Source organism: Phacochoerus africanus, chromosome 4 (genome assembly GCF_016906955.1).
Source record: "Phacochoerus africanus isolate WHEZ1 chromosome 4, ROS_Pafr_v1, whole genome shotgun sequence".
NCBI classification, from domain to species: Eukaryota; Metazoa; Chordata; class Mammalia; order Artiodactyla; family Suidae; genus Phacochoerus; species Phacochoerus africanus.
The window spans coordinates 41,852,957-41,913,904 of record NC_062547.1 but is presented as its reverse complement, the minus strand read 5'-3'; the positions used below and the strand labels follow the sequence as shown (position 1 = coordinate 41,913,904).

The following is a 60,948-nucleotide window of genomic DNA, read 5'->3' as shown; positions in this document are numbered from 1 at the left end:
TGTTGTTGTTGTTGTTGTATTTTCTAGGGCCACACTTGTGGTATATGGAGGTTCCCAGGCTAGGGGTTTAATCGGAACTGTAGCCACTGGCCTATGCCACAGCCACAGCAATGCAGGATCCGAGCCGCATCTACGACCTACACCACAGTTCATGGCAATGCCGGATCCTTAACCCACTGAGCAAGGCCAGGGATCAAACCCGCAACCTCATGGTTCCTAGTCAGATTTGTTAACCACTGAGCCATGACAGGAACTCCCAATCCAAATTGTTATGTCTATCAAGAGTTCATTCTTTTTATCTCTGAGTATAGATGTACTATGGTTTGTCTAACCATTCACTCACTAAAGGACATTTGAGTTGTTTCTAGGTTTTGGCTGTTATAAATTGGTTGTGTACATGTTTTTGTACAGCCATAGTTTTAATTTTTATAGAGTAAATCCGCAAGAGTGAAATTACTGGGTTGTGAGATAAAGGTATACTTAGTTTATTAAGAAACTGCTACGCTTTTTTTTTTCTGAGTGTCAATGTATGAGAGAATGGCATTGTATTTTAATTTCATTTTCCAGTTGTTCATTGCTAGAATATAGAAATACAATTGATTTTTTTCTCTTTGATCATATAGCATGTTACCTTACTAAAATCAGTTTTGAAATCTGGTAACCTATTGGCGTTTTCTTAGGACTTTCTACCTAAATAGTCACATTGTCTGTATTAAAGAGAACTTTACTTCTTCCTTTCTGTTTGTACGCTCTTCATTTATTTTTTCCCCTTATTTCGCTGGCTAGGATCTTCAGAATATTGTTGAATAACAGTCATGAATGTGGATATACTTGTCTTCTTCCTGAAATTAGAAGTAAAAATTCATTCAATATATCACCACAAAGTATAATGTTAGCTGTAGATTTCACATAAATGCCCTTTATCAGATTTGTATGTTATATTCTATTACTGGTATTATGTTTTTATATATTATTATTAATTATAACTACATTATATCATTATATGACATTATAATATATTAATGTAATGATTAATAATTATAATAGATTAATTATTGTAACATAATTTATCATATACATTATATATTATTATATTATATTTATTATTATTATTATATGTATATTATTATTATGAAGGGCATTGAATTTTGAGTTTTGCCCAATTTTTTTTCCCTCTTTTTGGCCACCCCATGGCATATGGAATTCCTGGGCCAGGGATGCTTTTTGCATTAAGATGATTATATGATTTTTTTCCTCTAATCTGTTAATATGATAATTATATTGATTAATTTAAACAGTGATTAAACATTAAAAACACCTCTTACATTTACTTTCATTTTTACCATTTCTAGTACTCTTCATCTCTTTAGGTCAAAATTTCCATTTAGTGTCCTATGAACTCTGATATATCTTGTAGTGCAAATCAGTTGGCAATGCATTATTTAAGCTTTCAGTTGTTCCAAAAAGTCTTTACTTTCTTCTTTGAAGGATGTTTTTGGATATAAAATTCAGGGTTGTCATGAAAAGAAATTCAGTCCTTTAAAAGTGTCACTCCATTGTCTGCTGGCCCTCAATTTCTGAGGAGAGGTCTTGCAAATTTTACCTTTGGTTTTGTTTCTCTCTCTCTAATCTTTGTGTATTCCCTGGTTGCTTTCAAGAGTTTGATTTTCAGTGGAATTCTCTTCATGGCGCAAATGGTTAACAAACCTGACTAGGATCCCTGAGGATGCAGGTTCGACCCCTGGCCTCACTCAGAGGGTTAAGGATCTGGCGTGACTGTGAGCTGTGGTGTAGGTTGCCCACGTGGCTTAGATCTCATGTTGCTGTGGCTATGGCATAGGCTGGCAGCTCTGATTCGACCCCTAGCCTGGGAACCTTCATATGCTGAGGGTGCAGCCCTAAAAAAAAAAGAGTTAATTTTTCAGCATAGTAGGTGTTAAGGATTGAATTGCGTTCCCGGAATTCATAAGTTGAGGTCTTGAAGTCCTAACCTCCAAGGTGATTATATTTGGAAATAGGGCTTTTAGGAGGCAATTCAGGTTAAATGAGGTCATAGGGGTGGGGTGGGGGGGTCTTAATCTGAAAGGATTGGTGACCTTATAGAAAAGAGATCCCTGTCCCCATGCATGTGCTGAGGAAATGTCCCGTGTGAACACAGTGAGATGGTAGCTCTCTGGAAACCAGGAAGAGAGCCCCCACTAAGAAATGAATCAGCCAGCACCTTGCTCTTGGACTTCCCAGCCTCCAGAACTGTAAGAAATAAAGTTTTGTTGTTCAAGTCACCCAGTCTGTGGTATTACATTATGACAGCCCAAGCTAAGACAGTGTGAGAGCTCTAGGTGTTTTAAAATTTATTTATTTATTCTGATTGGGGTTCTGCCAGCTTCTGGGATCTTAGCTTTGACATTTTTATTTTTGGAAAAGTCTCAGCAGTCATCTCTTTAAATATTGATTTGGTTGTTGTCCCTCTCTGAATGAGACTCTAGGTGTGTGCGTTTAGACTATTTGATACTATCCTCCAACTCGTGAATGTTCTGCTTTGCTTTTCACTCTCTTACTTCTTTGTGCTTCAGTTTGGGGAATTTCTCTTGACCCATCTTCCAAGTCAGATTCTTTCCTCTCATGTGTCAAGTCTGTTGATGAGCCTGTCAAAGGCATTGTTGACTTCTGACATCTACGTTCTATTTCTAGCTGTGTCTGAAATATACCTTTTGACAGGTTCAACATCTTCCCTCCCCGTCTCCTGCCCTCATCTTTGTGCTCACAGACACTCACATATACACTCAAATATGTACACACCACATAACTTTTGGCCATCTGTTTTGTTTTATTGTGGACTAGAAATTGTAAAGTTTTTTCATTTATGTGTCCACCCCAAGGGCAGGTGGGGAAGTAGGAGAGCATAATGCTGACTGTTGGAGATTCTGCAGATAGGCTGACTGGGAATAAATCTGGGCTCTTAACTAAAGCTGTGGGACCTCAGTTAATACTTTGTGCCTTAGTTTTTGTCTGAAAAGAAAGGATAGTGTTAGCTCTTATCTCTTAGTATAATTGTGGGCATGAAATGAGAACAGTGTATCTAGTACCTGGCGCATATTAGGTGCATGATCTTTGTTGTCTGCTATTATTATTATTATCATTATTATTTTGCCTTTTTAGGGCTGCATCTGCAGCATATGGAAGTTCTCAGGCTAGGGGTCGAGTCAGAGCTACAGCTGTGAGCCTAGCCACAGCCACAGCAACTTGGGGGATCCGAGCTGCATCTGCAACCTACACCACAGCTCATGGCAACGCTGGATCTTCAACCCACTGAGCCAGGCCAGGGATTGAACCTGCATCCTCATGGATACTAGTTGGGCTCGTTATCGCTGAGCTACGAGAGGAATTCCTGTTATTTGTTATTATTAGTCCAGATGCCAGCTGTACCCTTGTCCTCTGGCTCCTGGATCTTGTATTCATAGTTTTCACTCATACCAACCTGGTAATAGAGCTCAAGGCCTTATCTAGTTCCTATCGCTCATTTCTCAGTGTGATTGTGACGATTCAGTGAGATGAAGCATTTGATTCAACTGACTAACTGGTAAATGTTATCATTATTTCTCCCCAAACAAATACACATTCCATGATCCTCAAGAAGCTGCTTCACTAAAGCAGTGGCAGGCAAACCACAGCCTGGAGGTCAGATCCAGCCCATGGCTGTGTTTGTAAATAAAGTTTTATTGGAACACAGCCACACCCCTTTGCTTAGGTGTTGTCTGTGGTTGCTTTCATGCTGTAATGGCAGAGTTGAGTAATTTCAGCAGAGACTCTATGGCCCACAAAGCCTAAAATGTTTTCTGTCTGGCCATTTATAGAAAATGTTTATTGATTCCTGCACTAGAATAAAGGATGAAGACAGATTAAATTTAGTTTGAGGTAGAGGTGAGGGAAGAAGATTAAATATTACAGGTCACAGCTGGGTGCACTGAGGTCTGGATTTAGTGACAGGAGGCTGTAATCACTTGGGAAATTAAGATCGGGGAAGCTGGGGAGACCAGACCAAGGAGACTTTCAGTGGCATCCTGAGTGTGAAGCTTTATTCACAATCCAGCCTGACCTTGCAGATAATAACCTAGAACCAAGAGGAACCACCCAGAAAGAAAATTACACCCAACAACCAGAGTGTATGTGTAAGGAAGGGACTGTCTTGAGTTGAGTGGAGAACAAGCAAGAAGAAATCTGACTCCTTGGATGCCAGGCAAAGGGACAGAAGGTCTAAGCTGCTAACATATTCTAAGATCTGGATCTCTGCCAGCACTGAAAGCATAGAACCTTCAAATCCCTGAGTGGGAAGAGTGTGGGGGGGTCTGTCACCTGAGCCCCTCCTTTGGTGGAAGGGAATGCTGAAGCCAGAGAGAGGAAGGGTGAACCCAAGTTTACACAAAGAGCTGATGTATGAGGGGCCAATATTTGATTGTTTTAAATTGAAATATAGTTGATGTATAATACAGCAGTGCACAATTTTTAAAGTTTATACTCCATTTATAGTTATTATACAATATTGTCTACCTTCCCTATGTTATACAATATATCCTTGTATTGTATACATAATAGTTTGTACCTCTTAATCCCCTACCTTTTACATATATGCAATGGAATATTACTCAGCCATAAAAAGCATGAAATAATGCCATTTGTGGCAACATGGATGGACCTAAACATTATCATACTAAGTAAAGTAAGTCAGACAAAGATAAATATCATAGGCGATCACTAATATGTGGAATCTAATAAAAATTATACAATAGAACTTACAAAACAGAAACAGACTCAAAGACTTCAAAACCAAGCTTATATTTACTAAAGGGGAAACGTGGTGGGGGTTGGAGGGATAAATGAGGGGGTTGGGATTGATATATACACACACTATTATATAAAATAGATTGGTCAAGGACCTAATGTATATAGCACAGGGAAATTTGCTCAACACTGTAGTAACCTATATGGGAAAATAATCTGAAAAGGAATGGATATACATATATGTATAACTGATTTACTTTGCTGTATGCGTGAAATTAACACAACTTTGTAAGTCAACTATATTGCAACACATTTTTAAAAAACAAAAATTCCCCTACCTTTATAGCCAATATTTGATCTTAGTGGATTCTCCCCTCAGCTAATCTTGGATCCTCTTCCTGTTTCACCTTCCAGATGCTGTTCTGGAGCTGGGCTCCAGTTGTTACAGCATAAACAGCCCATTGCCGTTCTCCACTGAGAATGATTTTTTTTTCTGATTTGTGCTTTGGTTTGGTGCCAACATTCTAGATTGAGAGCTGTTGTTAGAAGTAACCAATGAGAGGCTGTGTAATAAAGAATTTGGCTGGCCTTGTTCCTGTCTCCTGGGAGGCGGCATCTAAACGCTTGGAATTTCCAAAGTGATAGGAGTTTATTACTCATAGTGGGTCTTTCAGGCCATATTTGATAGTTTATGGTCATGAGTGAACCCTAGATAATTTAGGCTAACTAGATGACTCAGGATTTGTGCTGGTCAGACCAGAAGGACCAGCCATGTGATTAGAGGGTTGGGGCTTTGAGTCCTGGACGGGGGAGGGACCTGGGGATTAAGTTCAACCAGATGGCCAATGAGTCAAATAATCCCGCCTGTATAATGTAGCTCTAATAACAACTCTGGTTACAGAAGCTCAAGTGAACTTCCTTATTTGGCAGTACTCTGTATATTATCACCCACTGGTGTGCCAGGATGGTGACACATTCCTGAGGGTGGCAGAAGCTCCCATTATGTGCCTCTCCTTTTGGCTGGTTCTCATTTGTATCCTTTTGCTATAACAAAATGTAATCATTAGCACAGTGCTTTCCTGAGTTTTGTGAGTTATTCTGGAGAATTACTGAACCTGAGGGGATAGAGCAAACCACTGGATTTCTAGCCAGATGCCCAGATGTGAGGTTGGCCAGGGCTCTCCTGAACTGGTGGCTGGTATCTGAGTTGAGGGCAGTTTTTTTTGCAGATGGTGCCCGTCATCTGCAAAAAAAAAAAACTGCGGTCTGATCTAACTCTGGATCGTCGGTGTCAGAAGTCATTGTAGGAGCTCATGTTTGTGTTTTCTGTTAGGATGTGGTTGCAAATGTTTAGTTATAAGAGTGTCCTGGAGGCAAAGTACACCCTGATCTTGGTACAAAGTACAATTGAGGTGCTCCTGGGAAGTTGGCCTATTTATGTGTCATGAATGTGTGATTTTTTTTTTTTTTAGCAATAGTAAGCTCCTCCCTGTCAATAATTACTTTATTTTTTAATTTTTATTTTTTCAACTTTCTAATTTTATTCTTAAAACATAAGGTAAAGTTTACCATAAATAATATGGAAGAGGAACAGAAAATGAGAAAAAAATCCAAAGACAAATCACAAGAGGGGAAGGAGAGTAAATTTCGGGAGTGGGAGCAGGTGGATTGGGTTTTTTGGGGAGCTTATGGGAAGGGCACTTGCAGGGGTGGAGGTAATCTTGGGGAATGTGGTTTTAGAAATTAGCCCTGGGTTCTTGCGAGAGCCAGCGCAGGACCTAGAATGCGGGTGCTGGAGCAGTCAGTGCAGGCTCTCCCTGCCGGGCTGCTGAATTCTCCTCTGGCCCTTGGTCTCCTTCAGGAGCCAGTGCAACATTTCTCTCCAGTAGAGGTAAAAGCACATCAGTGTCTGGGGCTGCTGCCAAAGCAGCTACAGGTTTTCCCTGTAGGGCTGGTGGGTCCGCATGTGGACCTGGGCTTCCTGCAGTAGCAGCTGCAGGTGCTCATGAATGTGTGATTGACAAGACTTTGGTCCTCATGTTGGATGAATGGCCCTAAAGCATTTGCTTGCATGGTACTTCGGTCTCATTTCTGGCACCACTTTGTCTCCATCCCTGAGTGTCTTTCTTTTCTTTTTTGCCCTGTGTTTAACTTCCACTGCCATGGACGACCCAGATGTCATCTGGGGGTCTTGTCATCTGTGTTTCTAGGCTCTGCTTTATAGCCGATCTCTTTTTGTCTCTCTAGTGTATCTTCCCAGAGGGAAATTCGTGTAACTTGATTTACCTACATACCCCCCCCCAGCACATGCATAAACACAACTTTCCTCTCCCCCTACAAACCTACCTACCTTAGTTGTTAGTGTAGTGTAGACGTCATTGAACATATGAGGTCATGGGAAGAGGCCGTATGTTATATCACATAAACAAACAGTCTATGTATAAATATGAAAATTTTTGTCCTAAAGTATCCTTCCAGCCCCCCTTATTAGAGCTTTCTCATCAGCCCTTTGCCCTTCCTCATACCCAGCCAGCCATCTGCCACCTTTCTAGCTCTCCTCATCTTTCTTCTCTTTTCCTTTTCTTCTTCATGAGCAAAAATAAATTCTTCACATTTTCTCAGTTTCCTGATATGTAGGAGTCTCTCAACTCATTTCTGGTTTCTCTCAGAGGAAACTGATCCTCTGCGGGAGGAGGCAAAGTCGGGAGCCTCCTAGTCTACCATTCTGCTCTCAGTAGGATTTCTATATTCTAGCAATGAACAATCAGAAAAGTGAAGTAGAAAATATCATATGTATGGCACAACAAGCACTTGAAACAATGCTCAACATCACTGATTATTAGAGAAATGCAAATCAAAGCTACCATGAGATACTACCTCACACCAGTCAGAATGGCCATCATTAAGAAGTCCACAAATAACAAATGCTGGAGGGGGTGTGGAGAAAAGGGAACCCTCCTGCACTGTTGGTGGGAATGTAAACTGGTACAGCCACTATGGAGAACAGTATGGAGGTACCTTAGAAAACTATACATAGAACTACCATATGACCCAGCAATCTCACTCTTGGGCATATATCCAGACAAAACTCTCCTTAAAAAAGACACATGCACCCGCATGTTCATTGCAGCACTATTCACAGCAACCAAGACATGGAATCAACACAAGTGTCCACTAGCAGATGATTGGATTAGGAAGATGTAGTATATATACACAATGGAATATTACTCAGCCATAAAAAAGAACAAAATAATGCCATTTGCAGCAATATAGATGGAACTAGAGACTCTCATACTGAGTGAAGTAAGTTAGAAAGAGAAAGACAGATACCATATGATATCACTTATATCTGGAATATAAGGAACAAAGGAACCTTTCCACAGAAATGAAAATCATGGACTTGGAGAATAGACTTGTGGTTGCCAAGGGGGGAAGGGCATGGAGTGGGAGGGACTGGGTGCTTGTGGTAAATAGTTGCAGAATGTTGCCTTCGGGATGGTTTAGCAATGAGATCCTGCTGTGTAGCACCAGGAACTCTGTCTAGTTACTTATGATAGGGCATGATAATGTGAGAAAAAAGAATGTATACGTGTAAGTGTAACTGGGTCACCATGGTGTAGAAAAATGTATATATATATATATATATATATATATATAAAGAAAAAATTTTAAAAAATCATATGTAATAGCATCAGAAAACAAAATTTAATAATAAAAATAAATAGTAACTTTTAAATAAAAGGTCTGTGAGGCTTATATGATAGAAACTGCAAAAAGTTGCTGAGAAAAATTAAGGAAGATCCAAATAAATAGCAAAATATACAATGTTTAAGAATTTGAACACTCTTTATTCTAAGATGTCAATTATGCCCAAATTAATTAATTCAACACAATCAAAATCCCGTCAGGATTTTTGTAGCAATCTAGTAGTTTATTCTAAAATTTATATGCAAAAGACTTAGGTAGCTAAAATACCCTCCTCCCCAAAATCCCCCAAATTAAAGGACATACACTACCAGGTATTGACTTACAGTCATCAGAACAGTGGGTGTTGGTTTAAAAGTGGACCAGAAGGAGTTCCCGTCGTGGCGCAGCGGTTAACGAGTCCGACTAGGAACCATGAGGTTGCGGGTTTGGTCCCTGCCCTTGCTCAGTGGGTTAGGGATCCGGCGTTGCCGTGAGCTGTGGTGTAGGTTGCAGATGCGGCTCGGATCCTGCGTTGCTGTGGCTCTGGCGTAGGCCGGCGGCTACAGCTCCGATTCGACCCCTAGCCTGGGAACCTCCATATGCCACACGGGAGTGGCCCTAGAAATAGCAAAAAGACAAAATAAATAAATAAATAAATAAATAAAAGTGGACCAGAAATCAGCAAACTTATTTTGGAAAGGGCTAGATAGTAAATGTTTTAGCTTTTGAGGCCTTATATCTTTATCACAATTACTCAGCTTTGCTTTTTTAGTGCAAAAGTAGCTATGTTCTAATGAAACTTTATTTACAAAAAGGGAACTGAGCTGGATTTGGCACATAGATTATAGTTTGCTGTCTCCTGGAATAGACTATCAGAACGTGTCAGAAGGTCTGGAAATATGTCTGTACTTATAGTTTTTGACAGAGGGGCTAAATAGTTAAATGAGTGGGGGGTGGGGGGGGATATCTTTTCAACAAGTAGTGTTGGAGCAGCTGGATAACTGATGGGAAAAAAGGAACCTTGGCACCTGCCTCAAACTATGCACAGCAATTAATTTGAAATGAATCCCACATCTAATGTGAAAGCAAAAATTATAATACTGTTAGAAGAAAGCACTGGAGAATACCTTTGTTTCCTTGGGAGTAGGCAAAGATTTCTTGGCACATAAAGTGCTTAACATAAAAGATAAAAATTGATAAATTAGATATCATGAAAAACAAAAATCACTGACCATCAAAAGATATTTTAAAAATAAATAGGCAGGAATTCCTGTTGTGGCGCAGTGGAAATGAATCCGACTAGTACCCATGCGGATGTGGGTTCGATCCCTGGTCTTGCTCAGTGGTTTGGGGATCCAGCGTTGCCATGAGCTGTGGTGTAAGATCCTGCATTGCTGTGGCTGTGACATAGGCTGGCAGCTGTAGCTCTGATTTGACCCCTAGCCTGGTAATTTCCATATGCCATGGGTGCAGCCCTAAAAAGCAAAAACAAAACAAAACAAAAAACACGGAAATTCCAGACTGGAGAAAGGCACATAATTCTATTTTTAATTTTTTTAATTTTTAATTTTTATTTTTTTTAAAGGCTGCACCATGGCATATGGAAGTTCCCAGGCTAGAGGTCAAATCAGAGTTGCAGCTGCCAGCCTATACCACAACCATAGCAATGCCAAATCCAAGCCGCATCTGTGACCTGCACCACAGCTCACAGCAAAGCAGGATCCTTAACCCTTTGAGCAAGGCCAGGGATTGAACTTGCATCCTCAAGGATACTAGTCAGGTTTGTTACCACTGATCCACAATGGGAACTCCAAAAATACAAGATTCTGTCAAAGCATTTTATTTAGAGTATATAAAGAACTTGAACAAATCAATGTAAAGAGACAAAAAAAAAAAAAAACCCTAATATAAATGAATAGCAGAGTAGAAAAGACACTCCAAAAAAGAGAAATACATGGTCAATAGCACATGAAAAGATGTATCTTATTTTAGGGAAAACGTTAGTATATTTCAGGTATTGTGTAGGTATATCATGTTAGGAAGAAGCTTGACTTTGCTTTATTATCTTTATTTGGAATTAACTATGGTTTAGGGAGGTGGTTATGAATGCCAATGTAACAAGGAGTAGGTTGTGGTGGGTTTGAAAATGTCTGCTTGGCTAAGCTGAACTACATTTCCCAGAACTCTCTTCCATGATGTTTCTTGTTAGGATGTACATCAAGAGACAGTTTGCACAAGATTTAGTGGTTGGAGAGGAAGCAGCTGCCATATCGGTTTTATCTGTGGACAGTTGATGCTGGGGCACCAGGATGTTCATGAGCATTGTTGCTTCTATGTTGGCTCATCTCATTTGTATGAGGCAGCAGCTGGGTCTGCAGCTGTTCCACCTTCTCTTGGATACTCCTTCTGCTTCGCTGACTCCTGGACCAGGTGTGTGGTTAGCTCCATGATGGAAGGAGTCAACTTATCTTGCACATCATCATCAAAATTGCAGGTGCTGGAAGTTCCCATGGTGGTGCAGTGGAAACGAATCTGACTAGTATCCATGAAGATGTGGGTTCGATGCCTGGCCTTGCTCAGTGGGTTAAAGGATCTGACATTGCTGTGAGCTGTGGTGTAGGTTGCAGATGTGGCTTGGATCCCGCATTGCTGTGGCTGTGGCATGGGCCGGCAGCTGTAGCTCTGATTCAACCCCTAGCCTGGGAACTTCCATATGCCATACCTGTGACTCTAAAAAAAAAAAAAAAAAAAGAAAGAAAGAAAGTTGCAGGTGCTGAGAGGACTGACATGAGTTCTGGTTGATTCTCATGGGTTTTAGCTCATGCTGCTGGCGTATAGACTGTATTGCAGGCTTCAAGCTCTAGCATCAGATAAACAGACAACAGTTTTACAGAGACAGTTTAACCAGAACTTACAATTGTGTAGCCATACATATGCACACACATTTTTTACACAATTATGTAGAGAATCTTCTGTAAGCACTACTTACTTAACTAAATCCTGGTTGATACAGAATCACCACATGAAACTACTTCTGAAACCTCCCTGGTTTCCTGAAGGCTTCTTCCTCTTTTCTTCATCTCACTTATAGCCTCCAGAGCCCTCTGGAGAACCAACTTGAGGGTCAGCTGTTGCTGCCTCTGATGCCTAAAGGAGCCAACCAAAAAGCAAATGAGATGGGGTTGGCACTGCTGTTAACGGTAGATAGGACCAACCCTATCCTAAAATAATAGAATAACATATGGGAATCCTCTTGAAGCCAGTGCAGCAGAAATCTTTGTATGCCAAAGGGCAGGCCACAGAAGAGGAAGACCGGCAAGGATGACCATGTAGAGCCTGGTCAGCTGCAATTGCTGAGGCTTCCAGAGAATCCTGGCCAGCAGAGCCTGGCTGGACCTAGCAAGACCCACTAATATGAAAAGCAGCCACCCAGCAGTGATGAAATCAAATATTGGGCACCAATCACAGTCAACATCCCTAAGCAGGAGGCCACAGTAATTCCCTTCCAGGAAGCTCATCAGCAGAGACAGGACCCAGAGCAGGGCACACATGACAGCTGACTTGTGTCTTTGGCAGCAGCAGTACCAGATGGGGCACAGGATGCGCAGGTAGCACTTGGGGTTAATGGTGCTGAGAAAGCTCAGGCCTGAGAGGTAGGCAAAGATGGACACAAGGTTGAGAAAGATGGGGATAGAGATGAAGATGGAGTAGCGGGAAATGATGGGCTCCACCAGGGAATCTATAGTGTGGAAGCAGAGGGAGAGGAAGTTGGCTGCTGCCAGGTTGAGGATGTACATGGAGAAGGCATTCTTGCGTAGGCAGAAGCCCAGGAGCCACAGCACAATGGCATTTCCTGCCAGGCCTCCCAGGGAGATGATACCTACCAGCAAGGGCAGGGTAAGTGTATTCACATCACATTTAGGAAAGGCATGGTCACTTCCATTCATTCGTAAGAATTTGACCCAAACCCCAGGCTGGGGTAGTTGGATCCAAGCTCAGAAACCCTCCCCTGGTGGCCCTGGGAACATGGGCTAGACATGAGCCCCTGCTGTGTGATCACGGATGTTCACAGCCACCTTGCTACGTGGGAAGTACTGTCCCCATGTTACAGAGGAGGGAACTGGAAGCTTGTAGAGATTAAGATACTTATAGAAGTCCACATGGCCCTGGAGACCTAGAACCTGGATTCAAACTCAGTTCTCTCTGACTCAGATAACATGGACTCTCTGTTGCAACACAGACCCTCTACTGACATGGGGGTATTCTGTAGTCCGCCCCCCTCCACCAGAACTCACTGTCCAGAGGTTAGGTCCTATCCCTAGAATTTCCTGGAGAAGGAAGGTACATGTCTGGGATGGAATCTGAGAGTCAGGAGAGAGCTATGGGTCAGAGCATTACCTCTGTCCTGGGCCAGCAATTTCCTGTCAGGTGCATGAAGTCAGGAAGACACAGAGATGACCCCGGGCCACCCTCATGACTAAGTGTGGTCCGCCCACTGAGGGGAGAGAAGACGAGGCCTTAGGGACATGAGAGGAATGTGATCTCTTGCTAGGACAGGTGTGAGGGCAGCCAGGCCAAGTGGGCTAGACATGGCTCAGTGCGTCAGCTCTGTGAAGATGCACACTTTTCGCATCCCCGGTGCTGAGCTCCGTGTGTGACACATGGTGTGTTCTCGATAAATATTCACTCAGTGTATGAATGAATGAATGAATAGGGGCCAAAGTGGAAGATTTGGAGTAAACGTTAAAGGAGTTCCCGTCATGGCTCAGTGGTTAATGAATCAGACTAGGAACCATGAGGTTGCGGGTTCGATCCCTGGCCTTGCTCAGTGGGTTAAGGATCTGGCATTGCTGTGAGCTGTGGTATAGGTCGAAGATGCAGCTCGGATCTGGCCTTGCTGTGGCTGTGGTGTAGGCCGGTGGCTACAGCTCCGATTTGACCCCTAGCCTGGGAACCTCCATATGCCTCAGGTGCAGCTCTAGAAAAAGACCAAAAAAAAAAAAAAGTTGGAAGAACACAGTTAAAGGCATTAGGACACACATGTGTAAGAAGGTGAAGGAAATCTCATTAATTTTGATTCTTTTTGTGGAGAGCTGTGTGTGTATTTGGGAGAAGGATGTGTTTGTGCCCAAATAACTTACACTGACCACTGAGGTGCCTCTGAAGTGAGGATGCCACGTGGCTTTGCTGAGCTCCTAGAATCATACTGATGCACTATCTGGGGGTAGGATTTGGAACTGAGCTGCAGGGAGGAAGAGTAAGTGCCACTGGAAAGAGGAATTTGAAGTTGGAGAATGTCTAGGGGGGAGGGTTGTAAAGTGGGGGCTGGGTGTGTGCAGCATAAACCTACAGCTTTCTCTCCTGGAGGATCGTTCAGAGAGTTTGCTTTGCTGAGTGAGTTTCTGGGCAGGATGAGTCCAGGGAATCCTAAGTGATGGAATTATTGGTTAGTAAGTATGTCAGTAGCAGCTGAGTAGTCAGAAACTGGCCTTTGGATCAGCAGCTGGGAGTCCTCGCCATTCTCGTCAAGGGGGTTGCATTTGAAGAGTGGCCTGAAGGACTAAGTGGAGCAGGTGTAAGAGAGAATGGCGGGTGTGGGATGAGAGTCCTGCATACCCAGTCACCAGCTGAAATTCCACACAGACAAGGAGAGCACTGGGACAGGTGGATGAGCCACACGTTATTATGTGAAAAATCAGCTGTTTTTGGCTGCAAAAATAAGCAATTAGAAGAAATAACAGAAAAAAACCCAATTAGGGGTTGAATATTGAAACCAAGTATACCATGGAATACTATATAGCAATTAAAAAAGTAAAAAGCAAGCTGTTGGTACATACAACTACTTGGGTGGATCTTAAGGACATTAAGCTCAATGACTCAAAAGGCTGGATCTTATATCATTCCATTCATAGAACATTTTTGAAATGACAACGTTTTTGAGATGGGGAACAAATCATTGGTTTCTAGGGGCTTGGCAAGGGGGACGAGGTGGGTGTGACTATCAATAAATAGCTGAAGGAGGTCCTTTTGTGGTGAGTAAACATTTCATATCTTGAATGTGGTGGTTGTTATACAATATAGGTGATAAAATTCCTAGAATTATACATAATGGCATAAAAATGAGTGTATGCCAAAGCAGGTGAAATCTGAATGAGAACTGTAGTGTAGATAATTCTCTCATACCATGGTCAATTTCTTGGTTTTGCTTATGTACTTTATTTATGAAGGATGTCACCATTGGCAGAGGCTCAGTGATGGGTGATGGGTACTATTTTTGCAACTCCTTATTAGCCCATAATTAGTGCAGAATGAAAAGTTTAAAAAACTGAAAGGTTAGTTTGTTGGATTGACAACTTACGTGGATACCAAAGACACAGAATGAGGACAGGGTTTTGCTGGAGGGAAGTCTGTAAACCAAGTGTATAGCCAGGAGATACTATGATAAATATTTACATATCCAAGCATATATTAAAATTTTTCATATTTATTTCTCATCTCTCCTGAAAAAAACGAATAAATAAAATGTTACAGGTAAAACTAGAGGCCCAAACCTGCATCTCTTCTCTCAATGATCTCTTTAAAACTTCTGAAAATGACATGCATTATTCTCTCACATGTATAACAGGATATTAAAATAGAACTTTGGGAGAGTTCCCTTTGTGGTGCAGTGACTAGTATCTATGAAGATGCAGGTTTGATCCTTGGCCTCGCTCAGTGGGTTAAGGGTCCAGTGTTGTCTGTGAGCTGTGGTGTAGGTTGCAGACATGGCTTGGATCTATCTTGACTGTGGCTGTGGTGTAGGCCAGCTGCTGTAGCTCGGATTTGACCCCTAGCCTGAAAACTTCCATATGTGATAGGTGTGGCCCTAAAAGAAAAAAAAATAGAACTTTTGCTCTAAATAGCAATATACTATAGATACTACATTCCTAAGGCAGTACAAGATGACATGCAGAATTTAAGTAGGAAACTTCTGGTGACTGTCAACTCTTAGAATGGCTGAGTGGTGCAAAGTTTCTGCATTCCGGCTGTCAACTGTTAAACCAACATCCATGTCAAAGTTATTAAACATTTTAGAGTTGAATTTTTATATGAGGAATAAAACATCAAATTTAACAATGAACTACTCGTTTGCTCCCAATTTGACCAGGCAAAAAGGACTGCAGCAGAGGGGGGGTGCATTTCTGCTGCTTCTCTCTTTCCTTCCTCCTCTTTTTCCTTGTTCCACCTTCCTGTTGTTTCTAGCTATGGTTTCTGACCCTGGAGGGTTGGACATATTCCAGGGAGGAGGGTCAGAGGACCCTGACCTTTTTTGTCCTGTCCTCCTGGGGTGACCTTGATGGGTGTCTCTGAACTTGACAATAGTGTTGAATCGACGCCAACTAATTTTGCAAAACTTATGCTAACCTCTATGACTTCAAGGTCACAAGAGACATTGCTCATTGTTCAGAGCACTCCTGCCTTGTGATCCTTTTTTCTTTAAAAAAAATTTTTTTACGGTGGTATATAGTTGACTTACAATGTCATTTTAGCTTCAGGTTTATAGCAAAGTGATTCAGTTATGTATATACATATATCTATTCTTTGTTCCCATAGAGATGATTACAGAACATTGAGTAGACGTCCCTGTGCTGGACAATAGGTCCTTGTTAATTTTCTGTTTTATATATATTAGTGTGTGCCTGACTTGTTAACGGAAGTTACCTTCAGTCATGTCCATGGTGAAGTCACATCATACTGCTTTATTCTGAAGACAGGTACCCAACCATAAATGGCATAAAACTCAGACTGGTGCAATCCCTCACTATATGCTTGGGTTGCCTAGGATGGGCTTGTGACCCAAGCTGCTCATGGATTTACATGAAAATCTAGGTTCCCTAACTCCAGGTCCAGTGCTCTTTCCAGTCTAGCACTTGCAGGTTCTATGTTCCTGCATATCTCAGGATATGTGGATGCAGAGATGGGCTTGGGTAGAGGCAAGGACTTCCTCTGCTGGAACCTAGGGTAGTGGAAATAAGTAGAGGTTCAATGCCTGTGGCCTTAGCACCTGCAGGGACTCTACTTGAAAAATATTTTAATGAATTGTGCATTGGTGTGATGTCAGAGTGTGGACCGAAGGCTGTTAGAAGGTTCAGCAAAGTGAGTTTAGTGATTTAATCAATTGTGAACCTTTTGCTGAGGATGTTGTCCATTATTGGAACCACCTGGATTCATATCACCAGGCTTTACCTGGGCAGTTAGGTGTGATATTCTTCTTTTTTTTTTTTTTTCAGTGGATTTATTTTATTTATTTATTTATTTTATTTTATTTTCCCACTGTACAGCAAGGGGATCAAGTTATCCTTACATGATATTCTTCTTCAGGATGGAAGCAACTTAGAATTTTTTTTTTGTCTTTTGTCTTTTTGTTGTTGTTGTTGTTGTTGTTGTTGCTATTTCTTGGGCCGCTCCCACGGCATATGGAGGTTCCCAGGCTAGGGGTTGAATCGGAGCTGTAGCCACCGGCCTACGCCAGAGCCACAGCAACGCTGGATCTGAGCCGCGTCTGCAACCTACACCACAGCTCACGGCAACGCCGGATTGTTAACCCACTGAGCAAGGGCAGGGTCTGAACCCGCCACCTCATGGTTCCTAGTCGGATTCGTTAACCACTGCGCCACGACGGGAACTCCGCAACTTAGAATTTTTAAATGACCCCTCCTTTGAGCACTCTTGACTCCCAAATAACTCTAGAATAGCATGGATCACAATGTGTGGCAATCTGTCCTGCACTAGGCTCCTTCCTTCCAGACTGTGAGTTCCTTGAAGATAAATATGTTGTCTTTGAATCTCCAGTGCCTGGCACAGGGGCTAGAACATTGAAGATGTTCAGTTATTATTTATAGAAATAACAGAAGAATGACTGAGTGACTCTTCTATGATATATTAAGGCTGCTTAATGATATGTTCAAGAGTAGAAGTAGATATGTTAATTGCAATGATCTGTTAAAGGGAATTATAAAAATGGATACATTTGTAAAATAAATATTTTATTTTAACCCAGAATTCATTCACCCAAATAAAGGCGGTATAAGGACTTTCCTTTGACTATAGATTATAAAATGTAGTTCTACTCTTTCTTGCAGAAAGCACATCCATTCAGCATTGTCTATGATTTACAGTTTGGATTTATCAGAGATTCTTACATCATTTGTATAGGATTCTCCTTGATGATATTTTTCAATATTGCTAAATATTTCAGTCTTGTATGTTTGTCAGGCTCCTACTTAATTAAATGACAATAATCTCAAGATTATCTTTTATTGCCCTTTTAAGCATTCATATTCATTTTCATTAAAACACAATTCTGTCTCCATATTCATATTTCATTGATTTACATTGTGTTTTGATATTAGGCAATTACATCTACAAATCCAACTGCCAGCATTGGTGCATTGACAATATTGGTGCCTAATACATACCTTACCATCATACAAAAGGGGTACTAAGCAACCTTGCTGAATTCCAGGTGGCGGCCAAACATAGCTTCAGGTAACTGGTATAAAGAGGGTTGGCTTAGTCCCATTGGCTCTAGTGAAGCAGATGACTCAGTGCTGTAGTGTCCAGGTGTACTAGATAATCAGTGAATGGTTCTGGGGGCTCAGTGTTTCCTGGACATCAATCCATATATATTTTCTGGATGGAATGGACAAGCTTGGTTAAACAGGCTATTAAGCAGAGATTTATGTTAAAGGTGTTGTCTCTATTTAGAAATAGCATAGTGCTTTATCAAGTAGGTAATATTCATTGAATTCATACATAAATAAACAGTTGTGGATGACAGCTCCCGAAAGGTGCCATGGGGAACTTTCATATTTCTCTTGTCCTGAAGAAAACTCCTGAATATCATGCATGATCCACCCCAAGGTGAAGCTAGAAGGAAAACTCATCACTGGCTTTGGAAAGAAGGCAGCTCATGAACAAACCCTTTCCTTCACGTTCTTCTCCCCAGAGACAGCAAGCAGACCTGCAGTGAAAGGGAGGTGCCTTCCTCCTGTTGACGAACTCCAGAGAACCCTGTCCTCTTGAGCAGGAGGTACCTGAAGGAGCTACCTTGAGACCTGGTGACTGAGCAAGACTTTTCAAGATGCTGGACAACCTGGGTTTCAGGCATGAGCTTCTTGAGAACAATAGTTGCTGAGCATCTTCTAAATTGCAGGTGCAGACCCACACACAGTGGATTCAAAGACTTGCAGTTTTTTTTTTTTTCCCTAAAGACCTCACAGTGTGCTCTTCAGTAAGACGGAACCATACAAATGAATCATTACAGTATAGTATTGTAAGTGCTATAATAGAGGAATGTTGGGGCTGAGTGAATTCGTTGTAGGCTGTAGGGACTGAGCTTAAGCATCCAGCTCTATGTTACCTTTCAGCCAACATGAAGAGGAATGGCAATGACGTAAAAATAATCAGTTGCCCGGATGAAGCCCAACAGTCTTTGGTTTAAACACTACATGAAATTTCTCTACAGGGCTCCTCATGATGGACATTTTTAGCCAAAGCTGTGCAACTGATGAAATCATAACTCACTGATAGAGGGCTAACTCTCCTAAGAACCCTCAGTCTAAGTTTGTGGCATCACATCAAAGCACCCTGTCAAGTGCATAGGCTACCAGCACTGTCTTCCTGCCTCCTCTGCCACCCTGTACCCCAGCTGAGGAAGCCCTCAGCTACAGCTAAACCCTACCACAACAATGGAAGTCAAAGGGTGCATGTAGGATATATAGAATCAGCAGAGTTCTGGACTGGGAAAGCACTAGATCTGGAGTCAGGGTACCTGAGTTCTAAGTATTAAACCATGTTATGGAAATAGCTGATGAATCTGTAGGTAAACTTGGGGAGAACTGACATTAATTTGAGTCATGAACCTAGAGTATCTATCTACTTCTTTAGTTCTCTGATTTCATTCATCAGAGTTTTATAGTTTTGTTACATAGATCTTGTACATATTTTGTTAGATTTATACCTAAGTATTTCATTTTGGGGGATATTAATGTAAATAATGTTGTGTGTTTATTTTTAAATTCCAGTTGTTTATTGTTGGTAATAGGAAAGCAATCAGCATTTGTATATTAACTTCATATCCTGCAACCTTGCTATAATTGCTTATAAGTTCCAGGAGCTTTTATGTGTGTGTGTGTGTAATTTTTTTAGATTTTCTACATGGATATTCATATTATCTGTAAACAAAGACAGTTTTATGTCTTCCTTCTGGATTTGTATACCTTTTATTTTCTTGTCTTACCTAATTGCATTAATAACAACTTCTGTTGAAAAGGGATGTTGAGAGGGGACATCCTTGTCTTGTACCTGATTTTTGTGAGACAGCTTCAAGTTTCTTTGTGGGAAGTTTCAAGTATACTGTGAGCTGTAGAATTTTTGTAGATAATCCTTATCAAGTTGAGAAAGTTCCCCTCTGTTTCTAGTTTACTGAGAGTTTTTATTTTTTAATCATGAGTGAGTGTTGGATTTCATCAAATGCTTTTTCTGCAGCTATGGAAATGGTCCTGTGATTTTTTGTTTTTACTCTGTTGATGTTATGGAGTACATTAATTGATTTTTCCAATGTTGAGCCAGCTTTGCATATCTGGAATAAATTCCATTTGGTCATGGTGTATAATTTTTAAGGTCTTTTTTGGATTCTATTTGCTAACATTTTGTTGAGGATTTTTGCATCTATGTTTATGAAAGATGGTGGCCTATAGTTTTCTGGTAATATTTTTTTCTGGTTTTGGTATTAGAGCAGTGCTGCTTCATAGAACTAATTAGGAGGTAGCTCTTCTATACTCTGAATAAGATTGTAAAGAATTGGTATAATTTTTTCATTAAATGTTTGGTAGAATTCACCAGTGAACTCATTGGGGTCCGGAACTTTCTGTCTTGAAAGGTTATTAATTATTGATTCAATTTCTTTTATATATATGTATATTTATAAGTCTATTCATATTGTCTATTTCTTCTTGCGTGAGTTTTGGCAGATTGTGTTTTTCAAGGGAATTAATCCACTTCATGTAGGTTATCAGATTTGTGGGCATAAAGTTGTATAGTATTCCTTTATTGTCCTTTTAATGTCCATGGGATCTGTAGTGATGCCTTCTCCTTTGTTTCTGATATTAGTAATTTGTGTCCTCTCTTTTTTTCTAGTTAGCTTGGCTAGGGACTTACCAATTTTGTGGATCTTTCCAATGAAACAATTTTTAAAATTATTTTATCGAAGTATAGTTGACTGAACAATCTTGTGTTAATATCTGCTGTATAGCAAAGTGATTCAGTTTTTTATGTATATATACACATGCATTTATATATATGCATTCTTTTTCATATTCTTTTCTGTTATGGTTTATTATAGGATATTAAATATAGTTCCCTGTGTTATACAGTGGGACCTTGTTGTTTACCCATTCTATTTATAATAGTTTACATCTGCTAATCCCAAACTCTGGATCCATCCCTCCTTCACCCTTCCCCACCCCCATGCGTCTGTTCTCTACGTCACTGAATCTGAGAAACAGCTTTTTGTTTTGTTGATTTTCTCTATTTATTCTGTCATTGATATCTGCTTTAATTTTTATTATGCCCTTTCTTCTGCTTACTTTGTATTTAATTTGCTCTTTTTTTCTTTTCTAATATATACATTCAGCATTATCAGTTTCCCTTTAAGTGCTGCTTTCACTGAATCCCACAAATTTTGATAAGTTGTGTTTTCACTTTAACTTGGTTGAAAATATTTTAAAATTTATCTTGAGTTTTCTTCTTTAGCCTCTGTGTTATTTAAAAGTGTGTTGTTTCATCTCTCTGTATTTTGGAATTTTCCAGTTATCTTTCTCTTACTGATTTCTAGCTCAATTCCTTTGCAGTCTGAGAGCAGACAGGGAAATATTTCTATTCTTTTAAATTTATTAAGGTGTGTTTTATGGCTCAGTATATGGCCTTTCTTGATTAATGTTCCACATGAGCATAAAAAGAATATGTATTCTGCTGTTGTTGGATGAAGTGGTCTATAGATGTCCCTGATAGCCAGTATATTTATGATATTGTTGAATTCTACCATATCCTTACAGATTTTCTGCCCACTGAATCTTTCCATTGCTGATAGAAGGATGTGGAAGTCTCCAACTGCAGCAGTGGATTCCTCTATTTTTTTTTTTTAAATTTTCCCACTGTACAGCAAGGGGATAAAGTTATCCTTACATGTATACATTACAATTACATTTTCCCCCCACCCTTTGTTCTGTTGCAACATGAGTATCTAGACAAAGTTCGCAATGCTACTCAGCAGGATCTCCTTGTAAATCTATTCTAAGTTGTGTCTGATAAGCCCAAGCTCCCGATCCCTCCCACTCCCTCCCCCTCCCATCAGGCAGCCACAAGTCTCTTCTCCAAGTCCATGATTTTCTTTTCCGAGGAGATGTTCATTTGTGCTGGATGTTAGATTCCAGTTATAAGTGATATCATCTGGTATTTGTCTTTGTCTTTCTGGCTCATTTCACTCAGTATGAGATTCCCTAGTTCCATCCATGTTGCTGCAAATGGCATTATGTCATTCTTTTTCATGGCTGAGTAGTATTCCATTGTGTATATATACCACCTCTTCCGAATCCAATCCTCTGTCGATGGACATTTGGGTTGTTTCCATGTCTTGGCTATTGTGAATAGTGCTGCAATGAACATGCGGGTGCACGTGTCTCTTTTAAGTAGAGTTTTGTCCGGATATATGCCCAAGAGTGGGATTGCAGGGTCATATGGAAGTTCTATGTATAGATTTCTAAGGTATCTCCAAACTGTTCTCCATAGTGGCTGTACCAGTTGACATTCCCACCAACAGTGTAGGAGGGTTCCCTTTTCTCCACAGCCCCTCCAGCACTTGTTATTTGTGGATTTATTAATGATGGCCATTCTGACTGGTGTGAGGTAGTATCTCATGGTAGTTTTGATTTGCATTTCTCTTATAATCAGCGATGTTGAGCATTTTTTCATGTGTTTGCTGGCCATCTGTATATATTCCTTGGAGAAATGTCTATTCAGGTCTTTTGCCCATTTTTCCATTGCATTGTTGGCTTTTTGCTGTTGGGTTGTGTAAGTTGCTTATATATTCTAGCGATTAAGCCCTTGTCGGTTGCATCATTTGAAACTATTTTATCCCATCTGAAAGTTGTCTTTTTGTTTTCTTTTGGGTTTCCTTTGCTGTGCAAAAGCTTTTCAGTTTGATGAGGTCCCATGGGTTTATTTTTGCTCTAATTTCTATTGCTTTGGGAGACTGACCTGAGAAAATATTCATGAGGTTGATGTCAGAGAGTGTTTTGCCTATGTTTTCTTCTAGGAGTTTGATGGTGTCCTGTCGCATATTTAAGTCTGTAAGAAATGGAAAGATATTCCATGTTCATGGATTGGAAAAATCAATATTGTAAAAATGGCCATACTACCCAAAGCAATCTACAGATTCAATGCAATCCCTATCAAATTACCAAAGACATTTTTCACAGAACTAGAACAAACAATCCAAACATTTATATGGAACAACAAAAGACCCAGAATCGCCAAAGCAATCCTGAGAAACAAAAACCAAGCAGGAGGCATAACTCTCCCAGACTTCAAGAAATACTACAAAGCCACAGTCATCAAAACAGTGTGGTACTGGTATCAAAACAGACAGACAGACCAATGGAACAGAATTGAGAACCCGGAAATAAACCTTGTCACCTATGGTCAATTAATCTTTGACAAGGGAGGCAAGAAACATAAAATTGGAAAAAGAGAAAGTCTATTCAGCAAGCATTGCTGGGAAACCTGGACAGCTGCATGCAGAGCAAATGAAACTAGAACACACCCTCACACCATGCACAAAAATAAACTCAAATGGCTTAAAGGATTCCTCTTTTATAATTGAAGTTCTGTCAGTTTTGTCCTATATAGTTAGATGCTCTTTTCAGGCATGTGGCTATTAAGTGTTATTATCTCTTCTTAGGATTCACTCCTTTATGATTATGTAATGCCTTGCTTTATCACTGAAACGTTCCTTGCTTTGAAATCTTCTTTTAATTTTATTATTATTTTGTCTTTTTAGGGCCACACCTGTGACATATGGAACTTCCCAGGCTAGGGATTGTATTGGAGTTGTAGCCACCAGCCTAAGCCACAGCCACAGCAATGCCAGATTTGAGCCACGTCTGTGACCTACAACCACAGCTCACAGCAACACTGGATCCTTACCCACTACACAAGGTCAGGGATCGAACTCGTATCTTCATGGATCCTAGTTGGGCTCATTACTGCCGAGCCATAATGGGAACTCCTGAAGTCTGTGCTTTAAATTTGTGTTAGCATGGTGTATTTTTCTCCATTCATTTACTTTTTTTTTGTTTCTTTTTTTTATTACTCAGATGAATTATCACATCTGTAGTTGTATAATGATCATAACAATTTGATTTCACAGGATTCCATCCCATAGCCCAAGCACATCCCCACCCCCACAAACTGTCTCCTCCAGAGACTGTAAGTTTTTCAATGTCTGTGAGTCAGCATCTGTTCTGCAAAGAATTTTAGTCTGTCCTTTTTTCAGCTTCCACATGTCAGTGAAAACATTTGATGTTGGCATCTCATTGTATGGCTGACTTCACTTAGCATGATAGTTTCTAGGTCCATCCATGTTGCAAAAAATTCTGGTATTTCATTCTTTTTAATTGCTGAGTAATATTCCATGGTGTATATGTACCACATCTTCTGGATCCACTCTGTCGATGGACATTTAGGTTGTTTCCATGTCTTGGCTATTGTAAATAGTGCTGCAGTGAACATTGGAGTACATGTGTCTTTGCAAGTCGTGGTTTTCTCTGGGTAGATGCCCAGGAGTGGGATTGCTGGATCAAATGGTAGTTCTATGTTTAGTTTTCTGAGGAATCTCCATACTATTTTCCACAGTGGTTGCACCAATTTACAATCCCACCAACAGTGTACTAGTGTTCCTTTTTCTCCACACTCTCTCCAGCACTTACTGTTTGTAGACTTTTTGAGGATGGCCATTGTGGCTGGTGTAAGGTGGTACCTCATCATGGTTTTGATTTGCATTTCTGTAATAATGAGTGATGCTGAACATCTTTTCATGTGTTTCTTGGCCATCTGTATGTCTTCTTTGGAGAACTGTCTGTTTAGATCTTCTGCCCATTTTTTGATGAGCTTGTTTGTTTTTTTTGATATGGAGCTGCAGAAGGTATTTATAAATTTTGGAGATTAATCCCTTGTCAGTCAATTCACTTGCAAAGATTCTCTCCCATTCTGTGGGCTGTCTTTTTTGTGTTGTTTAGGGTTTCCTTTGCTGTACAGAAACTTTGAAGTTTGATTAGGTCCCATTTGGTTTTTTTTTGTTTGTTTGTTTTTGTTGTCAATACTCTGAGAGGTGGATCTGAGAAGATGTTGCTGTCGTTTATGTCAGAGAGTGTTTGGCCTATGTTTTCCTCTAAGAGTTTTATAGTGTCTGGTCTTATATCTAGGTCTTTAATCCATTTTGAGTTATTTTTGTGTATGGTGTTAGGGAGTGTTCTAATTTCATTCTTTTCCATGTGGCTGTCCAGTTTTCCCAGCACCACTTATTGAACAAGCTGTCCTTTCTTCATTGTATATTTTTGTCTCCTTTGTCATAGATGAGCTGGCTGTAGGTGTGTGGGTTTAATTCTGGGCTTTCTATCCTGTTCCACAGATCTATATTTCTGTCTTTGTGCCAGTACCATGCAGTTTTCATGACTGTTGCTTTGTAGTATGGTCTGAAGTCCAGGATCCTGATTCTTCCAGCTCCATTTTTCTTTTTCAGGATGTCTTTGGCTATTCTGGGTCTTTTGTGCTTCCAAACAAACTTTAAAATGTTTTGTTCAAGTTCTGTGAAAAATGTCTTTGGTAATTTGATAGGGATTGCATTGAATCTGTAGATTGCCTTAGGTAGTGTAGTCATTTTGATAATATTATCTCTTCCAATCCATGAGCATGGTATATCTTTCCATCTATTTGTGTCATCTTTGATTTTTTCATCAGTGGCTTATAGTTTTCAGAGTACACATCTTTTGTCTCTTTAGGTAGGTTTACTCCTAGGTATTTTATTCTTTTGGATGAGATGGTAAATGGCATTGCTTCCCTAATTTCTTTTTCTGCTCTTCATTGTTAGTATATAAAATGCCATTGATTTCTGTGTATTAATTTTGTATCCTGCGGCTTTGCCAAATTCGTGGATGAGCTCTAACAGTTTTCTGGTAGAGTCTTTAGGATTCTCTAGGTATAGTATCATGTCATCTCCAAATAGGGATAGTTTTGCTTCTTCCTTTCCAATTTGGATTCCTTTTATTTCTTTTGCTTCTCTGATTGCTGTGGCTAGGACTTCCAGAACTATGTTGAAGAGTAGTGGTGAGAGTGGACATCCTTATCTTGTTCCTGATCTCAGCAGGAATTCTTTCAGCTTTTCACCATTGAGAATGATGTTTGCTGTGGGTTTTGTCATATATGGCCTTTATCATGTTGAGGTAGGTTCCCGTTATGCCCACTTTCTGAAGGATTTTTATCAGAAATGGGTGTTGGATTTTCAAAGGCTTTTTCCGTGTCTCTTGAGAGGATCATGTGGTTTTTATTCTTCAGTTTGTTAATGTGGTGTATCACACTGATGGATTTGCGGATATTGAAGAACCCTTGCATCCCTGGGATAAATCCCACTTGATCATGATGTATAATCTTTTTAATGTATTGTTGGATGCGGTTTGCTAGTATTTTGTTGAGGATTTTTGCATCGATGTTCATCAGTGAAATTGGCTTGTGGTTTCTTTTTTTGTGGCATCTTTGTCTGGCTTTGGTACCAGGGTGATGGTGGCCTCATAGAATGAGTTTGGGAGTATCCCTTCCTCTGCAATTTTTTGAAATAGTTTCAGAAGGAGAGGTGTTAGCTCTTCTCTAAACATTTGATAGAATTCTCCCGTGAAGCCATCTGGTCCTGGACTTTTGTTTGTTGGAAGTTTTAAATCACAGTTTCAATTTCAGTTCTTGCGATTGATCCATTAATCTTTCTATTTCATCTTGGTTTAGTCTTAGAAGATTGTAGTTTTCTAAGAATTTGTCCATTTCTTCTAGGTTTTCCATTTTATTGGCATATGGTTGGACATAGCAGTCTCTTATGATCCTTTGTATTTCTGTGATGTCCGTTGTTACTTCTCCTTTTTCATTTCTAATTCTATTGATTTGAGTCCTCTCTCTTTTTTGCTTGATAAGTCTGGCTAGGGGTTTATCAATTTTGTTGATCTTTTCAAAGAACCAGCTTTTCGTTTCATTGATCTTTTCTATGGTTTTCTTTGTTTCTATTTCATTGATTTCTGCTCTGATCTTTATGATTTCTTTCCTTTTACTAACTTTAGGTCTTGTCTGTTCTTCTCTCTTGAGCTGCTTTAGATGTAAAGTTAGCTTATTTATTTGAGCTTTTTCTTGTTTCCTGAGATGGGCTTGTATTGCTATAAACTTTCCTCTTAGAACGGCTTTTGCTGCATCCCATAGGTTTTGGAGTGTCGTATCTTTGTTGTCATTTGCTTCTAGGTATTTTTTAATTTCCTCTTTGATTTCTTCAGTGATCCATTGGTTGTTTAGTAGCATGTTGTTGAGTCTCCACGTGTTTGTGTTTTTTGCAGTTTTTTTCTTGTTGATTTCCAGTCATATAGCAATGTGGTTGGAAAAGATACTTGATATGATTTCAATTTTCTTAAAGTTACCAAGGTTGGATTTGTAGCCCAGGATGTGATCAATCTTAGAGAATGTTCCATGTGCAGTTGAGAAGAATGTGTATTCTGTTGCTTTTGGATGAAATGTCCTGTAAATATCTATTAAGTCCATCTGGTTTAATGCATCATTCAAGGCCTGTATTTCCTTATTGACTTTCTGTCTGGTTGAACTGTCCATTGCTGTAAGTGGGGGTATTAAAGTCCCCCACTATGATTGTGTTATTGTCAGTTTGTCCTTTTAAGGTTGTTAGCAGTTGCCTTATATGTTGTGGTGAACCTGTGTTGGGTGTGTAGATATTTAAAATTGTTATATCATCTTCTTGGATTGACCCTTTGATCATTATGATCTCTCCTTGTCCCTTAAAATATTCTTCATTTTAAAGTCTATTTTGTGTGATATGAGTATTGCTATTCCAGCTTTCTTTTGATCCCCGTTTGCAAGAATATTTTCTTTCATCCTCTCACTTTAATTTGTATGTGTCCCTAGAAGTGAAGTGGGTCTCTTGAAGACAGAATACATATGGGTCTTTTTTTCGTATCCATTCAGCCAGTCTATGTCTTTGGTTGGGGCGTTTAGTCCATTAACATTTAAGGTAATTATTGATATGTATGTTGTTGTTGCCATTTTATTAATTGCTTTGGATTTGTTTTTGCTGCTCTTTTTTCTTTCCTTCTTCTCTTGTTCTTTTCTGCCTATAGAAGTTCCTTTAGTATTTGCTGTAAGGCTGGTTTAGTATTGCTGAATTCTCTCAGGTTTTGCTTATCTGTGAAGGTTATTATTTCTCCTTCAAATCTGAATGAGAGCCTTGCTGGGTAAAGTAATCTTGGTTGGATGTTTTTTCCTTTCATTATGTTAAGTATATCATGCCACTCCCTTCTGGCCTGCAGAGTTTCTGTTGAAAAATCTGCCAATAGCCTTATTGGAGTTCCCTTGTATGTTATTTGTTTCTTTTCCCTAGCTGCTTTCAAGTTTTTCTCTTTGTCTTTAATTTTGGTCAGTTTGATTAATGTGTGTCTCTGGGTGTTCCTCCTTGGGTTTATTTTATATGGTACTCGTTGTGCTTCCTGGATTTGAGTGAGTGATTCATTCCCCATGTTACGGAAGTTTTCGGCTATTATCTCTTGGAATATTTTTTCTGTCTCCTTCTCACACCCCTATAATATGGATGTTGGTGCATTTCACATTGCCCCAGAGTTCTCTGAGACTCTCTTCATTTGTTTTCAACATTTTTTCTCTTTTCTGTTCTGCATTCGTAATTTCCACTAATCTGTCCTCCACCTCGTTTATTCATTCTTCTGCCTCCTGTATTCTGCTGTTAGCTGCTTCTAGTGAATTTTTTATTTCAGTTATTGTATTTTACATCTCTTCTTGTTTAAGCTTTATATCTTGTATCTCTTTGGTCAGTGTTTCCTGTAAGTTATTCATCTTTGCCTCCAGTTTATTTCCAATGTCTTGCATCATCTTCAGCATCAACAGTCTAAAGTCTTTTTCCTACAGGCTAAGAATCTCCTCCTTGCTTAGCTGTTTTTCTGGGGTTTTTTTCCTTTCTCCCTCATCTGAGTTATAGTTCTCTATCTTTTCATTTTTATAAGTTTTTGGTGTGGTGACCTTTTTACAGATAATAGAGTTGTAGCTTCTCTTACTTCTGATGTCTGCCCCCTGTGGTTGAAGTCAGTATGGGGGGCTTGGTGTAGGCTTCCTGATGGGAGGGCTGTTGCCTGCCCCCTGGTAGGTGGAGCCGATTCTAATCCCTCTGGTGGGTAGGGCTTAGTCTCTGGATGGGTTTAGAGGCAGCTGTGTGCCTGAGGGGTCTTTAGGTAGCCTGTTTACCCAGGCTGTGATCCCACCTGGGTTGTTGTTTGCCCTGGGGCTTCTCAGCAGCTGACTGATGGGTGGGGCCAGATTTTCCCAAAATGGCCACCTCCAGAGAAAGGCATGGCTGCTGAATATTCCTGAGAGCTTTGCTTTCAATGTCCTTCCCTCACAACAAGCCACGTCCACCCCTGTTTTCCCAGGATGTTCTCCAAGAACTGCGGTCAGGTTTGACCCAGATTCCCTTGGAGACTTTGCTTTGCCCTGGGACTCAGTGCACATGAAAGTCTGTGTGCACCTTTTAAGAATGGGGTCTCCGTTTCCCCCGGTCGCGTGGAGCTCTTGTGCACAAGCCCCACTGGCCTTCAATGCCAGATGCTCCAGGGGCTCTTTCTCCCAGTGACAGATCCCAGCATGTGAGAGTTTGATGTGGGGCTCAGAACTCTCACTCCTGTAGGTGGGTCTCTATGAAGCAGTTAGTTTCCAGTCTGTGGAGCTTCCCACCCAGGAGGTATGGGATTGTTTATATCATGAAATTGCCCCTCCTACCTCTTGATGTGTCTCCTCTTTTTCTTCTGGAGTAGGATATCTTTTTTAAGGTTTCCAGTCCATTTGGGTGAAGACTACTCAGTCTTTAGTTGTAAATTTTTTTGTTTTTAGGAGGGAAGTTGAGCTCCAGTCCTTCTATTCTGCCATCTTCAGTATGCTTATTTATTTATTTATTTATCTGATAGCCAGACATGTACTGTGGAAAATGAACTGTTGTCAATAGGCTTTAGTAGTGTGATGGTGAGGTGTGGGAAGAGGAGTAGTGGTCTATAGTTCACAATTAGGTCTCAGTCTTTTAGTGAGCCTGAGCCTCTAGACTTTGAACTTCACAAGTGCTTCTCAGACTATCCACCTTTCCTTGGAACTGGATAGCTACAGTGGGCTGGAATTGGGCATTTCTTTTATCTCATGGGGGTACAGGAGGCTGGAGTTGGGTATTACCTTTTCACCAGGTTAATTAGGTTTTGATAACACCCCAGCAATTTAGGCTCTGGTTAAATAGTTTCTCCTGAGAGCAGGCCTTGTTAAGAAGAACAGAGTTCTCAGGGGGAGTTCCTGTCATGGCTCAGTGGTTAACAAACCCAACTAGGATCCATGAACATGCAAGCTCAATCTCTGACCTTGCTCTGTGGGTTAAGGATCCAGGGTTGCTGTGAGCTGTGGTGTAGGTTACAGACATGCCTCGGATCTAGTGTTGCTGTGGCTGTTGCATGGGCTGGCAGCTGTAGCTCCGATTTGAGCCCTAGCCTGGGAACCTCCATGTGCTATGGGGGCAGCCCCAAGAAGATTAAAAAAAAAAAAAAGAAGAAGAAGAACAGAGTCCTTGGATGTGTTTCAGAATGGTTCCTTTTCCTCTCACCCTGTCAGAAGCACTAGGAGATTTTTTTGTGAGAACCTAGTCAAGCTTTTGGAAGTAAAGGTCACAAAGGAATGGGGGGTCCCTTATGACTGGGTCCCCTTGGGATTTTTAAATCCCCTCTGATTTGTCCATGCGAAGACTTCAGCAATTTGTCAATTACAGTTCAGGTTTTCCTACCCTGGCGCTAGATCTTGCGGTTTCCATTCCTGAGTCTCTGTTGTAGTAATTCAGAACTCCCTGTATTTTCCTGTCTGTCTCTCCAGTCTTGGCGAGGGAGGGGTAACAGTTTACCCTGTGTCTTCCTCCCTCTTACTGATCTGAAAAGTTGTTGATTTTTCAGTTTGTTCAGCTTTTACTTGTTTTTAGGATGACATAACTTCCAAGTTCCTTATATGCAAAACTGGAACTGGATGTTCCCCTGGAATATCTTTTTTCATCCTTTTACTTTCAACTTATTTGTGTCTTTGGATCTAAAATCACTTTTTTATAAGCATGAAATTGGATAACTTTTTAAAAAATCCATTCATTCTGCCAGTCTGCCTTTTGATTGGAGAGTTTAATTCATTTAAATTTAATATAATTACTTACAAGGAAGTACTTACTTCTGTCTTTGGCCTCTCTTGCCAGGCTGGAATGCTGAAGTGGCAAAAAGGATTGAGGCCATTGAAGACTGTTAGGAAGAGGGAACCTCTCTAGGGATGGAGGAGCAACAAATTGGAAGGAGCCCTTATGTCTAAAATTGCAAAGCCACCATTTATTAGACCATTCCAGGGCAAATCAACATTCCTCTTTTCACGGTTTTAATGAGTTTCTGTTAGAACAGCCAAAATTAAAAGATCGGCTCATGAACTAAAAAATACCTGTAAGAACCATGCTTTCTCTTTTCTTAATAATTCTTTTTTAAGGTATATATTTTTGTGTTTTTAATCATTTATTTATGTATATATTTTTCTACTGTACAGCATGGTGACCTAGTTGCACATACGTGTATACATTCTTTTTGATAGATCATTCTAACAAAATTACACTAAAGAAAGGAGGTGCAAAGAGATCAAAACAAAACTAAACACTGAGGAGAAACAATTAGAGATTTGTCTATTGAGATAGAGAAGGTTTCCCAGGAAATATAACCTGTGTGGTGAATATAAGAAGGTGATGGAAGGTGGATATAAGACCACTTTCCATCAAGATCTACTTTCCATCCGTCTCACCCTGATTTGTACTCCAGTGGGATACATCTCTGTACCTTAACAATGAGCTCATTTTCCTGTGGCTCCTTGTTGAAGTCAGATCGGAAGTGAGGGGCCGAAACGACGTTGTAAATCAACTATACTTTAATTTAAAAAAAAAAGAAGTGAGGGGAAGGCAATGCAAACTTGAAACATATTTTGGAGATGATGCTATTGTGGGTGATGACAAGACCCAGGACAGGTTGACTAGCATGGAGTGGGAGGCAAGGTTAAAGGAAGGAGGTGTTTAGAAAACCGAGAGGTTAATATGTTGGATTGATCTTCCAGATGGCGTTCTCAAGAGTGAGGAGGCGGTGGTACTAGAGATGACTATAAACTAGGCACTTAGGCCAGAAAATAATATGATAAACATTCGCATACCACAAACATTCACATAGTAAACATTCACATACCACAAACATTCACATATTAAAATTTTGTTATGTTTGCCAATCTCTATTAAAAAATGAATAAATGTGAGTTTCCATTGTGGCTTGGTGGGTTAAGGACCTGATGTTGTCTTTGTAAGGACGAAGGTTCAATCCTTGGCCTTGCTCAGTGGGTTAAGGATTTGGTGTTGCTGAAAGCTGCAATGTAGGTTGCAGATACAGCTCAGGTCCAGTGTTACCATGGCTATGGCATAGGCAGCAGCTGCATCTCTGATTCAACCTCTGGCCCAGGAACTTTATGCATAGGTATGGCCATGAAAAGAAAAAAAAAAAAAGAGTAAATAAAACTAAAGGTACAACTATGGCCCAACCCTGCAGCTCTCTTCAATCTGTCACTCTTCTGTTCTTCTGAAATTGACATGTATTATTATGTGCACAACAGGATGAAAACATGGAATGTTTATCTAAATATCAAGGTATTACACAAAATACATTTCAAAAGGGATGCAACATGACTTGTAGAATTAAAAAATAATGTTTCATGGAGTTCCCATCGTGGCACAGCGGAAATGAATCTGACTAGGAACCATGAGGTTGCGGGTTCGATCCCTGGCTCGCTCAGAGGGTTAAGGATCTGGCATTGCCATGAGCTGTGGTGTAGGTCACAGGCAAGGCTTGGATCTGGAGTTGCTGCTGTGGCTCTGGAGTAGGCCAGCAGCTACAGCTCCAATTGGACCCCTAGCCCGGGAACCTCCACATGCCATGGGTATGGCCCTAAAAAGACAAAAAAAGAAAAAAGAAAAAGAAAAATAATGTTTCTGATAACTGGTTATACAACTCTTAAGATATCCATGTCAGCGTATAAAAATGTTTAGAATTAAATATTCATGTTAAGGGCTTAAAATATTGAATTTATTTTAAAAGTGAGGCATCTTTCCCTCTCCCATCTTTGGTTTTCATAATGTACAAAAAATCCTTAGTCAAGGCTGTACAGTGGATAAAATGACAGGACTCACAAGGCTGACTCTCATTAGAACTTCTAGTCTAAGTTGGTGGCACCACATCAAGCCATCCTAGCTGGTGCATAGGCTACCGGCTCTGTCTTCCTGCCTCTCCCGCCACCATGTGCCCCGCTGAGGAAGCCCTTACCTACTGCCAGGTCCCACTACAGCACTTGGGAATCAAGGGTTGCATGTAGATTACAGAATCAACAGAGGGCTGAACTGAGAAGAGCCTTGGATCTGGTCTGTGTTCCAAGTATTGAACGATGCTCTAGGAATGATTGATATACTTGGGTGGAAAAGCTGAAAACAATAGCTGGTATTATTTTCATAGCTATCTATACTGTCTCCTGAGTATCTAGAATTTATTTGTCAGCTCTTCTCCCTGTGGTAAGTCTCAGGGCAGCCTATTGTGTTGTCACACCATCTCATGGTGGCTCTGCCCTGTCTGCCTGAATTCTGTGAGGAATGAGTAACCCCTAGCAGAGAACAGGCAAGGATTTTGTACCAAACCTAAGTTTTCATCAGTACAGTAGTTGACATGACTGTAGAAGGTTCAGATATTTTCAGTCCTGCTTCTCATGTGGACGGGCCATGAAACTGACTAAAAGTCACAGCTAGGAACAATTGGTACAGAATCTTGAAGCTTACAGAATGTTCCGAAGACTGATATCTGTAAACTAATAATAAATGGTTTCCAAGGTAATTTCTACTTTGAAATCAACACTAAAATTGCAAAGGCCGAATTGGAACCAGTGGGGGCATATTTCTTGACTCTACACTGGTTAAAACAAAAGCTAAATAGCTACTCATAAGTTCTCAAAGGTAAAGGGCATGTTTTTCATTCCTAGAACCCATGGCAAACTTGTCATCTTGTCAGAGACTAATGCATCCGGAGACCCTTTCCTAAAGCTTTTTTCCTGGACTGTTCTTACATAGACAGAGTCTAACTCTAAGGATGTTATTTTCACAAAGACCAAAAGACCCAGTAATCTCTGATCACTCATTTAGAATCAAGCTTTTAATCTTCAGAATGCTTCCAAACATAGGTCCAAATATGAATCTTGGGGGACAGATCTCGGAGAAAAATAAGATCTCTTTTTTCCTTCCTTCCTTTCCCTTTCTTCCTTCCTTCCTTTCCCTTTCTTTCTTTCTTTCTTTCTTTTCTCTTTCTTTCTTTCTTTCTTTCTTTCTTTCTTTCTTCTTTCTTTCTTTCTTTCTTTCTTTCTTTCTTTCTTTCTTTCTTTCTTTCTCTTTCTTTCTTTTTCTTCCTTCCTTCCTTCTCCTTCCTTTCTTTCTCTCTCTTTCTTTTCCTTCCTTTCTGCCTTCCTGCCTTCCTGGCTTTTTAGGGCCATACCCACAGCACATGGAGGTTCCCAGTCTAGGGGTCAAATCACAGCTGCAGTGGCCAGCCTACGTCACAGCTACAGCAATGTGGAATCCCAGCCATGTCTGTGACCTATACCACAGCTCATGGCAATTCTGGATCCTTAATCTGCTGAGTGAGGCCAGGGATCAAACCCATGTCCTCATGGATACTAGTTGGGTTCATTACTGCTGAGCCATGATGGGAACCCCAGATCTCTTCTTTTTCTATGTTATCAGGTAGAAAACAATTATAAGCAGGGTTTTATGGTTTTAGACAGGTATTTTTTTCCCCATTGAAATGAAACTAGAAGTAAAAAGTGTTGAATAAGCGTCAAAGATGATAACATGAGAAATATATAATGTACAGAGAAATATAGAAACTCTACTTCATACTGCATTTCAGAAAAATGCTTTTCTGAGAAAAACAGAAAAGCCAGTTTTTAAAAATTGATTTGAAGACATTGGGGAGTCACTGAGGCATTTCAGAGGGCATGAGGCCGAGAGAAGAATGAATAATTGCCCATTCTAGCAGGACAGCATTCTGACTGACCAGGGCAGAGGCTCTCCATCACTGCCCCAATCTGCTCCTGGACATCTCCGGGGTTTCCTGCAGAAGGCTTCCTCCATGTCTACCCATCTCAGGAATATCCTGCAGAGCCCTTTGGAGAACCAGCTTGAGGGTTTGCCATCACTGCCACTGCCAAAAGAAGCCAACAAAGGAGTCAACGATGAGACTGGCGAAGTCATTTACACAGGGCAGGGTGAACACAATGCAATGAAAGCAACAAAGAAGGAACTGGGAGTTCCCGTCGTGGCTCAGTAGTTAACAAACCCAACTAGTATGCATGAGGACTTGGGTTCAATCCCTGGCTTCGCTCAGTGGGTTAAGGATTCGGCATTGCCATGAGCTGGGGTGTGGGTTGCAGACTGTGTTGCTGTGGCTGTGGTGTAGGCCAGCAGCTGCAGCTCTAATTCAGCCCCTAGCCTGGGAATCTCCATGTGCTGCAGGTATGGCCCTAAAAGACAAAAGACCAAAAAAAAAGAAAAAAGAAAGAGGGAACTGGAACCAATTGAAATCCACCATCCAAGGAGCTAGGGGATGCCAGCAGGTAGGCCACCAAAAGATGAAGACCACTGTTGTGCACAGGGTGGTCACACACAGCCCAGTCACCTGCATCCAGTGAGAGCCACACAGCAGTATGATTAGCAGAGTCAGGCTGGCCACAGAGAGAACCACAAGTAAGAAATTTAGAGTGAGGTCAGCATTGCATTGGTCTAAGATGTGCTTCTTCTTCTTTTTTTAAGTATTTAACATTTTAATGTCTCTGAATTTATGGTTCATTTTATAATGGATGATGCCTCATATTTAATGGCAGTATCTTTTCTTTTTTAAATTAAAAAATTTTTATTTTTGTATAGTTTTTGTACATTCCATTTATAGTTATTTCTAAATATATACTATGTTCTCCATGTTATACAATATATCCTTGAACCTATCTTATACACAATACTTTGTACTTCCCACTCCCCTGTTCCTGTGCTGCCCCTCCCCACCTCCTCACTGGTAACCACAGGTTTGTTCTCTATATCAATGAATCTGCTTCTTTTATGTTATATTTACTTGTATTTTTTAGATTACACATATAAATGATATCATACAGTATTTGTCTTTCTCTGAATGACATATTCCACTTAGCATAATGCCCTCCAAGTCCATCCACATGGCAAAATTTCATTCTTTTTCATGGCTGAGTAGTATTCCATCATGTACAAGTACCACATTGTCTTTTTCCATTCATCTGATGGTGGACACTTATGTTGCTTTCATATCTTGGCAGTTGCAAATAATGCTGCTATGATCATTGGGGTACATGTATTTTTTTGAATTAGTGCTTTTGTTTTTTTACAGATGTATATCGAGGAGTGAAATTGCTGTGTCATATGGTAATTCTATTCTAATTTTTGAGAAACATGCGTAATTGTTTTCCATAGTATGCACCAATTTACATTCCTACCAACAGTATTTGAGGGTTGCCTTTTTTCTACATCTTTGCTGACATTTGTTATTTGAAGACTTTTTGATGATAGCCGTTCTGACAGGTGTGAGGTGATATCTCGTTGTTTTGATTTGAATTTCCCTAATGATTAATGTTTTGGAACATCTTTTCATGTGCCTGTTGGCCATCTGCACTTCCCCTTGGGAAAAATGTCTACTCAGTTATTCTGCCTGTTTTTAATTGGTTGGTTGGTTTGTTTGATATTGCATTATATGAGCTGTTTATAAATGTTGGCTCTTAACCCCTTATTGATCATATCATTTGCAAATATTTTCTCCCATTCAGTAGGTTGTCTTTTTCTTTTGTTGATGGTTTCTTTTGCTCTGCAAAGCTTTTAAGTTTAATTATGTTCCATTTGTTTGTTTTTGTTTTAGGAGACAGATAATAATGCTATGATTTATGTCAAAGTGGTATTCTGCTTATATTTTCCTCTAGTTTTATAGTGTCTGGTCTTACTTACTTTAGGTCTTTGATCCATTTTGAGTTTATTTTTTATATAGTGTTCAAGAGTGTTTTAACTTCATTCTTTTACCTGTAACTGTCCAGCTTTCTCAGCACCACTTCTTGAAGAGGTGATTTTTCCACTGTATACTCTTGCCTCCTTTGTCCTAGATTAATTGACCATAAGTGTGTGGGTTTATTTCTGGGCTTTTAATCCTGTTCCATTGATTTATGTTTCTGTTTTTCTACCAGTACTATACCGTTTTGATTAGTGCAGCTTTGTGGTAGTCTGAAGTCAGGGAGAGTGATTCCTCCATGTCTATTCTTCCTTCTCAAGACTGTTTGGTTATTCAGGGTCTTTTGTGTTTCCATACAAATTTTAAAATTACTTGTTCTAGTTCTGTGAAAATACCATTGGTAGTTTGATAGGGATTGGATTGAGCTTGTAGATTGCTTTGGGTAATATGCTCATTTTAACACCGTTGGGTCTTATTTTTGTATCTTTTCATCTGGTCTATGTTTTTTGGTTGAAGCATTTAATTTATTTATATCTAAGGTAACTATCAATATGCATGTTCTTATTGCAGTTTGCTAATTGTTTTAGTTTTGTTTTGTAGGGTTTTTTTTTCCCCTTTCTTTTTTTGTTCTCTGCTCTTGTGCTTGGATTCCTTTTCCTTTTGTGTGTGTGTGTGTGTGTGTGTATATTACAGATTTTTAGGTTGCAGTTATCATGAGGTTTTATATAATAGTCTAGGTATGCACATGTTGTTTTAAGTTGCTGATGTCTTAATTTCAAATGTGTTTTTTAAACTCTGCATTTTTACTCTCCTCTCATGATTACTGTTTTTGACATCATGTTTTACATGTAATTCTTTTGTGTGTCCTTTAACTGCTTTTTGTGGATATAGGGCTTTTACTACTTTCTTGTTTTAACCTCTTTACTAGCTTGTTTGTGGATGATTTCCTACCTCCTTTACTGTATATTTGCCTTAGTAATGAGCTTTCTCATTTGGCAATTTTCTTGTTTCTAGTTATGGCCTTTTATTTTATTTATTTAGTCTTTTTAGGGCTACACCCACAGCACATGGAGGTTCCCAGGCTAGGGTTTGAATTGGAGCTATAGCCGCCGGCCTACACCAGAGTCACAGCAACTCAGGATACGAGCTGCATCTACGACCTACACCACAGCTCATAGCAATGCCAGATCCCTAACCCACTGAGCAAGGCCAGGTATTGAACCCATCCTCATGGATGCTAGTCAGATTCATTTCCACTGAGACACGATGGAAACTCCAGCCTTTTCTTTCTTTCTTTCATTCTTTTTTTTTTTGGTCCTTTTAGGGCTATGACTGCAGCATATGGAGGTTCCCAGGCTAGGGGTTGAATTGGAGCTTTAGCCTCTGGTCTATGCTACAGCCACAGCTACACCGGATCCGAGTCATATCTGTGACCTACACCACAGCTCACGGCAATGCCAGATCCTTAGCTTACTGAGCAAGGCCAGGGATAGAACCTGTGTCCTCATGGATAATACTCAGATTCGTTTCCACTGAGCCACGATGGCAACTCCCAGCCTTTTCTTTTATACCTGGAGAATTGCCTTTAATGTTTGCTGTAAAGTTGGTTTGATGGTTTGAATTCTAGCTTTTGCTTATCTGTAAAACTTTTGATTTCTCTATCAAATTTGAACAAGAACCTTGCTGGATAGAGTGTTTTTAGTTGTAGCCTTTTCCCCTTGATCATTTTAAATATATCACGACACTCTCTTCTGGCCTTAAGAGTTTCTGCTGAAAAATCATCTGATAACCTTATGGGGATTCCCTTGCATGTTATTTGTTGCTTTCCCCTTGCTGCTTTTGATATTTTTCTTTATCTTTAATTTTTGTCAGTTTGATTGCTGTGTGTGTCAGTGTGTTCCTCCTTGGGTCAATCCTATATGAGACTCTGCGTTTCCTGGAGTTGGATGACTATTTCCTTTCCCAGGTTAGGGAAGTTTTTCAGCTATTATTTTCAAATATTTTCCTTGGGCCCTTTGTTTCTCTCTTCTCCCACTGAGTCCCCAGTAATGTGAATACTAATGCATTTGATGTTGTCCCAGAGGTCTCTCAAACAGTCCTCATTTTTTTATTTTTTTTTTCTGTTCGGTGGCAGTGATTTCTACTACTCTGTCATCCAGCTCACTGATCCATTTGGTATCATTTAGTCTACTATTGATTCCCTCTAGTGTATCTTTTATTTGTTATTGTATTCTTCACCCATGTTTGGTTTTTCTTTACATTGTCTAACCTTTAGTAAAAACTTCTAAATTCTTGCTCTGTGCATCCATTCTCCTCTCGAGTTCTTTGATCATTTTCATGATCATTACTCTGGACTCTTTCTCAGGTAGATGGCTTTCCTGAGAAAGAGTTTAGTTTGTTCTTCTTCTGGGGGTTTTATCATGTTCCTTCATTTGGAACACATTCCTCTGCTGCCTCATTCTGTTTAAGTTGCTATTTGTATTGTTGTATATGTGGAAGGTTAGTTATGTTTCTCGACCTTGGAGAAATGGCTGTCTATAGGAAGTATCCTTTGTGTCCCAGAAATGCATTTCCCTCTCATTACCCAAGCCAAATTCTTTAGTGTCTCTCCCTAAGAAGGCTGCATGGGTTCTTCTTTTGTGGCAGGCTACAGTGGGTGGTCTGGTTGGCTTGGTTGGCCCCTAGTCTGATTGGTTTCTCGTTACTGTTTATTGGGGCCTGGCCATGAGGCAGCTGGTTGTAGAACTCTAGGGGGCTCCAGAACTAGTGCTGGCTCACTGCTGGCAGACTCAGGGTCCTGAAGACTCCAGGGCTGTTGCTCTCTCACTGGCAAGTGAACCCAGATCCTAGGGTTAGTGTTGGACTATGAGCAGACAGCTGGTTCCAGGAGTCTGGCTGCAGGGCCCAGGGATCCCAGACCTTGTTTTAGATCATTGATGGTGGGGAGCTGGTTCCTGACATGGTTGGGTGTGAGATCTGGGATGTCCCAAAGGTTGCATTGGCCAAGGCCCAGAGGGTCCCAGGGTAGGATCTGACCTACTAATGGCAGACTCTGTCTTCAGGCTGCTGGGTCATAGTTTTCTTGCTTCTGTCATCTTCTCCCTGATGGATGAGGCTGATCTAGAGGCTTGTGCAGGATTCCTGGCAGGAGGGACCAGTGCTTGCCCACTGCTGGGTGGAATTGGGTCTTAACCCTCTTGTGGGTGGGCTGTGTCTAGGGATATGTCTAAATATGGCTGTGCCCTCAGAAATTCTTTAAGTAGGTGTCTTCTGATGAGTGGGGCTGTGTCTTTGCTCAGTTAGTTGTGAGAGTCCCAGCACTGGTGCCTACAGGTTGTTCAATGGAGCCAATCTTGGCACTAATGAGCCAGGATGGCAACCACCAGCACCAGTGTTCACATGGCTGATGTTCCCCAATATGCCTGCCTCCAGTGTCTATGTTTCCAGGCTGAGCTTCAGCCTCCTCTCACTTTTCTAGGAGACTTTCCAGGACCAGCAGGTAGGTCTGGCGCAGGCTTCTATCAAATTACTGCTTTTTCCCTGGGCCCCGGTGCACGTGGGATTTTGTGCACGCCCTTAAGAGTGGATTCTCTATTTCTTCTGGTCCTGTGAGGCTCCTGAAATTAAGCCCCGCTGGTCTTTAAAGCCAAATACTCTGGGGGCTCATCTTCCTAGAGCTAAACCTCTGGGCTGGGGAGCCTGACATGGGGCTCAAAACTCAGTCCTCTGGGAGAGGCTCTGCAATATAATTAGTCTCCAGTTTGTGGGTTGCCCTCACCAGGGGTATGGGATTTGATTATATCATGAGCCTGTTCCTCCTACCCATCTCATTGTGGTTCCTTTATGTTCTTTAGTTGTAGATCTTTTCTGGTAGGTTCTTTTTTTCACTGATGGTTGTTCTGCAGGTAGCTGTGATTTTGATGTGTTCATGAGAGGATGCGAGCTCAGGGTCTTTCTACTTTGTCATCTTGGCTGCTCCTAAGACATGCCTCTTTTTTACCCCTCCTTTTTAAACAGCAAACTAAACATCCATCCACAAACAGCAGTGCCTTTGTGGGTGTTGTGGGATATAGCACCACATACCAAAGAACCTAGGAGGAGTCTCACCCATCTGTATATCCAGTAATATGCAGACAGACCTTGAATGGCCTTTGGAGTCTGAAGAGCCAGTGAACCTGTCCAGACCCCTCTTGCTGTAGCTGGGGGACAACACTGGAGAACGCTGATCCTGGCAGATTCCCACAAATGAGAGAGAACTTAGAGGAATACAGCTTTCCCAAGGGGGAGATTCAGGAATGCCATTAGGGAAAATAAAGAGAATTTGATCACAGTGGAGGCTGTGACAAAGGCTTTCCCAGGGTATTCCCCACCTCCTCCTAAAGGAAACAGTGCATGGGGCTGATCTGCCTTATGGAAATGATCGCTTCCACAGGGAAAAGGAGAGTGGTAAGTGAGTGCCTGGCTACCCCAGTTATGTGAGACGTGATTGGAGAAACCCCTTTCTCTCTGGCAGGATCCAGAGTACTGAAGTGGGTTCTCCATGACTTAGGGGGAGGAGGGATATTGGGAATGAGGCAGATAGGAATTTCAAAGGGCATTACAGGGATTGTTCTCAGCAGGAAGTCTACCCATGAGCCTCTGGGAGTATCACACACTTTCTGCTTTGTCTGTGCATCCCCTCAATGCCCCAAGTGCCAAACTTCCACCTGCACCAACTCTGTGCTCGCCCCTTGTGCCTGCCTGGAATGAGCTCCCGTAGACAGGGAGTGAACTCAGAAAACAGGCCATGGTCTAGGATCGAGGGGAGAAACCACAAACTGAGCTATAGCACCACCTTCTGGAACACAAAAAAGAGATTTCTGACAGTATGTCTGTGAGTTCTCAGAACCAGAAAAGTCTTAAAAGCTTACAAATTCTGCTACAAGAGAGCAAGGAGAGTGGAGCAAGTGTACTGATACAAAAATAGAGAAAAACCCAGATAACAAAACCACTACTGAACAGAATATCCATCTAAAGGCAACTAGTAAAGATTTAAGGAGCTGTCTCCTACTTCACATGTGAAAGTAGCAGTGCAAAACAAAGAAGAACAAGAAAAATCAACAAAACATGTCATTATAAAAAGAAAATAACAACTATGCAAAAACCAGGCTCAAAGGCATGGGATTTTGTTAATTAGCTGATGGAAGAGTTAGAAATGGCTTTGTTTAAGAAACTCAGTGAGCAATAAGAAAACTCAGAAAGACAACTCAATGAAATCTTGAAAAAAAAAAAAACATCAAAGTGAGATTTTCACCAAAGACAAAGAAATCATAAAGGAAAACTAAACAGAAATTTTGGAGCTGAATAACTCAACGAATGAAATGAAAAATGCAATGGAGAGCATCTGCAGTAGAATAGAGCAACTGGAAGATAGTATAAGTGATTTAGAGGGTAGGAATTTTGAAATAATCCAACTAAAGGTGAATAAAGAAAAAAGAATGAAAAAGAGTGAATAACATCCAGGTGATCTATGGGAATCCATCAAAAGAACAAAATTGGAATAATCAGAGGAGAGTAGAGAGAGAAAGGAGCAGAAAGTTTATTTAAAAAATAATAATTGAGAACAATCTGAAACCTGGAGGAGAGAATTGGACATCAAAATACATGAAGCTAATACCTCACCCTATTATCTTGATGCAAAAAGACCTTCTCTAAGACACATTATAATAAAACTGTCAAGTATCAAGCATAAAGAAAGAATTATCAAAGAAATGAGAGAAGAAATAATCTAACATACAAAGAAATCTCCATTAGACTAGTATCATATTTCTCAGCAGAAACCCTATAGGTCAGGAGAGCTTGGAATAACATATTTAAAGTGTTGAAAGAAAAAAATTGCCAGACAAAAGTACTCTACCCAGCAAAGTTATCCTTCATATATGAAGGAGTAATAAAGACTTTCTTACACAAACAAAAGCTGAGGAATTCCTTTACTACTAGATCTGCCTTGCAAGAAAATGCTGAAAAAAGTTCTTCAAGCTAAAATGAAAAGACACTAATCAGTGACATGAAAACGTAAAAATGTACAACACACTGAAAAAGGTAAATATATAATCAGACCTGGAAAATGTAAAATCTGTAGTAGGATGGTGTGTTAACCACATAACTATAGTATAAAGGTCAAAGGAAAAGGTTATTCAAAATAATTATAGCCACTGTGATGTGTTAACAAATACACAATTTAAATAAGTGTATCAAAAATATAAAAAGTCAGAATTCCTGTCTTGGCTCAGTGGTAATGATCCCGACTAGTGTCCATAGGGACCCAGGTTCAATCCCTGGCCTTGCTCAGTGGGTTAAGGATCTGGCGTTGCCACAAGCAGTGGTGTAGGTCACAGATGTAGCTTGGATCTGGCATTGCTGTGGCTGAGGTGTAGGCCAGCAGCTACAGCTCCAATTCAACTCCTAGCCTGGGAACTTCAATATGCTGCAGGTGCAGTCCTAAAAGACTAAATAAATAAATAAATTAATTAATAAATTAATTAATTAAAAAGGGGAGAGTAAATGGGAGAAGCTTTTGCAGATGATCAAAAATAAGTTGCTATTAGCTTTAAATGTACTCTTTTGCCTATGAGATGTCTTATATAAACCTCATAATAACCACAAAGCAAAAACCCAGAGCAGGTATACTAAAAAAGTGGGGGGTGGGGGACAAAGCCTATCACTATGGAAAATAGCTAATTTACAAAGGCAAGCAGAAATATAAAAAAGTACATTAATGCATTAGTGAGAACAAGTTAACAAAATGGCATTAGTAAGTCCTCACATATCAAAGATACCTCTAAATGTAAATGGATTGAATTTACCTATCAAAAGACACAGGGTGGCTGGATAGATATAAAAACAAGACACAACTAGATGCTACCTTCAAAAGGCTCACTTCAGTTTGGAACAAATTTTGAAGGCAGAACCAGGGGAACAGCAGAAGCAGTGCCTGAAATCCTGGTTCCCTGGCCACTGCAGCTGAGCCCTCAACCCCAGAAGCAGCAGGGGAGGTAGGGCATATGACGCTGGCCTCCTAGCTGCAGCAGTGACAATAGCGCCTATGACCCCATCCTTCAAGTCACAAAAGTGCCCACACCTCTGGCTCTTTGTTCCCTGTTATCCACAGTGGAGCCTGTAAACTCAATACCAGACATGAGAGAGACATCCACAACCCTAGCTCCCATCTGTCCCCCCTCCCCACTGCAGCAGTGGAGCCTGTGACTCAGGAGTTACCGGACGCAGTGGAAGTGTCCACTATTTCAGTGCCCCAGGTGGTGATGCCAGCAGCAGCAAGGCACCAAGGACCAGAGAAGCACAAGCAATGATAGCAAGGGCACCAGGCTACACCTCTGACAGAAGCAATGGAGAGTGGAAAGGGCCAGCTCTCAAATATAACCAGAGGCAGCTCAGGCAAGAGGAACCAAAAACTTGCTCTATAGCACCACCTAAGAGAGGCCTCTCATTTCTAAGCCATTGAATTGTTAGAATCAAGTAAAAATAAAAAAGCTTTAACTAATGAAGAAAGGGGTTCACTACTTCAAATGTGCCAGTAGAGGAAAAACTCATTAAACACCTTAAAGAACCACGTGCACTGTATCACAAAAAGAAAACGACGACACTCCAGAAAGCAAACTAAATCACAGAATATAATGATCTAACTGATAGAGAATTCAAAACAGCTATCATGAAGAAACTGTGTATTACAAGAAAACTCAGAAGGGCAGTTCAGTGAGCTCAAAAATAAAATTAATGAACAGAAGAAATATTTTACCAAAGAGATTGAAACTTTAAAAAAAAGAACCAGACAGGAGTTCCCATCATGGCTGTGTGGTAACGAACCCAGCTAGTATTCATGAGGATGTGGGTTTGATCCCTGGCCTTGCTCAGTGGGTTAAGGATCCGGTGTAGCCATGAGCTGTGACGTAGGGTGCAGACATGGCTCAGATCCATCATTGCTGTGGCTGTGGCATAGGCCAGCAGCTGCAGCTCTGATTCAACCCCAGTTTGGGAACTTCCATATGCACAGATGTGTCCCTAAAAAGAAAACAACAACAAAAATAACATAACAACAAAGCAACCAGACAGAAATTCTGAAGCTGAAGAACTTAATACACAGATGGAAGAATACATTAGAAAGCATTGGAAATAGAGCAGACCATTTAGAAAGAGAATTAACAAGCCTGAGGATAGAAATCTAGAATGATGCAAGTAGAAGAAGAGAATTAAGATCTTTTAAAAATGAGGAAATTCTGTGAGATCTATTTTAACTTTTGTAGGAAGGGCAACATTAGGGTTATGAGTATCTCGGGAGAAGAGAGGGAGAAGGGAATAGAGAGTTTATTTTAAAAGTGATAGCTGTGGAGTTCCTGCTGTGGCACAGCAGGTTAAGATCTGGCATTATCTCTGTTGATCCCCAGCCCAGCTCAGTGAGTTAAATATCTGGCATTGCCACAGCTGTGGTGTAGGTCACAGCTGTAGCTCGGATTTGATCCCTGGCTCAGGAACTTTCATATCTTGTCGATGTGGCCAAAAAAATTCAGATAAGCAAAAACAATAGCCGAGTAGTTCCCAAATTCAGGCAAGAAACGGGATATGAAAGTCCATGAAGCTAAGGGGTCACCTAATTACCTTAGCACATAGAGATCTTCTCCAAGACACAGTAATTAAAACTGCAAAAATTAATGACAGGAAAGACTTTCAAAGTCAGCCAGGGAAAAGGGATGGTAAAAAGGAATCCAGTTAACATATTTTGCAACAGAAACTCTTCAGGCTGAGAAAGAGTGGAATGGCATGTTCAAAATAGCGAAAGATAAAAACTATCAGCTGAGAATATCTAATAAAGTTATCATTCAGATGTAAAGGAGAAAAAAGTTTTCCCAGACAAAAGTTGAGAGAGTTCATCAACACTAGACATGCCTTACAAGAAATGTTGAAAGGAGCTGTTTAACCAGAAACAAAGGAAAAAGTACTTTGAGTAAGGTGATAAATGCACAGACAGAATTAGAAAACTACAACTCTGGATCAGAATACATTTTTAAACACTTTGTTATAGTATAAAGATTAAAGGGGAAAAAAACAGAAAAAGATAACTACGACTTCAGTTTAGTAATGAATTTGCAACATAAAAAAGATAATTGAGATCCCCAAAACATAAAAGGAATAAGATGCTATCAGCAGAAAACTATTTTATCTATGAGACATTTTATACAAATCCCATGACAACCATAAAGCATAAATCTAGAGCTGAGATATGAAACATAAAAAAAGAGGAAACGGAGAAAAACGTCATAGAAAACCACTAAACTCAAGTGGCACAAAAAAAAAAAAAAACAAAAAAGACAGTGGAGATATAGACTGACTACAAAACAAAAGATAAAATGGCAGTATTAATTACTCATGTAACAATAATCATCCTAAATGTAAATGGATTGAATACACCAGTCAAAAGACATAGAGAGTGGCTGGATAGATTAAAAAAAAAAAAACTCAACTATATGTTGCCTCCAGAAGACTCACCTAAGCTCAAGACGAACATAGGCTCAAAGTGGAGAGATGGAATATGATATAACCCAAGCAAATGGCAGCCAAAAGAAAGTAGATGTAGCCATACTCAGATCAGACAAAATAGACTTCAAGCTGAAAAAGATAACGAGACAAAGATGTACATTATATAGTGATAAGGGGTACAATTAATCAAGAAGACATAATAGTAGTTAATATATATGTACCTAACATAGGAGCACCAAGGTATATAAAGCAGTTATTAATAGACTTAAAAAGATAAACTGACTGCAACTCAATAATAGTAGGAGGCTTTAGCACCCCCCTTACATTAAAGGATAGATCATACAGACAGAAAGCCAGCAATGAAGCAGAAGCTTTAAATGAAAATTAGACCATTACCCTGATATCAAAACCAAAAACAGATCCCCTTGCTGTACAGTGGGGAAAAAAATAAATTAATAAAAAGCTTAAAAATAAACTAAAACACATTTCAGGACCTCAAAAATAAAATTTAGCAAATTTAGAGCACTGAGTAAAAAAAACAAACAAAAAAACCCCACAAAAAAACAAAAAAAATCCAAAAAAACCCAAAAACAACACACATGCACAAAAGAAAATTATGGTGCTAAGAAAAAAGATGAACATAGATGCAAAAATTCTCAGCAAAATATCAGCAAAGCAAATACAATAATATATTAAAAGTGTCATACATCATGATAAAGTAGGATTTATTCCAGGAATGCAAAGATGGTTCAGCAGCTGCAAAACAATCAATGTGATGTATCACATTAACAAAATGAAGGATAAAAACCATATGATCATCTCAGTAGACACAGAAAATGTATTTGACAAGATTCAACACACATTTATGACAAAATTCTTAATACAATAGGTATAGAAGGGACATAACCTCAACATAAAGATCTTATATGACAAACCCACAGCAAACATACTGTGGGTAAAAAACTGAAAGATACCCTGCTAAAATCAGGAAAAAAACAAAGATACCCATTCTTGCCACTCTTATTCAACAAAGTATTGTGGGTCCTAGCCAGAGCAGTTAGGCAAGAAAAAGAAAGAAAACGCATCCAAACTGGAAAGGAAGAAGTAAAACTGCCACTATTTGTGGATGACATGGTATTATATATAGAAAACACTGAAGATTCTAAAGGAAAATAATAAGCAAATACAGTAAAGTTGCATGGTACAAAATCAACATACAAAAATCTGTCGTGTTTCTATACATTAACAGTGATCCAGCAGAAAGAGAAATTAAGAAGCAATCTCACTTATAATAGTAATAAAAAGTAAAATACTTAAGCAGATTTAACAAAGGAGGTGAAATACATTGTAGAATGAAACTGAAGAAGGCACTGGATAAATGGAAATATAGTCCATGTTCATAAATTAGAAGAATTAACATTGTTACAATATCCATATTACCTAGAGAAATCTACAGAGTTGATGAAATTCCTATGAAAATCCCAAGGACATTTTTCGCAGAAACAGAACAAAAAAATTCTGTATGGATCACAGAAGACCCTAAGTAGCCAAAGCAATCCTGAGAAAAAAGAACAAAGCTGGAGGTATCACATTCCCTGGTTTCAAACTATCTCATATAACTATAGCAAGCAAAACGTCATGGTTTGGGCAGAAAAACAGATACATAGATCAATGGAAGATAATTGAGGGCCCCAGAAATAAAACACACACAAATATGGACAATTAATATATGACAAAGGAGCAATGTACATATAGTAGAGAAAGGATAATAATCCGTGTTGGGAAAACTAGACAGCCACAAGCAAAAAAAAAAAAAAATATATATATATATATATATATATGACCATATATATATATATGGTCATATATATATATGACCACTGTCTCACACCATGCACAAAAACCAACTCAAAATGGGTTAAAAACTTGAATATAAGATTGAAACCATAAAACTCCTAGAGGAAAACATAGATTGTACTCTCTTTGACCTTGCTCTTAGCAATATCTTTCTGGATATGTCTCCTCAAGCAAGGGAAACAAAAGCAAAAATAAACAAATGGGATTACATCAAACTAAACAGCTCTGTACAGCAAAGGAAACCATTGATAAAATGAAAATACAACCTACCAATGGGAGAGGATATTTGCACTCATATATCCAACAAGGAGTTAATAACCCAAATATGTAAAGAATACATACAGTACAGCAGAAATTGTCACAACCTTGTAAATCAACTATGTCAATAAAACTTAAACTTATACAACTTAACAAGAACAAAAACTGATTTTAAGAAAGGTGCAGAGGCGCTTAATAGACTCTTTTTTTTGGGGGGGGGGTTCACCCACAGCATATGGAAATTCCCAGGCTAGGGGTCAAATTGGAGCTACAGCTGCTGGCCATAACCACAGCAACAGAAATGCGGGATCCGAACTTCATCTGCAACCTACACCACAGCTCACGGCAATGCTGGATCCACAACCCACTGAGTGAGGCCAGGAATAAGAAGCTTCATCCTCATGGATACTAGTCGATTCATTTTGGCTGTGCCATATCGGGAACTCCTGAATAGACATTTTTACAAAGAAAACATATGGATGGTCAACAGGCACATCGTTAATTATTAGGGAAGTGCAGGTCAAAACCACAATGAGATATCACCTCATGACTGTTGGAATAGCTACTATCAAAAGGCAAGAAATAAATGTTGGTGAGGATGTGGAGAAAAGGGAACCATCACGCACTGTTGGTGGGAATGTAAATTGGTATAGCCACTATGGAAAATAGGCAATTCCTCTCTCTCTCACACACACACTCAAATTAAGAAGAGAACTACCATATGATCCAACTATTTTGCTTCTGGGTATTTATCCAAAGACTATAAAATACTAATTCAAAAAGATACACGCACCCCTTACATTCACTGCAGCCTTGTTTACAAAGTTGTTATGAGACTAGATTTCCAACATAAAAAGGAAATGATAATTATATGATATGACAGATGTTATCTAGCACTGTGGTGGCAATCATGTTGCAATATATCAATGTGTCAAATGAACGCCTTGTATACCTTAAACTTAATACAATGTTATAGGTCAATTATATTTCAATTGAAAGTCCAGGTAGTGATAAAGACATAAAGTGCCTATCACTAAACAAAATCCAAGTTGCCAACAGGGAACCACAGTATTTCTCTTACAGGATGTTCAGCAGGAGGAATGAGACCCAGAGCAGGGTACACATGACAACTGACATGTATCTAGGGCAGCATCAGTGGTGCCAGATGGGGACAGGATGGATAGGGGTGTTTGGAACTATTGGCATTGAGAAAGCCCTGGTGTCTAATGCCTTGGAGTCACCAGCCCAGTCCTAGTAACTTCTCTGTTGTTTAAGTCACTCTCATAATGGGTTTCTTTTTAGAGCAGCCAAAATCAAAAGCATAAAATACTTATAAATCCCTCTTTAAAAAAAAAAAAACAAGAACAAAAACACCCCACTGCATTGCATTCTCAAGGCATTTATGTTAATGGGAGAGATTATTCCAAAGAAGTGACACTAGATAGAGGTGTAGACAAGCAAATAGCAAAGAAACAAACTAAGGAGATATAATGAGAAATTGATGCAGTAACACTGAGATAGAGGAGGTCCCAGCAGTGAGGGGGCCATTAGATGACATGGATTTTCTCCATTTGCCCTCAAATGCTGTTTCCATCTTCTGTACCCGTCTCTGCATCCTGGGAGAAGACATCTTAGTGCCTCATGATGGTCTCCCTTTCCCTCTGGCTGTGGTTGCTTTCAGTGAAATCGAGACACTGACAGGTGTTTGGAGGGCAGGAGGAGAGTGATTTGGGGATTTTTAAAAAATTTTTTTTAGCTTCCTAGCTTTCTCCTGCCAGGCTGTGAGTTAGCAGCGGTGATGTGATTCTACATACAGGGACATAGTCCTCTGGTGGCATTTTCCTACAGCCACAGTGACAACTACAGCCAGAGCCAGAGCCCCCTATGAGTTCGGGTAACTTCTCCTTCCCTAGTCTTCCAAGCTTAGTAATGTTAAGATTTCCTTCTATTACTCTCCTTAGGGAGTGGGGGTCACTGTCCCATGTAACTTTCCCTAATCGGCTCATATTGGTAAAGTGTCCCTTAACTAAACTCTTTGCAGTCATCTCATATTAGGCCACCTGCTTTTTGCCTTGAGTCTGAGAGATACAGACAGGAAAAGAACATTTGAAAAGCAAGTAAAACAAGACTGGGTTATTCACAATTGCTTTAGTTTTGGGATGCATCTGTGTGCCCAATCTTGCTCCTTGAATTAAGGAGGGCAACAGGTTTCTCACCATGATAGCACATTTGAATGGTTGAGGTGGAGGGGGAATGGAGATAAGATCTAATAAGGGGGAAGAGTGTTGGTTCACCATTTCAGATCTCCACGGTCAAGGTTGACAGCACCTGAAGTTGCCAGGAGGGAGCTTCCTGTTGGAGCCACTGTGGCTTTCTGAATGTCATCCCCAGGTGGAGTTATGTGAATGGGCATGAAGAGGAAAAACCCAAAGGTGGCTTTGGGAATAAATACTTGATAATGTACCTTTCCTCTGTTCTTCTTGCTGGAGGTGACAGGCAGACCTGTACTGAAGGGAAAAGTCTCCTAAGACTGACCATCTCTAGAGGACACGTCTCTGTCTTGGAGAGGTGCCAGCAGGAGTGGGGTGAAGCCTGGTGCCTGGAGAAGGCTTATCAAGTTGCTGTGCAGCTCCCGTGATTTCCTGTACAGGGACCTGCTGGCAAATGAGTGTGTGCAGTTCTCTGAGTAATGATCCCTCATGAGATGTTTCTCAAAATTTGGTCCAACTCTTCTCCCATCTCTCAGCCTCTGCCCATCCATACCCCAATTTGGTGCTGGTCCATGCAAGGGGTTGTTGTTGTGGAGCCTTCTGCTGCCAACTGTGTGTCTGGACAGCAATGCCGAGAATAAAGCACACCCTCCTTACGTGTCATTCCAGGTTCTCCATGGCCTGTCCCACCCTTTCTTCTCATCATAGTAGTGACATATGCAGGTTTACAATCTCTTTCCAGTTAACTTAGAAGCATTGAAATGAACAATAAAAGTAAAAATCTTCAGAATCCTATTCTCCAGAAGCAACAACTTGTTATGATTTTCTTCCAAATTCTATTATCAGTAATAGTTAGAGATTTGAATAGTAAACTTAGATTTCTCATCTTTAATTTATCAGTATTAACAATAGGATCAATTGAATCCCCATGTAGGATTCTCCATATAAGAATTTAGAATTTGGGAGTTCTGTCATGGCTCAGTGGTTAGCAAACCCAACTAGCATCCATGGGGACAGGGGTTCAATCCCTGGCATCTCTCAGTGGGTTAAGGATCCTGCGTTACCATGCGCTGTGATGTAGGTCGCAGATGTGGCTTGGACCCCGCATTGCTGTGGCTCTGGCGTAGGCTGGCAGCTACAGCTCTGATTCAACCCCTAGCCTGGGAACCTCCATATACTATGGGTGCAGCCCTAAAAGACTAAAAAAAGACCAAAAAAAAAGAAAAAAGAATTTGGCTGAGATTCTTGGAATTATCAGACTGGGACTTCAAAATAACTGTGATTAATATGATCTGTATTCAATTTATTTTGGGGTCCAAGAAAGTATTCTATATGATATTATAATGGTAGATGCATGATACTCTGCATTTGTCAAACCCATTGAACTATACAACACAAAGATTGAGCCTTAATGTAAATTTTGGAATTCAGGTTATAATAATTTGTCAATATTGGTTCATCAATTTTATTTTATTTATTTATTTATTTTGGTTTTTAGGGCCATACTCACAGCATATGGAGATTCCCAAGCTAAGGGTCTAATCAGAGCTGTAGCTGCCAGCCTATACCACAGCCATGCAGGATCTGAGCCATATCTGCAACCTACACCACAGCTCATGGCAACGCTGTGTCCTTAACCCACTGAGCAAAGCCAGGGATTGAACCTGTGTCCTCATGGATGCTAGTCAGAGTTGTTAACTGCTGAACCACGATGGATACTCTGGTTCATCAATTTTAATAAATGTGCCACATTAATGGGAAATGTTAGTAACAGGAGAAACTGTGTGTAGTGTTGAGTAGGAATGGGGAGAAGGAATATATGGGAAAACCCTCTGTACTTTCTGTGCAGTTTTTCTATAAAGCTATAAAGTGCTTTAAAATATGTTTATTAAAAATGAACAGCAAGCTGCCAAATAGGTAAATATTTATAATACATATAACTCACAAAGGACTCACATTCAGCTCATAAAAACTTCTACAAATAAATAGAGAAAAAGGGAAACACTTAATGAAAATGGGCAAAACATATACAGACACTTCAAAGAAAGACAAGTAGCCAATAAGCACGTGAAAGATGCTCAATTTCCTAAGTCATTTGAGAAATGCCAGTTAAAACATAATGGGAGAGTTTCCGTTGTGGTGCAGCCAAAACGAATCTGACTAGGAACCATGAGGTTTTGGGTTCGATCCCTGGCCTTTCTCAGTGGGTTAAGGATCTGGCGTTGCTGTGAGCTGTGGTGTAAATCGCAGATGCGCTTCGGATTTAGAGTTGCTGTGGCTGTGGTATGGGCCAGTGGCTACAGCTCATTTGACCCCTAGCCTGGGAACCTCCATATGCCGTGGGTGCAGCCCTCAAAAAGCAAAACAAAACAAAACAAAACAAAACAAAAAAAAACCCAACCATAACGGGATACCACTTCATACTCCTTAGAATGACTGAAATTCAAAAGACTGGTAGAACCATGTTTGTTGCGGAGCATGTAGAGCAACTGGAATGTTCATACATTGCTGGTGGAAATGGGAAATAGCACAGCCATTATATTTTTTTAATTTTTAAATTTTATTTTTGGGCCACACCCACAGCATGTGGAAATTCCCATGCTAGGGACTGAATCCCAGCTACAGCTACAGCAATGCTGGATCCTTAACCTGTTTTTCTGGGCTGGGGATCAAACCCACGCCCCCACAGCAACCCAAGCCACTGCAGAGACAATGTTGGGTCTTTAACCCACTGTGCCACAGTGGAAACTCCAGCACAACCACTTTAGAAGAGAGTTGGTCAGTTTCTCATAAAGTTAAGCGTACATTTTCCTATGACCCAGCAATATCAGTTCAGGATATTTATCCAAGAAAAATGAAAGCATAGGTCCCCAAAAAGGCTTGGATAAGGATGTTTACAGTAGTTTTGGGAGTTCCCATCGTGGCTCAGTGGTTAATAAATCTGACTAAGAACCATGAAGTTGGGGTTCAATCCCTGGCCTTGCTCAGTGGGTTAAGGATCCAGCGTTGCCATGAGCTGTGGTGTAGGTCACAGACGCAGCTTGGATCCCATGTTGCTGTGGCTATGGTGTAGGCCAGCGGCTACAGCTCCGATTGGAGCCCTAGCCTGGGAACCTCCATATGCCGCAGGAAGGGCCCAAGAAACGGCAAAAAGACAAAAAAAAAAAAAAAAGTGTTTACAGTAGTTTTATTCACAAAAGCCAAAAGTGGAATATGACACATATCTATCCATATAAAAATAAACAGTATACACCCATCCAGTGAGAGAGTACTCAGCTTTATAAAAGCGACAAACTACTGGTGTATACAATGCAATGACATAAGTAAATCCTCAAAATATTATGTTGAGTGAAAGAAGGTTGGAGCAAAAAAGTACACCACATGAGTCTAAATATTTTAAGTCAAAGTTCAGGCAAAACTAATCTTTGGTGACAGAAGTAGAAACAGTTACTACTCTGGGGCGGGAAGAATGACTCAGGAACACGAGGGACCTTTCAGAGGTGTTGAAAATGTGTTATGCCTTGATTGGCACTTTAGTCACATGGATGTGTGTATTTATTACCAAAACTCATTGAACTGTCTACACCAATGATCTGTGCAGTCACTGTTTCTTAACTTTACTGCAGTGAAAAAAACAAAAGGTTATTAGTGCACATGTATATCTGAATCACTTTGTTGTGCAGCCGAAGTGATCCCAACATTATAAATCAATTATACGTCAATAAAACTTTAAAAAATGAAAACACTAAAAAAGAAAAAGATATTAAAAGAGGCAACATTTAAACCTAATATGTTATTTTTATAGACCAGGTAATAAAAAATGTTGGGATTAGGCTACTAAAATCAATGTGATGAGTTCTTTGGAATAAAAGGTAAATCTGACATAGATCCTGTCTTCAGAGAACAGAGTCTAGGAGGACCCACTGGAAACATCCATGAAGGATTAGCGAGCCCCAGGGAGGGAGAATCTGGGCAAAGGCGAAGGGGGTAGGAATGAGAAGGGGTGCCTGTGGGATTCTGCTGGAGGGCCTGTGGAAGGAAACCACAGGAACGACCCATCTCAAACCTTGAATGTGCTCTGATATTGATTTATCTGGTTATACAACTTAACTTCAGGCTTGCAAAAATTTGAAGATGGTGATAGCCGCCCACTTAAAGATGGTGACTCAAATCTGGTAAATGGAGATTTAGCACAGGCTAGACGTAAAAATTCATCATGTATCCATTCATTAAGTCATTTATTCCATACACATTGATGACCCTAGGGAGTCATTCTGAAGCCTGCCAGAAATCAAAGGTTACCCTTTGGGGCTAGGTTGAACTTTAAGTCTTTTAACTGTATCAAAACAGATGATAAAAAAAGTGACCGCAGAAACTTGTCAAAAATGAAATGTTTAATCCCTACCAAGTGCAGTGACCAAAGAAAATTTAGACCTTTTCTGCACTGCATTCAGCTTCTCCTGAAGGTGGGATTCTTCAAAAGAGGAAACAGTCCTGGACCCTAGAGTTGGCAAAGCTCTCATGGGGATGGGGTGAGGCCCCCGGGTAAGACAGTCCTTGAGATGATGCACTCAGTGTTTCTCTAACAGGCCTTATCTCATTTAATCCTCACTGCCCACATTATGGTTTTAACTGTTTGGTTTTTTTGTTTGTTTGTTTTTGGGGGGCCACACCAGTGGCATATGAAGGTTCCCAGGCCAGGGGTCCAATCGTAGCTATAGCCGCCACAGCAACGCAGGATCCAAGCCACGTCTGCGACCTACACCACAGCTCACGGCAATGCTGGATCCTTAACCTACTGAGCAAGGCCAGGGAATCTAACCCCCATCTTCATGGATGCTAGTTGGGTTTGTTAACTGCTGAGCCACAACCGGAACTCCAATGAACTGTTTTAAGATCAGGGGCCTGGAGGCGAAGTTAAGAAACCCTCCCAAACGAAAAGGGAGAAAGTTGGCTCTGGAAGCCACAGCTGTCTGACCCAAGCAGAAACCCCAAATCAGGGCACCAGACTGCTTCCTGACACCTCCAGGGTCTCCTGAGGAAGGGTGCCTTCACTTTCATCCACATCCCATACGTCCTCCAAAGCCTTCTGCAGAACCACCCTGAGGGTCTGCCGTCTTCGCCTCTTTGGCCTCTGCCGCCGCCTAAAGGAGCCAACCAAGAAGTAAATGATGGGGTTGGTGCAGCTGTTGACACAGGACAGGGTACTGGCCACCAGGAAGTGACAGGAGTACATGAACAAATCACTATGAATCCAGATTATGATGAACCAGTAGACGCCGAAGGGGAGGCCGCAGATGAGGAAGACCAGCACCGTGAGCGCCACAGTCACATACAGCCTGGTCAGCTGCAGCCGCTGGGACTTAGAGAGGATCCTGCCCAGCAGAGTCAGGCTGGACCCAGCCAGGAGCACAAATAGGAAAGTCAGCCACCCAGCAGTGATGAAATCAAACAAACGACACCAAATGAGGTTAAAGTCCATGGACAGGAAGCCACAATCCTTTGCTTCCAGGATGCTCAGCAGCAGGGACAGAGCCCAGAGGAGGGCACACATGACAGCTGACAGGTGTCTGGGGCGGCGGCAGCGGTACCAGATGGGGCACAGGACCGACAGGCAGCGCTCGGTGCTGATGGCGCTGAGCAAGCTCAGGCCCGCGAGGTAGGCAAAGGTGAGCACGGTGATGAAAAATCTGGGGAAGGAGAATGCGCTGGAGTGGAAGGAGATGATGAGGTTCTCCAGGGAAGACAGAATGTGGAGGAGGAGGAAGAGGAAGTCGGCTGCCGCCAGGTTGAGGATGTACACGGAGAAGGAGTTCCGGCGCAGGCGGAAGCCCAGGAGCCACATCACAACCGCGTTTCCTGCCAGGCCTCCCAGGGCCATGATGCCCGTCAGCAAGGTCAGGGATATGTCGAAAACTTGAGAACAGGTCTGGTTACTTCCGCCCATTGGTGTGGGTTCTGTCTCCCAGGCTGGGGTGGTTGGATCCAGGCTCAGAAACCCTCCACGGGTGCCCCTGGGGACACAGACAAGACATGAGTCCCTGCTGTGTAACCGCGGATGCTCACTGCCACCCTGCTACGTGGCAAGTACTGTCCCTGTGTTACACAGGAGGGAACTGGAGGCGCTTGCGGAGATTAAGATACTTACTGAAGTCCACACGGCCCTGGAGACCTGGAACCTGGATTCAGACTCAGTTCTCTCTGACTCAGATGCATGGACTCTACTGCACCACAGTCTCCCTATGAATATGGGAATATAACTTCCACTCAACCTCCCGGGCTGTGTCAATACAGGGGGCAGGAGGAGGAAAGTCTGAATAGGTTATGTGGGGGTGACGGTGGGCCTCTGAGCTCAGCATTCCTTCTGCCTGGGACTGAGATTTCCTTTTAGGGCCAGAAAATCAGAAACCCCCAGACATGGCTTGTGGGCCATCTTAATGACTGAGAGGAGTGTACCCGCCAGGGAGAGAGGATGTCATGATTTAGGGTCATGAAGGGAATGTGACAGGTGTGAGAGTGGCCAGGCCTCTCGAGCAGGGACTTGCTGGGGGCGTCAGCGTTAGGAGGACAGGAAGTGCTTTTCTCCATACATTGGTGTGTCCCCATTGCCTGGCACTGTGTGGTAGATGCAGTTTAAATCACGCTTATAATGGATTTTTTTCTAGAGAAGCTCAAATCACAAACTCAAAATACTTCTAAATACCTGTGCCTCCCCCCTCCCCAAACCCAACAACAATAACTACATTTTATTCTCAAGGCATCTATGGTGATTGTGAGAGATTATTCCAAAGAAGTGACACCAGATAGAGGTGCAAAGAGTCAAAGAAACAAACTAAGGAGGTTCCACGAGAAACTAACCCAGCGCCAGGAACTAGTGACTGTGAGGAGGCTATAAGAAGAGATGGCTTTTCTCTGTTTGCCTTCAAGTCTCATTTCTATCTTCTGTACCCTTCTCTGTGTCCCAGGAGGAGAGGTCTCTGTGCCTTAAGTGGTGAGCTCCCTCTCCCTCTGGCTCCTGTTTGCTAATAGTGAGAGGGAGATACTGAGAGAGGTTGGAGGGCAGGAAGAGAGTGATTGCATCTTTTTTTCTTTTTTTCTTTTTTTTAATGGTTGCACATGCAGCACATGGAGGTTCCCAGGCTAGGGTTCAAATCAGAGCCGCAGCTACCGACCCACGCCACAGTCACAGCAATGTGGGATCCGAGCCACGCCTATGACCTACATACACCACAGCTCAAGGGAACCCGGGATCCTTAACTCACTGAGTGAGGCCAAGGATCGAACCAACATCCCTGGGGATACTAGTCGGGTTCGTTATTGCTAAGCCGCAATGGGAACTCCCTGATGTGAGCTTTTTAACTCCCTGGCTCTCTCCCTGTCAGGCTGTGAGTTGACAGTGGTGGTGTCAACTCTACCTGAGGACATAGCCCCTGTCTTATGGTCTTTTCCTACAGCGACAGCGACAACTCCACCTTCAGCTACAGCCCTCCCTGAGTTCTGATAACTTCTTACTTTTCCCCTTCAGGCCCAGCAATGGTAACGGCTCACTGTGAAGTCTTGTCTTGGGGGCTTCAGCATCTTTTATAGATTTCCCTGAGCTCTGCCTACACTTTTGTAACTGGTCTCTTCCTTCATTAAACTCTCTTCAATTACCCTATTAGATTGTGCCCTGTGTTTTCTGCTGGGACAATGCCATCTATAAGGATACAGAAACCAAACTCAAACAAATGATAGGAAACAAAAGACAATGACTAGCAAGCAAATCTGTGAAACTGGAGGTTATTAACAGTAATTTATCTTGGGAATACAATGCCAGCATGCCAGCTCACTCCCTAAATTAAGATGGGCAAAATATTCCTTTTTATGGTTGCAGATTCGAATGTTTCGAGAGAAAGGGAGCATAAAAGGAGATAGAACAGAAGCAGGAAGAACCTGGGGGACCCCGATTGGTTCTTTCATAGTCCATGCTGCCAGCAGTCAAAGCTTCCACGGGGGAGCTTCACATCTCCTGACTCTTGCTGATGGCTGCCCATGACCCCTGCATGCCCAGACCCAAGATGAACTCTGGGGTGGGGGGTTGCCTTTGCTCAAAGATAGTTCTTGAGCAAACTCTTACCTTAGCACCATTCTTCTTGCTGGAGGTGGTGAGTGGAAAAGAAGGACCTTTCCTGTGATTGACAGGCAGAAGAGACTGCTTTTTCACCCTCTGGAAAAGGAGGTGCCTGCAGGAGCAGGAGAGAAACCTGGTGACTGAGTGAGACTTATCAAGATACTGGACAGCCCCTGTGATTTCCTGCAGGAGGGGTATTGGCAGATGAGATCCTGGAGATGGGTGAGACAAGAAACCTCACGAGATATTTATCATTTGCCCTGACTCCAATCACTTATCTCCAGCTCTCTCCTGTCCTACCCTATCTGGTCCCCACCCCTTTTCCCCTGGGAGGAATGGCTGTCCCACAGCCTTTTGCTGCCCGATGTGAGCCTGTGCAGGAAGCTGACCCACCAAACAATGGGAGCTGGCATAGCTGAAGAACAGTTTGCTTGGCATTCAAAACCCTGCATGGGCTGGCTCACTTGATCGTTTATTTATTTATTTATTTTATTTTTTTGTCTTTTTGCCTTTTCTTGGGCTGCTTCCGCGGCATGTGAAGGTTCCCAAGCTAGGGGTCCAATCGGATCTGTAGCTGCTGGCCTACACCACAGCTCACAGCAACGCCAGATCCTTAACCCACTGAGCGAGGCCAGGGATCGAACCCATAACCTCATGGTTCCTAGTCGGATTCGTTAACCACTCTGCCACGACGGGAACTCCGATCTTTTAAAATTTAATCACAGAAGTAATGACTGCACATCCATTGTATTTCAAATGACACAGGTACATAAAATGAAATGTAAAACCTCTCCTAATCTCATTCCCCAGTAGCAACCAAAGTTTCCATTTTCCATTCGTAATTCTTTTAGAAGTTAATATTACAGCTTTATATAGTAAAACAAACAAACAAACCTACCGTTAGATTTTTGATTCTTCAATGTCAACAACAGGGTATATATTGAGTTCCAGTATAAACGATGAGGAGTTTTGGAGTTCCCGGTGTGGTGCAGCAGAAACGATTCCAACTAGGCACCATGAAGTAACCGGTTCCCTGGCCTCGCTCAGTGGGTTCAGGATCTGGTGTTGCCGTGAGCTGTGGTGTAGGCCACAGACGTGGCTCAGATCTGGCATGGCTGTGGCTGTGGTGTAGGCTGGCAGCTGCAGCTCTGATTCAACCCCTAGCGTGGGAACCTCCATGTGCCATGGGTGTGGCCCTAAAAAACAAAAAACAAACAAACCAAAAAAAAAAGTAAGATAAGGAATTTAGCATAGCATCTGCACTCACTGTCACCTTCCTCCCTCTACATCATATTTGTTCACTAGATTATTTTCAGATCATCTAGAGCCAACCAGTATTTTCAGTCTTAGCTCCTATGACTTCCTCTCACATGCCCATGATGCCGCCAAATTGTTACTTGTTATTTCTTTTAAAAACTTAACTCTGAGATTTCCTGTTGTGGCTCAGTGGTAATGAATCTGACTAGTATGCACAATGACGGGGGTTTGATCCCTGGCCTCACTCAGTGGGTCAAGGATCCAGTGTTGCCATGAGCTGTGGTGGAGGTTGTAGACGCGGCTTGGATCTGGTGTTGCTTTGGCTGTGGTGTAGGCTGGCAGCTGTAGCTCTGATTAGACCCCTAGCCTGGGAACCTCCACATGCCGTGGGTGAGGCCCTAAAAAGACAAAAAAAAAAAAAAAAAAAAAAAGAATAAGAGTCTTCCAATGATTAAAAAAAAAAAAAGAAAAAAAAAGGATTGACCTTGGGATATACAATAGAGTCATGGCCGATCTTGACAGGTGCTTCTAGTGGATGGTGAGGCTAGGAAATGGGAGGTGTGGGCTCTGGAGAGAATGGTGTGATAGCATACCGGAAAACCCTTGAAAGTTAACTTGAGGAGCAACCACAAAGACGGGTAGTTCAGAAAGCTGGCTGGGTACAAAATTACTCTATAGAAAATAATAGCTTTCCTATATATGAAAATGAATTAGGAAATATAATAAAATGAAACCTTACCTACTGCCGGAGAAAAAAAGA

At 41.0% G+C, this 60,948-nt stretch overlaps 1 protein-coding gene and 1 long non-coding RNA gene across 2 annotated transcripts; both read right to left on the bottom strand.

Annotated features, from left to right (window-relative positions):
* Positions 1 to 735: 735 nt before the first annotated feature.
* Positions 736 to 5,307, bottom strand: LOC125124117 (uncharacterized). Its single transcript, XR_007134252.1, has 2 exons — positions 5,118 to 5,307; positions 736 to 842 (listed from the first exon to the last, which is right to left on the bottom strand). It is a non-coding gene; the product is annotated as an uncharacterized LOC125124117 (long non-coding RNA).
* A 50,510-nt stretch (positions 5,308 to 55,817) lies between these two features.
* MRGPRX2 (MAS related GPR family member X2) lies at positions 55,818 to 60,309 on the bottom strand. Its single transcript, XM_047774607.1, has 4 exons — positions 60,302 to 60,309; positions 58,938 to 59,043; positions 56,927 to 57,000; positions 55,818 to 56,835 (listed from the first exon to the last, which is right to left on the bottom strand). The coding sequence occupies exons 1-4, from the start codon at positions 60,307 to 60,309 to the stop codon at positions 55,818 to 55,820; spliced, it is 1,206 nt and encodes a 401-aa protein (XP_047630563.1).
* Between the last annotated feature and the right edge of the window lie 639 nt (positions 60,310 to 60,948).

What these genes read in the sequence shown, in the direction of transcription:
- MRGPRX2 (XM_047774607.1), bottom strand. An exon ending in GCAAGAAGAATGGTGCTAAG is followed by an intron (nt 57,001 to 58,937) that starts GTAAGAGTTTGC and finishes GTCTGAATCCAG; the next exon opens with GTTCCAGGTCTCCAGGGCCG. An exon ending in CGCCTCCAGTTCCCTCCTGT is followed by an intron (nt 56,836 to 56,926) that starts GTAACACAGGGA and finishes CTGTGTCCCCAG; the next exon opens with GGGCACCCGTGGAGGGTTTC.